Genomic DNA, 72089 nt, shown 5'->3' on the forward strand with positions numbered 1-72089 from the left:
CATCCCAGTTAGAGAAGCATTTACAAAATGTTTGCAAGCAGTTCTTGAAGGGATTATTTTTAAAGAAATATGGAAACAGTAATACGAGATGGACTAGAACTGATTTAAATTACTCATTTATATCGCTACAATCAATACCAAGTGGAATAACATAAATAGATGAACAACTATTCCTAAAGTACTGCGAACACGTCAGTGGAGATTGTGACAAATACGTTGCTTCTTTAATGGAAGTAGCCATTCTTCCTTCATATTCATGGTAACATCCATTCAAGTGTCTTTCATAGTTTCCTGTCCTATTTTGAAATCTACTTAAATACAGAATTCTTTGTGTTCTAAGCCCATTCTATGTGGATTTACATTTGCAGCAACTCACTTGAAGCTCAGTTACACGTTAAGTTTGTCTCAAGTCTTTTATTTTTGTTTATACCCATAAACGCTGATTCCATGGTCACTCTTCTGAAGTTATTTTTTTCTGAAGGACAGCGTCTGGGTTTTATGTCATCAGGACAGGCAGCCAGTGTCGCAGGAGCAGAAATGCTCTGGCCCTGTTGCGGGGTTACAGTTCATAGACTGGGTCCCCGTGGAAGATATATGAGGGCTCCGGCCATTGTTCAGTGTTCACTCCAGGAGTTGAACAGAAGAAATCAATGAGCCGCAACTGTGTAAAATAGGGGTCAAATATGTCCAGGTGTGGTTCCACATCTATCAGAGAGCACTGTTTGATTTTCCTCTAGACAGCATTCATTATCAAAATGGGCTTCAGAAGCCTTTTATTAAAAACAAATTGATGTTAATTAATTCAGATTGCAGTGGCCATTAGTCAGCTATCTCATTGCTGGAAACTGGATCAAATCAAGACTGTTTCTTGCAATCTCTGATGGTTTACTATCTCCAAATCCAATTATACATTGAGATTTGAATTTTTTAAGTTAGAGTAAGCTGTTCTACTCTGGCCTTCTCCTGATTATCAGCTGTCTTATTCTTTTATTACTTAACCTTCTTTGGAGGATCTGTATTATCTTATCTACTGTTTATGTGCCTATAATATTATATGATTTGTATTTTCTAATTGATCAGATGTTTCTGGAATCAAAGAAATTATATTTATTTTTAATTAAATACTAGGGATTTTGAAATCTACATGCATTTTTTTAAAAGGTATAGTTTTTTAGTTTTGGGTTTTTTTTTTTTGGTTGTTGTTTTCATTTTACAAGAAAAATATCCCCCAAATTCTAACAAGTTATTTTCATGATGTCTTAACTATCCACATTCTATAATTCGTTTTCGTGTATATTATTTTTTTTAGGCCTTATCTCTTTCTAACAAACACATACATGCATCAACAAAAAGGACGAAAAACTAGCTTTCAAAAAACCTTTATTTTTTCCTTTTTCCTGTAATTAGTCTGAATAAGAACCAGTTCAATTGCCCTTTTTCTCATTGTCTTGGCCATTTGTCTCTGGGACTGACAAACAAATTAGGTACAGGCAGATATGAAATATGCTTACTTTTTTTCTCACCTTCTTTAGACAGACGGAGAGTGAAAAGCCAGAAGTAGAAAGCCGAATCTCTAGAAATAGTACATTAGACAAAAAGAAAAGTTGTATATGAAGTGTTTGTGTGAGGGAGGGGTATGGGGTTTCAGAGAAGGATTTTCAAATGGTATGTAACAGAAGAGGTAATTATGGAAAGATGAAAGCATGGGGATGAAATTTGCAAAAGGAAGAAATTAGAGATGATACAGAATTTGTAGAGAACTCTTCTCTTAGACTGCAGCAAGCAGAACCTCTATTGTTCAGGTGGCCCCCACTCTTTGGAATGCCTTCTTCAAAATTTTCTACCTCCTATTCCACTGTCTGAGAAACTGTGCTGGGGTCATGCCAAGAATCCTGACTGGGTTGAATACTCCAAGTCCAGACAGGGACATGCAAAGGCCCTGGACTCTATTTTTATCTTATGGGTATCTCTGACCCTTTATATCCACAAAAACTGAAGTCATCAAAATAGCCTGAGGAGCTCTACAATTTGCAACTATGGGATCATTCCAGGGTGTTCTGGCCAGATCACCAAGTCCTGGTTCCAAGAAGGCAGGTTGGTATGTGAATTGTTCCCTTTGGCTAGTGAGGTATTCCTGTAATGGGATCTCTTGAGATTAGGCTGTGATATTGGTACTGACATGCTTTTTTGAGATGACTATCAATCTCCTTGAAGAATGAGTTCAGGACTCTGAACTGCCACCATAAAACCTTGGTCATATGGGTCCATGTATTGGATTTGCCCATGTGCTTCTAGAATAATGTCACCTTGGACTTAGAGTATCCGAGGGTGGTAGAAATGCTCATAGGCACCCTTTATTTGTGCCCTTCCCACCCTCAGACCAACACTGGCATCTGTCCTTCATCAGACTTTGTACCATGGTTTGGTCTGTCTTCCAGGGGTTGTCACTTCTATTTCTTCCAATGACTTTCCAGACCATTGTTCCTTAACGTCAGTGGAGCCTTTTGATCAATATCCACTCTTGCCTTCAGTTTATATGGTGACTTTGTGCTCTCCTGGGTCATTCTTAAGCTGTGCCAGATAAGGGAAGGCCATTCCCTGTGTGGATAGGTCCACTCTTCTCACTCTACCCACCGACTCCTTTCCTATACTCTCCACTGATGGTGGTATATGAAAATAATGATAATATTTTAAGAATGACATGATCACCTCCTCAAGATTTTATGGTTGGAAAACATGTTATTCTACTTTAATGAAATAAAATCCCATATGCTGAATTTAACTTGCTCACTCACAATTTCCTGCATACTCTACGTGAGACTTGCATTTTTGGTCTCTTCAAAACAGCACAGTAACATTCCCTGAGAGATTCATTGGAAGCCACTTCCATGGGCAGCATGATGGATGGTGCAGCGTTATGAGTAATGATGTAACCAGAGCTAAATAAATGGTATTAGGGAACTGCAGTAGCAAGAAGATCTATATTGTTTCAATACAAACAGGTTCTGTAGAGTATGCCATTGTGAGTCATAACAGCGTTGCTACCTTTTCTTCATGATGGGAGATATGAAATTACTCAGCTCTGACACATTTAAAAGGAAGAGATGGCTCCTGGATCAGCACACAGAAAACCTGACCCTGGACCCTCCAAAGAATCTTCATGGGCACCGATAGAACAGTAAGCAGATACCTAACATCTCTTCCCAACCCACTAAATCTTCACCAGTAAATCACTAAGCCTCACATGGGCCCATGAATTTTTTAAAAAAGATTTTATTTATTTATTTGATAGAGAGAGATCACAAGTAGGCGGAGAGGCAGGCAGAGAGAGAGCAGGAAGCAGGCTCCCCGCAGAGCAGAGAGCCCAATGTGGGGCTCGATCCCAGGACCCTGGGATCATGACCTGAGCCGAAGGCAGAGGCTTTAACCCACTGAGCCACCCAGGCACCCTGGGCCCATGAATTTTTAAATACATTTTTAATCAAAATGTCTATAGGGATATAGATATATCTATCTATCTATCTATCTATCTATATCTATATCTATATCCCTATATATATCTCTATCTATCTATAGATAGAGATAGATATAGATAGATATACCTATACATATAGGTATATCTATCTATATCTATATATATAGAGAGAGAGTATGTGCATTCCTGGGGCAATATATATCTATATATAGATAGATAGGCAAGAGAAAATTGCCCCAGGAATGCACATACTCTAGGGGCAGCCCCACTTCACTGGGCTCTCTCTGGTGATCCATTCAGATACCAGAGGTGTGCGCAATACATTTGTACTTTGAAAATGGCAAGAGTACTTGAAATTTATACTATTGATAGAAATCATTGTTTTCCTGAAAGAGGAGAGCACCTCTCTTCTTGATTATGGAGAAGGATGTGTAAGAGAGACAAGAGATCGCCAAAGAGGAAAATCATCACAGTGTATTTGTTTGGCTATTTCTCTCTTATTTTAAACATTCATTCAAATATGGTTAGAAAACTACCCATAATTCTTAACTTTGAATATATTTGCTTCTTATAGACCGAGTTCCCGTGTTTAAATTGATGGAATTTAATGTATTCATTCAAACTACAGATATTATTGACAGATCATGTAATGTACCAGGCATAGAAATTTAAAAAAAAAAAAAAATTGAGCTTGTTCTCTGCTTTGAGCTGCTAGTGGAAGAGAAAGCCATGTAAACAAGTAAGTACACAATGTGTTTTGAGAACAAACAGAAAGGAGAAACTATTCTGTATGGAGAAACAGGAGCAAGCTTTATATGAGGCCTTTTTGAAGAGTCTTAAAGGATTACTAGGTGTTTCCAGGGACATAAGCAGTACAAGTCTCACACAGGCTGATGGATATATATGCAAATATTAACATTGACGCCAACCTCCTGTTTCTCTTACTCTGCCACTTAGATTCCTAAGATAGGAAGTATTTCTCAGTAACATTTAATTAACCTCTGTAGTTTAACATCTCTAAAGGAGTGTAAATTGGGTATTTTGAGGGATATTTTTCAAATTACCCAACTGTTGCACAGGGTACTATACACAGTGTATATAGCAGCTAGCCCTCTATATTTTGAGAAATTATTTCTGAGCCCTAATTCCACATTCTACAGGAGCCAAACTTCCTTTGTAAAGTTGATGTGAATTACCAGACGTTTACCTTTTGGGGTCTCTAACCTTGGATCCTGCTTCCATGAGTGTATCCCTTAGGTTCCATACTCAGGAGGCTGCAAAACAGCCCATTCCAGTGCTTTAAGACAACCCACCCTTCTCCCTGTTCCCATGGAATTACCAAGAAAGAAAGAAAAGGAACTTCTATTGTGAAGTCAGCATAATCGTTTTCTTATTTCCTCACTCAAGACAGAGATGATTTGGATTCTCTAAACAGGGAAAGTTTTTTATTGTTTTTTTTTTAATATTTAAATAGGCTATATATTATTGAAGTATGTGGAAGTGTGCGTGTGTGTGTGTGCGTGTGTGTGTGTAGTGTGTTTTCTCTATAAGACGCCCACAGTGAGATCTCAAATCCCTGTGCAGGAACATTTAAGTAACTTCTTTAATAATACAGAAAAAAATAATTCCTCAATTAGAATATTTTTAGCACATTGTTCCACTATGTACACTATAAATGTAAAGCAGGCACCAGTGCTGTCTCCCCACAGGGAGAATTTATGACATGGTACTATTATAAACCCAAAGATTTTATAGTGTTTCGTTTTATGGTCTGCTCTGTCTAAAATGACTAGGGTATAATTTTCCTCCCACTGATAGATGCCATCTACAAAGTGCCACTGCTATTGAAAGGTTGGGCTAGACCAGTAAGGAAATAATTCTCACCTTCATGTCGTTTGCTTCTAAGCCCAGGTGGTAATGAAAGGGTGGTGCATCAGTAAAAGGTTATTCATTAAGTACCCTTAAGCGTGTTTGTAAGTACAGGGAACTAGAAAGACTCTAAGAACAGTTCTGACTGCAACTTTTGGTCATTTGAAGCAATTACCAGAGGTGATCTCTGTGAATGCTCCCAGAACAAGTGAATTGTCTAAGGTGGGGGGGTGAATTTCTAAGTACCTTTTATAGCCTACGTGGTCTCTGAACCCATTAAACACATTATCATTCATGAGGCCAAGTGCCTGCTTATCTCCCCCAAAGACAGTGCATCTGTACTGGGTGTGTGGGACTCTCTCAATGTCCTGCTCAAGGTAAAACAGTTTCTTACTGCATGTCTTTGGTAATACCTATTAAAGGATTCTGAGGGAGAATTCTGATGAATTAAAAAAAACTGACTCATATCTGCTTGAACAAAATAAACCACTGGTGATACAGTCACTGTATCCCTATTCAGTGTATTTGAATTTCAATTTGATCTCTATGATAATAGATCAAGACTCATAAATTTTTAGTTAGGCCTGACAGTCATTATCAGATGTCTCACCACTACTGATCTGATATACTTAACCACATGCAAATATGATATTAACTGCAAGTTAGTCAATCCCACTGTTAGAAAAGAGAAAACAAGGGCTCCTGGATGGCTGAGCTGGTTAAGTGTTTGCCTTTGGCTCAGGTCATAGTCTTGGGGTCCTGGAATCAAGCCCCAAGCCCCACGACAGACTCCCTGCTCAGCAGGAAGTCTGCTTCTCCCTCTCCCTCTTCCTCTCCCTCTGAGCACCCACTCTCTTTCTCTCATAAATAAATAAAATCTTAAACAAAACAAAACAAAAGAAAGAAAAGAGAAAACAGCCCCCAAATGGATTCACTTGTGCTAAGCCCACATCACCAAACCAAGACTTAACACCTAACAAAATTACTGTTTCAAACTTTCCCAGGAGTGGAATCTTAAACCAGGCAATCAGGAATTATCTGGTCAGCGGTAGTGAGCTATCCAGCTTGCTAGATCACTGCTATCCCCCACAGAAAGGTGACCTTGCCTGAAAAAAATCCACTCTTTGCTAGAAACTTCCTTCTCCTGCCCCCTTCTCCCTATGAAAGCTCTTCAGAGCTCCTTTCTATCTGCTAAGTGAATGCTGCCTGATTCATGAATCATTAAATAAAACCAGTAAGATCTCTAAAATCTACTCAGTTGAATTCTGTTTTTTAACATCACCCATAAATGAAAGCCATTCCTCACTCCTCTCACTTTAAAAAAAAAAAAACATTTTATTTATTTATTTATCTATCAGAGAGTGAGAGAGAGAGAGAGCACACAAGCAGGCAGAGTGGCAGTAAGAGGCAGAGAGAGAAGCAGACTCTGCTGAGCACAGAGCCGGATGTGGGACTCCATCCCAGAACCCTGGGATCATGACCTGAGCTAAAGGCAGATGCTTAACCTACTGAGCCACCTAGGCATCCCCTCTTCTCACTTCTTTAGTCATTTAGTATTTCTCTTCTGTTTTACTTGTTTTAATGCTTCTGCTATTTGTCCCTGATTCCATCTCACTTTTTTTTTTTTTTTAAACAGTGATTATGCTCATACTGAAAGTATCCCCTTAACTTGTTATGACCTCCTGGATAGGGACTGTGCCTTCCTCTTTGGATAACCTCACTGGGCCTTAGGGAAGAGTTCTGTGCTCTCGAGGGGCAAAACTGATACTGAGAAACAGTGGTCTTAAGCCTCATATCAAATAAAAGTAATATTTACAGAACTAAAAAGCTGAAAATTTTGCCCAAATCAAAAACCTGAAAAATTTGCCCAAATCAACCACTAATTCAGTCCCAAAAGAAGTTATGAAAAATAAAAAGGGAAGTTTACTTTAAGTGAACAACCCATTTTTTCCTATAAGCCACAGGCACTGGAAACTATGACTTGATGCATGTAATCCTCTCTCGTTGGAACAGATGTTTACTCCTCAGAGAAGAGGGGGATATAAGCCAACTGGTCACTTTATTTGTATGTTATCGAAAAGTGGAGGGCAGCACGAGAGAGCTCGTAGTTCAAGTGTCAGGGGCCAACCAGCAGATATCTCTGGCTCTGCAGTCAACTGCGAAGTATTTCAGAGAGCTGCCTTTTAAGGAGACAGTGGGGAGAAGGTAAAGTCTCCCTAGATAAAGTACGGGCTGACTGATAACTGACCCAAGAGGAATAAAGCTTTCATTTTTATTTTGATTGTTTTCTGAGATAGGAGTAGACATTAACCCAAAATTGAATTCCATACGATAAGACAAAGAATAAGCACGGTAATTTACTCATCATATGGCTAGGACGGTGAAGCTTAAAAAAGCCTGTTCTCCCAAGTATCCAGTCATGCACGCTCAGCCTTTCTGAATCATTTTAACAAGTGACATTTTAACCAGATTATTCAGCTCAAATGAAGAGAAAACTATTCTGCCAGGCAGTCCTCTCTACCAGTATATTGACTGATGCAATAAAAATGCATAAAATGTCCTCAGTGATGCTCTAGCCCTCAACCTCATAGGTCCTTCTTGCTTCTGAGTACCTCTTCAGTTGGATTACCCAAAAAAGAAGCTGGAAATGAAGAGATTTCTTAGCTCTGATAAATTTGTATTTTTCTGATAAGCACAGAGGAATGCATCAACATTATTCTGCTCTCAACCACTGGTAGTTCTCAGCTATTCTAGAACAGTGGGACACTGTCCCCCGCTGAGCAGTGGGACACTTTAGCAACAGTAAAGTATATAGTATACCACAATGATTAAATTGTCAGACTTTGAAAGAGGCAAAAATGCCCTTCAAGCACACATTCACCTGTTTTCTACAAAAAGAGAAAACTATGTATCTCACAAAATAATACAAATTTTAGCTGAGTACAAGTGTCTGATGTGTAGAGGGTGCTTAGCCAATGTTAATTTTTCCAATTGTATTACCTTAACACAGAAATATATACAAAAATTCCTATTAGGTTCTGTGCTTTTATGCAGGAGAGAGAGTGGCGCATTTGTTGGTTTGTGGCAAGCTACTACTTTTCTTCTCAATAAGCCTTTCTGTCTTTGGTAAGAAGAAACCTGATTTGTTTTGTTTAGGATTGTTTTTTATTTATTTGAGAGAGCGAAGAGAGAGCATGAATAAAGGGGAGAGACAGAGGGGGAGTGAGAAGCAGACTCCCTGCTGAGCAGAGAGCCTGACTCAATGTTCCATTCTAGGAATCACAATCTGGGATCACAATCTGGGCTGAAAGCAGATGCTTAATGGACTGGCCAACCCAGCTGCCCCCAAACCTGATTTTAAACTGGGTGTATTTTATTTTATTTTATTTTTTAAAGATTTTATTTCTTTATTTGACAGAGAGAGATCACAAGTAGGCAGAGAGGCAGGCAGAGAGAAAGGAAAGGAAGCAGGCTCCCCGCTGAGCAGAGAGCCTGATGCCCGGCTTGATCCCAGGGTCCTGGGATCATGCCCTAAGCCCAAGGCAGAAGCTTTAACCCACTGAGCCACCCAGGCACCTCTAAACTGGGTGTATTTTAAACCGAAGTTTCCATCCTTTCTCATTGTTAGGGCTGGCCATTGAATTTTGGGTGGGAGAGTCAGGTGACACCATCAGGAATTATTCTTAGAGGAAAAGAATAATTCTGCATTCTCTTTTCCCATCCTCTTTCTTGAAGCTTTGCCATAATGGCTGGTGCTTTAGCCATGATTTTGGATCATGAGAATGAGTTACTGTAGATCAGTAAACCACAGGTGTCTATGACAATTTTGTTGAGATGCCATACAAACCCTGGACTGCTTCATTATAAATTTATTTTATATAATAGAAAAATAAAATTTAATCTTTACTATTATTTGGTAAAAAAGGAACATCTGTGTTTTCTAAGTTATTCATATCTTGTTCTTTTTGTTATTCATTATATCCAAACTTAATCCTAAATATTGCCTATACATACTCAAATTATCCTGAGAGTCACTGTATACCAGAACCTGGTAGACTGATAAACATTCAATAAAAAATTTCAGAGAGAAAAAATGTCTGTAGGGATGCCTGGGTGGCTCAGTCAGTTAAGTGTCTGTGTTTGGCTCAGCTCATGATCACAGGTCCTGAGATTGAGCCCCACATCTGGCTCCATGCTCAGCAGGGAGCCTGCCTCTGCCTGCCCTTCCCCTTGCTTGTGCTCTTTCTCTGACAAATAAATAAACAAAATCTTAAAAAATAAAATAAGAACACTGAAAATATGTAATTGCTAGTGAGTTTTGATAATTTTTAAACATTAAAATAGGAGCACCTAGGGGTCTCAGTGGGTTAAAGCCTCTGCCTTCACTGGGATCATGATCCCAGGGACCTGAGATCGAGCCCCAAATCGAGCTCTCTGCTCAGCAGGGAGCCTTCTTCCTCCTCTCTCGGCCTGTCTCTCTGCCTATTTGCGATCTCTGTCAAATAAATAAATAAAATCTTAAAAAAAAACCACATTAAAATAAATATATCAAAAGTATAAACGGAAGTTTTAATGAAGATAACATTTTGCTCTTTTGAATTAGTAATACATGTTAACTACAGATTTTAAAACAAAGTGGAAAAAAATAAATAGAAAAAGAAAAAGCAGAATCAACCATAAGCCCATCATCTTTTGATATATTTATTGATTTTTCTCTGTTTGCTCATCTTTAGAGAAGATGTGAGTCTGAACAGGATTAGAAGTTGAGACATGTTTTATCAGAGATCACAAAGGTACTTGTTCAACTTTTTTCAAGCCCAGAAAAAAGGACAAGAAAACATATTAAATTTAGTTTTGTTGAGTTAGATACCCAGGAGTATTTAGAGAATAGAAAAGGACAATAAGCAGAAGCAATCTTTTGGGAAGTTTTACTTCTATTTCTAAAAAATTAATCCTCCTTGCTTGCTATGGCAGCCTGAAGTTAGATAGGATAATTACCTCTTCTTCAACTGACTTTTTAAATAGTTAATTTGTCCAAGCATGCTAAGCATACAGTAATATTATATTATATGCTTAAAATGCTTTCCATAACAACTGGAAGTCAAAAGTTAGCCATGGAAGCCAGGGACCAACTCAATAGACCAAAATTTCCATTGCCATGCATTTGTCCTGAAGTTAGCCTGTACATCAACTTAAAGTGTTTTCCTTGGCTCCTTCCCAATTCTCACCAGAAAAGTTTCATTTTACACACACAAAGTCACAAGCTTATATTCTATTGAGTAGAAATTTCCCAAAATCTCTGATATAATTTTTTTTAAGATTTTATTTATTTATTTGACACAGAGAGATCACAAGCAGGCAGAGAGGCAGGCAGAGAGAGGGGGAAGCTGGCTCCCTGCTGAGCAGAGAGCCCGATGCGGGGCTCGATCCCAGGTCAGATCATGGCCTGAGCCGTAGGCAGAGGCTTGACCCACTGAGCCATCCAGGTGCCCCTGATATAAACGGTTTAAAATTTTTCCAAGTTATCAAGGGATGATCAGGATCTTTTCCTACAATCATACCATTTGATATCAGTCACATAATACCTTTGAAAGACGTTAGAAAATGTCTTCCCTCACTCTTCATCTTGCCAACTCTTACTCGTAGGTCAAGTCTGTTCCAAACGTAAAATCCTCAGGAAAGCTTTTCCCAGCCTCACAAATGGAGTTATTTTCCTTCATGAAACCTTTCCATTATATCTCATAGTTTTCTTTGGTATAACATCACAAATTTAATGAAATTATTGTTTATGAATTCATTTAATGTGTATCTTTCTAATAGAATATACTTTGCACAAGGGCGTGGGCCAAATAAGCTGTTTACTACTGTCTCCTGAGTGCAGTAACTCTAGTGTTTACTGGACAGAGTAGCTGGCATTTTAGAAAGTCCTCTATAAATATTTACTCAGTGGCTAATTGAATTAATAGATGTCAATACATTTGTAATAGTAAATACATTGGAAAATGAATTCAGGCTATCTTCAAAGACCAGAAATTTATGATTTTTTTAAAAAAACGTATTTCCATGAAGTATCTGGGAGTAGAAGGGGAGGGTAGGAAGAATAAACTTTGCAATGTGTAAATAGTTGGCTGTGTATGTGACATATTTTATATTTAATAATTATTCAACCTCAATAATTAAATGAATATTCGTTGGTCACATTTCTCACCAGAACTATGTCCTATTAACAGAAAACAGAGTGCATAGTACAGGTGAATTTTTGATAGGGGGAGGACTGTTCCTGGGAGATCACGAAGACTGAGTAATGTTGTGTGCCCATCTCAGGTTGCCAATAACCAGTGTTGTAGCTGGACCTTCCCTTGTAGTTCTTATTATGATTGCAAGACACCCTCACCAATAACCATCAGGAAACTTTAAAAAGTTTGTTATTTACAGATCCCGGAAAGTATACGGCATACCGGGCTACCCAGTGAGGTCTCAGGTAGAGAAAGAGGGAGGTAGGCCTGGGGTTCTGCTTTTATTGGGGTCCAGAGTAGGGGCCTAGGGTTTCATGGGTTCACTCTTTTTTAGTAAATTTGAAACAGAAGAGCAGGAATGTAGGGTGGGAAAAGAAAAAAACAAGTGGCTCAAAGGGTCAGTTTTCAGAATCTACTAAGATCTATAAAGCTAAGGAGGTTTTAGGGAGGAAGTTAGCGAGGAAGGGAGCACCCATGCTCCTGCCCTGTGTGGAACGTGGCTCTTTAGTCCTGTGGCTGGTGACCTGTTTATTGGGGACAGCCGTGTATGAAGTGGATGGCTCAGCAATCAAATCTTAAGTCAGGCACTTGCATTACAAAGACAAAAGCCAACTGTAAGTGGACTTCTGTAGGATGAATTAGGTAATTAAAGGGCAATATCAGTATTTAGACACATTAATCTTTGCAGATGGGTAAATAGTAATTCTTAATTGCCAATATGCTTAATGCAAATGTGTACTAAACACTTTATATGTTTTTATCACATTTAAATAATGTATCAGCTTTCTGAAAATTGTGGTTCTGTTCACATATTGTAGATCTGGAAAAATAGCAGAGACATTAGCAACTTGCCCGAGTCAGACCACTCCTGAGAGTTGGTGTGAGGACTTGAATTAGGGTCTAAATGAAAGATATTTTGCATTCCATCCAAATCATAACAATAATACATATATGCACTTCCATTCATACTAAATGAGCATTGCACAATCTTGACATTAGATCAAGATTAGAGAAGTCATATTCTTCAGTGATTAAAAGCAAAAGCTCTGGAGCCAAATTATTCATGTTCCAATGCCAGCCACAGCCCTCTATCTCTGCAAATTTATATAACTTAATCTCCCTGTCCCTCAGGTAATTCATCTGTTAGAAGAAGATAATAAGAAATACCTAATTCATAAGGGTTTCTTGGGACTTGCTCCTTTTTGAGATAAAGCTAACTGACCACACTTGCAGTGTAAATTCCTGATTAAGGAGTTGAATTCACCTAGGTAAGACTAACTAAGATGTACAGTTGTATCTCTGAAATACATTGGAGTAAATGAAAGACACCATATGTTGCCCAGTGTTTCTGAACTACTGAAGTTCCTTGTCATATCAACATTTGCCACCGCTAATTGACATGTCTCAAGTTTTGTATGGCTTGAAGATTAAGTTGCCAAGACCTTCATTACACGGGTTCTTTAACCTCTTTGCAACTCAGACTGCAGTGTGCCCAAATATATAGAATAATTAGTATAGGGGAGCCTGAGTACCTCAGTTGCTTAAGGGTCTGCCTTCAGCTCAGGTCCTGGGATCGAGTTCTGCATCAGGCTCTCTGCTCAGTCGAGAGTCTGCTTCTCCCTCTGCCTTTCCTCCTGGCTCATGCTCTCTCTCTCTCTCTGTCTGTCTCTCTCTCAAAGGAACAAATAAATTCTTTAAAAAAAAAAATAGTGTAAAACTGTAAACTAGAATTACTGTAAAAACTGATTAAAATGTTTGGAGTCTAATATAAAATTTAATGAATTTTAATTGCTTTAATTTTTATTATAAAGAAAATTTTTAAAATGTCATTCACAACTCATTTGCTTCAGAAGAAACATCATTTTTAATGGTTGCATCAAAATATTGGAATAATATTAGTTGAGAGGTGGTTTGGTTCTTTTTTTCACACAGTCTCAAAGACTATACTTAAGAATTCTGATACAGAATTTCGGTTCTTTTTTTTTTTTTTTTTTTTTCACAGTTCAAAAAAACTTTAGTTATCAGAGTGCTTTGGAGATAGAATATTCTAGCTTCTAATTTATTTATTTTTTTTTATTAAATTTTTTATTTTTTATAAACATATATTTTTATCCCCAGGGGTACAGGTCTGTGAATCACCAGGTTTACACACTTCACAGCACTCACCAAATCACATACCCTCCCCAATGTCCATAATCCCACCCCCTTCTCCCAAACCCCCTCCCCCTGGCAACCCTCAGTTTGTTTTGTGAGATTAAGAGTCACTTATGGTTTGTCTCCCTCCCAATTCCATCTTGTTTCATTTATTCTTCTTCTACCCACTTAAGCAGAATTTCGGTTCTTCTGGTAACTTTATTTTAACAATACAAAACCACACATAAAATATGTATGGGTTCAGCTGCTCATGCTGTACTAGCTTCAACCAATTCTTAGCCAAATATACTTTCTACTGTCCTAGAAGAACAAATACAGCCTTTTATATGCCAAAGTCACTCCTTGTAAACATCTTTCCCATGTCTTATTATATAAGACTAGCTGAAACATGGCAGATGATATATTATATATATTATATTATATATATTACATATTATATAATATAAAATATAAGCAATACATAATATATATTAGACATATATGAGTTTTTCTCCTATTAATGACAGCCTCATTAACCAAATCAATAGAATCAAATTCTTGTACTGTTTGGTTTAATTGCTCATCTATTTCTCATACTCTGTCATAAGTCTTGCCAAGTATTCTGTGAGGTATCAGTGGTATTTATTCTTTTCTTTGCAGTTTTGCCACTATCAAACTTTCCCAGACCCATATCAACTCATGCCTAGCTATCTGCATTAAACCAGCTAGCTGAGTTTCCAGAATCCAGGTTGAATTGCCATATTTCCCTCTCCCCGACCCCTACCCCAATGACTTTTTCATATCACTGACAAATAAAACTAATGGTCTTTCCCAATATTGAAGTTATTTCTAATTTTTAAAAACTTTTCCAAGTTTACTTTTTTTTAAAATTTTCAAGTGCTTTACTCTTCAAACATCTTCCAACTATGAGTTTAAAACTCATATAACAAGTGCTTCTAGATGTGAGAAGATAACAACAGGTCAAGATGGCATCAGAGTGGATGTCTCTGTTCTACTCTCCCACTCCCTCACCCACATGTGGTTCTGTAGAGTGAATTCTGAGTTCTTAGAATTTTTTTCCTGCAGATATCTGTATACCAGATGGACAAATGATCTCATCAATTCCCCTGCAGTACAGGCCCTCTCTCTCTGGGCAATCTTCAAGCTCTGCTACGGAAACATTTGGCTTGGTTTCCTACTGGCCATCTCCATGAGGTGAGCAAAGTCATGTTTACAGAATTTAACATGTGGGAAATGAATGGATGATACTGATTGACCTTTAGCATTCTTGTTAACCTGAGTAACACTTTGAAGTATTACTAGCTATTTGTTCCCATTTTGCTGCTCATTTTATGCCACAAAAAACACAATCTCAGGATGGAAGTATTAGCAATGCTGTGTGTCAACTTTCAGTACATCAATATGCTTGTTGTGATTTTGAAAGGCAATTTCTTCAAGTTCATTTGAGATCAAGTGTGGGTATTAACTACTGGTTAGAATTTATGAAAATTAGTATTTATGCCTCAAGTATTTCTAGGCAAAATCAAGAGGTTTATTTAGATTATTTTTATATTTCCGGAGTTGATCTTTCTACTGCTTTCAAAACTTACTTACTCAATTTGACAGTATAGATTTAAGGATTTAATAGGCAGTGTAGTGGGCAGACTCTAAGCACCCTGTGTAATCACAGCCTCCTGGTCAAGTATTTTGATATCTTTTCTTGAGTGTGAGTAGGAATATGACTTGCTTCCAGCTAAAAGAATATAGTAAAGGCAATTGTATGTGTTGCTTCACTCTTTTTTTTTTTTCTTCAACATTTTATTTATTTGAGAGAGAGCGAGCCTGGGCGTGTGGGGGTGGGGGTGCATGTCGGGGGGAGAAGCAGACTTGATCCGGGGACTCTGGGATCATGACCTGAGCTGAAGGCAGTCGCTTAACAACTGAATCACCCAGGCACGCCAGAGTTGCTTTACCTTTTAAAAGAGTTGCTCTAGAGGGGTGCCTGGATGGCTCAGTCGGTTAAGCATCGAACTCTTGATTTCAGCCCAAGTCATGCTCTCCAGGTCCTGGGGTTGAGCCCTGAGAGTCAGGCTCTGTGCTCAGCAGGGAGTCTATTTGTCTCCTTTTTCCCCTACCCTTCCCCCTGCTCACTCTCTCTCTCCCAAATAAGTAAGTAAATCTTAAAAAAAAAAAAAATAAAGAGAGAGAGAGAGAGAGTTGCTTGAGATATAGCCATGTTGGGAAATCCTACAAAACTAAGAACCGCAGATGATTCTAGCAAGTATAAGCAGTCACTAGGAGACATCTAGGAGCTAAGCTGGCTCCCAGTGGAAAGCCAGAAGCTGGAGCTTCCACTTCCACAATATAAGGAAATGTCACCAACCTGAGTGAGCTTGGAAGTGGATTCTTCCCCAGACAACTGCCCAGTTGAGAATGCAGTCTAGCTGGTATCTCCCAGAGAACCTGGTTAAACTGTGAGCTGACCCATGGACTCTGTGAGGTGATAAATATGTGTTCTTTCAGCTGCTAAATTAGTGGTAAATATTTACACAGTAATAGAAGAGAAAAAAGATAGCAATTTTAAAAATAGAGATAATAAGAAATAGAAACAAAAGATGTCTTGATTATTTTCATGCCTTTCACATGTTAGTATTTGGCATCTACCAACCTTCAAGCTGCTCAAGGCATCCTTTTCCTTACTCCGAACATCTAAGCACGAGAAAGGATTTTTCAACTCCACTTGCAATGTAATATCCATCCCAGTCTCATTGTCTCAAATCCTCCTGTCATACTTCTAGCCTAAGCCACTAGCATCTCCCACCTGGACTATTAACTGGTCTCCCGTTTTGCACTTTTGCCCTGTTGGAAGCTATTTTCCAAAAGTGAGTCAGAATGATGTGTTTCAAAAAGGGAGTCAGACTGTGTCACTTCCCAACATAAGTCTTCTAAGGGCTTCGTCCCATTGTATTTCTAACGAAATCTTAAATCTAGTATTGTCTACGGATCTTGAACAAGCCCTTAAGTTGTTACTGCATCTCATATCACTCTCTATTCATTGATTAAGCTCCAGCTACTGCCTATCTTTCTGGTCTTCCAAAAAACCAAGTTTGTTGCTGCCTTAGAGCTTTTACACTTGATTATCAATCTCTCTAGACTGTTCTGGTGACTGGCAGTTTCTTCTCATCCTAGTCTCAGTTCTAAATATCACTTTCTCCGTGTGACCTTCCCTTACCGCACAATCTAAGTACCTCAGCAATACCTTTAACAGTGCCCTATTTTATTCTTTCTTTTTTTTTTAAGATTTTATTTCTTTATTTAACAGACAGAGATCACAAGTAGGCAGAGAGGCAGGCAGAGGGGGTGGGGAGCAGGTTCCCCGCTGAGCAGAGAGCCCAATGCGGGGCTCGATCCCAGGACTCTGAGATCACGACTTGAGCAGAAAGCAGAAGCTTAACCCACTGAACCAACCAGGAAGCACACCCCCCCCCCATTTTATTCTTTTGGCACATAGTACTGGCTGAAATTATCTTTTTTTTTTAAATTTTATTTATTTATTTGACAGAGAGAAATCACAAGCAGATGGAGAGGCAGGCAGAGAGAGAGAGAGAGGGAAGCAGGCTCCCTGCTGAGCAGAGAGCCCGATGTGGGACTCGATCCCAGGACCCTGAGATCATGACCTGAGCCGAAGGCAGCGGCTTAACCCACTGAGCCACCCAGGCGCCCTGGCTGAAATTATCTTAATTCTTATTTTGTTTACAAGCTTATTGCCTGCCTCTCCCACCAGAATATAAACTCTCTGTGAGCATGGATTTTCTCTTACTCATCATTGATTACTTACCACCCACTATATTACCTACTTAAACAAGTATTTAAGTGTACAAAAATACCATTAATTTATTAACTTTTTTGGCATAATCTTCAAGATACATCAGTGAAACAGATATAGATAAATTAGCTCAGCTTGAAGCTGGATAGAATCCCAAAGCTCCATCAACCCAAAAATAAGTTGGGCAATTATTGGTTTAGACAAATAAAATAAACCTGTTTTAGACTAAGTTCCCTAGAAAGTCATTCCTGAGGCAAGGCTTTAAAAAACTGAACTTCATTTAAGAAATGCAAGCCCAGAGCAGCCAGAGTGAGGATTAAAGGAAATGAGAGAGGAAAAAATATAAGGTGATACAAAGTGATGCATCCCTATGTTCTTCACTTGTTCAGGAAAAACCATGAAAAAGACAAGGGATTCCTCATCACGTATATCCATGCAACATGTAGGAATTTCTGTCAACAGTCTCTAAGGAGAAATCCTGACTTAGGGCAATTCTGGGGAAGAAAAGAAGAAAGAACTTATCACTCTAATTTCCCTACTTTTTCCTCTTTCTACCAGTCAAAATTCACCTCAGGGGTTTTTAATTCCTTTATCACTCTGAATGGCAGAAGTTTTTTCCTGCCTCTTAGCAATGATAGATACCTTGTCTGGTGGTTGGGCATTTTATTCCAGCCTGGGCGTGACACCGGAAGCCATAGACCCTGCACCTGCAGCTGGTCAGTCTAGCTAAGTGGCAGTAGCCAATGAGGAGGAGCAGACACTCACAGGGTTGATTCTTCTCAATGCATCATCATGAATTGATTCCTTGATCAGAGTTTTGCATTTCAACTTGTTATGAGTACATCTTTGCTCATTACTTCTTTTCAATTTCAAATCATTCTCTCCTGTACTGCCATTCTTAATCATGCCATTGTAATCATACCATTGTGTTCTCAAAAATCTGATGGAAAATGGATCTCATCCCCTCTTCCAGTGTGTTACTAATTTCTAGTAATTATATCATTTAAATATCTCTCAAATTCTTCTCTGCCAATATCCTCAATTACTTCCATAGTTGGCTAAGCTTCTCTTACTTTGATTAAGGCAATAATTTCTTAAGTGTTGTGGCCTGAAGTATGTCCCCAAAATGATATGTGGAAGTCCTAATTCCCAGGACCAGCGAATGTGACATATATGGAAATAGGGTATTTACAGATGTAATCAATTGAAAACGAAATCATATTGGATTAAGTATGATTGGTGTCTTCATAAAAAGAGAAGAGATACACGACTGCATAGGGATTATGTCGTATGGAGACAGAAGTAGAGATTGGAATAATACAGCTGCTAGCCAAGGAATGAATGCGCAGGATTGATGGCCAGATCCTCTAGACTTTTCATAAAGAGCATGGCCCTGGTGACACCTTACTTCCAGACTTCTAGCTTACAGAACTGTAAAAGAATAAATTTCTGTTGTTTTAAGGCACCAAGTTTGTGATACTTTGTTATCCTAGCCCTGGGAAACTAATGCGCTGACCAAACTCTAGACTTTCCGTCTTATAGATCTCTTGGTCATTTACTACTCTCCAAATGGCTACGATGTCTCAATGGCTCTTCTGTGATCTGGCTCCTTGCCTACTTCTGAAATCTAACATCCTGCGATGAGACGATACATTGTGTAGGTGAACCATGTGAAATGGAGAAGAAGAGCTTTGACTGAAATTGTTTGTATTCACCAGACAAAATAGTCAAACTAAACAGTCACTAGCCTTGTTTCTTTCTTTCTTGTTTTCCTGCTTAGACATTTTTAGAAGAGCTGAAATAAATGACCACTAGCACAATCATGAAAATTAGGAACAGACTCTATTACATGAATAATCATGTAAAATGAGAAAACACAAGACAATGCAGAAGACCAGAGCATACTACTGTAATCAAATATAATTTATTTTAAAAATCTGACATGTTAATAATATGCATAATTGCTATTTTGCATATTGTAATCAGCAATAAATGGCAAACACTGTTTTAAAATAAATTGTAATTAGTAACCAGGAAGTTATGAAATTTATATATGTACATGATGATATTGTGTGATTCTGTCAGTAATTTTGATTCCCCTTTGGGGGCATCAATTAGCCACCATCCTTTGAATAATTTACTAAGTGTAAACTCAGATCATTAGAGATATTTAAGAATATTTTCTGTTCTAAGCTGACTTCAAAAGCACTTGACAGAACCATGATAGACAAATCATGGCTATTGGGCTCAGTAAGATCTCATCTCAAAGTGTCTGGAGTTAGACAGTGGTAGACTGGCGTCCTAGCAAAAGACATTACAGAGAGTATAATAAAGATGAGTACGAACTAATGTTGGATTGCCAGAATATGGGGTTCTCCGGTTAAAGATAGTGAAATAATACTTGAACATGGAAATGAGAAAGAAAAATAGGTAAGAAGACCGGGGCTCAAAAATGAAAAGTTGCTTATCTTAGGCACAGGAATCTTTATCTTAGAAATAGTTTCTGGCATCCAGTCTGCATGGCAAAACACATTAGAGCATTTAACATGATTAATACAAAATTCTATTTTAGTGTGATAGTTAACAAGGGAAAAAGAATGACTACATTGGGAAAATTAGTGGATTTCTTAACTAAAGAATTAAAAATAATTTATCTTTATTTTTTAGTTTACTGTTCTCGGGAGTGACACTACCAAACTCCTGTCTGACTGTCCACATTCTCTGGCTATGTACACTTTTTAAAAAATGTTTTATTAAGGGCGCCTGGGTGGCTCAGTGGGTTGGGCCGCTGCCTTCAGCTCGGGTCATGGTCTCGGAGTCCTGGGATCAAGTCCCGCATCAGGCTCCCTGCTCAGCGGAGAGCCTGCTTCCCTCTCCCTCTCTCTGCCTGCCTCTCCATCTACTTGTGATTTCTCTCTGTCAAATAAATAAATAAAATCTTAAAAAAAAATGTTTTATTAAAATGTCAAATATATAACTTTTAAGAAGACTTTTGCAAAGCATAAATCTGTGCCCTTGTCTTCCCTGCTATAAGTCCCACTAGAAGCAGTCCCTTTTAATAATTTCTATTGTTAGGACATTCTAATGGTTTATCCCCATATCTCCAATATACTTTTAAAAGCCAATTTTACTAATTGTAAAAATATTATACATTTATAGACTCTTTATAAAACACAAGAATTTTAGGGCGCCTGGGTGGCTCAGTGGGTTAAGCCACTGCTTTCGGCTCAGGTCATGATCTCAGGGTCCTGGGATCGAGTCCCACATCGGGCTCTCTGCTCAGCAGGGGGCCTGCTTCCCTTCCTCTCTCTCTGCCTGCTTCTCTGCCTACTTGTGATCTCTGTCTGTCAAATAAATAAATAAAATCTTTAAAAAAAAAAAAATAAAACACAAGAATTTTAAATGAGAGACTAAAATCAGTCTCTATCACATGAAAATAATTATTATAATAATTATAATAATGTATAATGTTTATAATGTATAAACATGGTGGTTTGTTATTTTTTTTCATTTGAACTGTATATGTGTGAACATATATTTCATGCCCAAGTACTACATATACACAGTTTATGATGTTCATGTTTTAAAATTATTTTAATATTTGCATAATATTCAACCAACTGAAGACATTAAATGAATTTAATTGTCTATAGTTTCTCTACTCCACATATATTATGTGGTCACACATTCTTTTCCTTTCATTATCCTTTCCTAGTATCCTTAAATTATTGTTATCTTTCCTGCCAATCATTCAGTTTTCCATGATGCCAGATCTTTTCTGTCTCTGTTGTAAGTTGTAAAACTTTGAGTGCATTTTATTTACTTTATAGTTTCATATTAATTTGCCCAACCCTTTCTTCTTCTAGAAATAATTTCTTTGAACTTCATTTTTTATCCTTTAATTTTGTTTTATTTTCATTTGTATCTGGTTTATTTTCTAGAAGGTAATTCTTTTTTTTTATTTTTTTTTTATTTTTTTTATTTTTTTTTTTTTAATTTTTTATTTTTTATAAACATATATTTTTTATATACATATATTTTTATCCCCAGGTCTGTGAATCACCAAGTTTACACACTTCACAGCACTCACCAAAGCACATACCCTCCCCAATGTCCATAATCCCACCCCCTTCTCCCCAACCCCCTCCCCCCGGCAACCCTCAGTTTGTTTTGTGAGATTAAGAGTCACTTATGGTTTGTCTCCCTCCCAATCCCATCTTGTTTCATTTATTCTTCTACCCACTTAAGCCTCCATGTTGCATCACCACTTCCTCATATCAGGGAGATCATATGATAGTTGTCTTTCTCTGCTTGACTTATTTCGCTAAGCATGATACGCTCTAGTTCCATCCACGTTGTTGCAAATGGCAAGATTTCATTTCTTTTGATGGCTGCATAGTATTCCATTGTGTATATATACCACATCTTCTTGATCCATTCATCTGTTGATGGACATCTAGGTTCTTTCCATAGTTTGGCTATTGTGGACATTGCTGCTATAAACATTCGGGTGCATGTGTCCCTTTGGATCACTACATTTGTATCTTTAGGGTAAATACCCAATAGTGCAATTGCTGGGTCATAGGGCAGTTCTATTTTCAACATTTTGAGGAACCTCCATGCTGTTTTCCAGAGTGGCTGCACCAGCTTGCATTCCCACCAACAGTGTAGGAGGGCTCCCCTTTCTCCGCATCCTCGCCAGCATCTGTCATTTCCTGACTTGTTGATTTTAGCCATTCTGACTGGTGTGAGGTGATATCTCATTGTGGTTTTGATTTGTATTTCCCTGATGCCGAGTGATATGGAGCACTTTTTCATGTGTCTGTTGGCCATCTGGATGTCTTCTTCGCAGAAATGTCTGTTCATGTCTTCTGCCCATTTCTTGATTGGATTATTTGTTCTTTGGGTGTTGAGTTTGCTAAGTTCTTTATAGATTCTGGACACTAGTCCTTTATCTGATATGTCGTTTGCAAATATCTTCTCCCATTCTGTCAGTTGTCTTTTGATTTTGTTAACTGTTTCCTTTGCTGTGCAAAAGCTTTTGATCTTGATGAAATCCCAGTAGTTCATTTTTTCCCTTGCTTCCCTTGCCTTTTGCGTTGTTCCTAGGAAGATGTTTCTGCGGCAGAGGTCGAAGAGGTTGCTGCCCGTGTTCTCCTCAAGGATTTTGATGGATTCCTTTCGTACATTGAGGTCCTTCATCCATTTTGAGTCTATTTTTGTGTGTGGTGTAAGGAAATGGTCCAATTTCATTTTTCTGCATGTGGCTGTCCAATTTTCCCAGCACCATTTATTGAAAAGGCTGTCTTTTTTCCATTGGACATTCTTTCCTGCTTTGTCGAAGATTAGTTGACCATAGAGTTGAGGGTCTATTTCTGGGCTCTCTATTCTGTTCCATTGATCTATGTGTCTGTTTTTGTGCCAGTACCATGCTGTCTTGATGATGACAGCTTTGTAATAGAGCTTGAAGTCCGGAATTGTGATGCCACCAACGTTGGCTTTCTTTTTCAATATCCCTTTGACTATTCGAGGTCTTTTCTGGTTCCATATAAATTTTAGAATTATTTGTTCCATTTCTTTGAAAAAGATGGATGGTACTTTGATAGGAATTGCATTAAATGTGTAGATTGCTTTAGGTAGCATAGACATTTTCACAATATTTATTCTTCCAATCCAGGAGCATGGAACATTTTTCCATTTCTTTGTGTCTTCCTCAATTTCTTTCATGAGTACTTTATAGTTTTCTGAGTATAGATTCTGTGTCTCTTTGGTTAGGTTTATTCCTAGGTATCTTATGGTTTTGGATGCAATTGTAAATGGGATTGACTCCTTAATATCTCTTTCTTCTGTCTTGCTGTTGGTGTAGAGAAATGCAACTGATTTCTGTGCATTGATTTTATATCCTGACACTTTACTGAATTCCTGTATAAGTTCTAGCAGTTTTGGAGTGGAGTCTTTTGGGTTTTCCACATATAGTATCATATCATCTGCGAAGAGTGATAATTTGACTTCTTCTTTGCCGATTTGGATGCCTTTAATTTCCTTTTGTTGTCTGATTGCTGAGGCTAGGACCTCTAGTACGATGTTGAATAGCAGTGGTGATAATGGACATCCCTGCCGTGTTCCTGACCTTAGCGGAAAAGCTTTCAGTTTTTCTCCATTGAGAATGATATTTGCGGTGGGTTTTTCATAGATGGCTTTGATGATATTGAGGTATGTGCCCTCTATCCCTACACTTTGAAGAGTTTTGATCAGGAAGGGATGTTGTACTTTGTCAAATGCTTTTTCAGCATCTATTGAGAGTATCATATGGTTCTTGTTCTTACTTTTATTGATGTGTTGTATCACATTGACTGATTTGCGGATGTTGAACCAACCTTGCAGCCCTGGAATAAATCCCACTTGGTCGTGGTGAATAATCTTTTTAATGTACTGTTGAATCCGATTGGCTAGTATTTTGTTGAGTATTTTCGCATCTGTGTTCATCAAGGATATCGGTCTATAGCTCTCTTTTTTGGTGGGATCCTTGTCTGGTTTTGGGATCAAGGTGATGCTGGCCTCATAAAATGAGTTTGGAAGTTTTCCTTCCATTTCTATTTTTTGGAACAGTTTCAGGAGAATAGGAATTAGTTCTTCTTTAAATGTTTGGTAGAATTCCCCCGGGAAGCCGTCTGGCCCTGGGCTTTTGTTTGTTTGGAGATTTTTAATGACTGTTTCAATCTCCTTACTGGTTATGGGTCTGTTCAGGCTTTCTATTTCTTCATGGTTCAGTTGTGGTAGTTTATATGTTTCTAGGAATGCATCCATTTCTTCCAGGTTGTCAAATTTATTGCCGTAGAGTTGCTCATAGTATGTTCTTATAATAGTTTGTATTTCCTTGGTGTTAGTTGTGATCTCTCCTCTTTCATTCATGATTTTATTTATTTGGGTCCTTTCTCTTTTCTTTTTGATAAGTCGGGCCAGGGGTTTATCAATTTTATTAATTCTTTCAAAGAACCAGCTCCTAGTTTCGTTGATTTGTTCTATTGTTTTTTTGGTTTCTATTTCATTGATTTCTGCTCTGATCTTTATGATTTCTCTTCTCCTGCTGGGCTTAGGGTTTCTTTCTTGTTCTTTCTCCAGCTCCTTTAGGTGTAGGGTTAGGTTGTGTACCTGAGACCTTTCTTGTTTCTTGAGAAAGGCTTGTACCGCTATATATTTTCCTCTCAGGACTGCCTTTGTTGTGTCCCACAGATTTTGAACCGTTGTATTTTCATTATCATTTGTTTCCATGATTTTTTTCAATTCTTCTTTAATTTCCCGGTTGACCCATTCATTCTTCAGAAGGATACTGTTTAGTCTCCATGTATTTGGGTTCTTTCCAAACTTCCTTTTGTGGTTGAGTTCTAGCTTTAGAGCATTGTGGTCTGAAAATATGCAGGGAATGATCCCAATCTTTTGATACCGGTTGAGTCCTGATTTAGGACCGAGGATGTGATCTATTCTGGAGAATGTTCCATGTGCACTAGAGAAGAATGTGTATTCTGTTGCTTTGGGATGAAATATTCTGAATATATCTGTGATGTCCATCTGGTCCAGTGTGTCATTTAAGGCCTTTATTTCCTTGCTGATCTTTTGCTTGGATGACCTGTCCATTTCAGTGAGGGGAGTGTTAAAGTCCCCTACTATTATTGTATTGTTGTTGATGTGTTTCTTTGATTTTGTTATTAATTGGTTTATATAGTTGGCTGCTCCCACGTTGGGGGCATAGATATTTAAAATTGTTAAATCTTCTTGTTGGACAGACCCTTTGAGTATGATATAGTGTCCTTCCTCATCTCTTATTACAGTCTTTGGCTTAAAATCTAATTGATCTGATATAAGGATTGCCACTCCTGCTTTCTTCTGATGTCCATTAGCATGGTAAATTCTTTTCCACCCCCTCACTTTAAATCTGGAGGTGTCTTCGGGCTTAAAATGTGTTTCTTGGAGGCAACATATAGATGGGTTTTGTTTTTTTATCCATTCTGATACCCTGTGTCTTTTGACAGGGGCATTTAGCCCATTCACATTCAGGGTAACTATTGAGAGATATGAATTTAGTGCCATTGTATTGCCTGTAAGGTGACTGTTACTGTATATGGTCTCTGTTCCTTTCTGATCTACCACTTGTAGGCTCTCTCTTTGCTTAGAGGACCCCTTTCAATATTTCCTGTAGAGCTGGTTTGGTATTTGCAAATTCTTTCAGTTGTTGTTTGTCCTGGAAGCTTTTAATCTCTCCTTCTATTTTCAATGATAGCCTAGCTGGATATAGTATTCTTGGCTGCATGTTTTTCTCATTTAGTGCTCTGAAAATATCATGCCAGCTCTTTCTGGCCTGCCAGGTCTCTGTGGATAAGTCAGCTGCCAATCTAATATTTTTACCATTGTATGTTACAGACTTCTTTTCCCGGGCTGCTTTCAGGATTTTCTCTTTGTCATTGAGACTTGTAAATTTTACTATTAGGTGACGGGGTGTGGGCCTATTCTTATTGATTTTGAGGGGCATTCTCTGAACCTCCTGAATTTTGATGCTCGTTCCCTTTGCCATATTGGGGAAATTCTCCCCAATAATTCTCTCCAGTATACCTTCTGCTCCCCTCTCACTTTCTTCTTCTTCTGGAATCCCAATTATTCTAATGTTGTTTCGTCTTATGGTGTCACTTATTTCTCGAATTCTCCCCTCGTGGTCCAGTAGCTGTTTGTCCCTCTTTTGATCAGCTTCTTTATTCTCTGTCATTTGGTCTTCTATATCACTAATTCTTTCTTCTGCCTCATTTATCCTAGCAGTGAGAGCCTCCATTTTTGATTGCACCTCATTAATAGCTTTTTTGATTTCAACTTGGTTAGATTTTAGTTCTTTTATTTCTCCAGAAAGGGCTTTTATATCTCTCGAGAGGGTTTCTCTAATATCTTCCATGCCTTTTTCGAGCCCGGCTAGAACCTTGAGAATTGTCATTCTGAACTCTAGATCTGACATATTACCGATGTCTGTATTGATTAGGTCCCTAGCCTTCGGTACTGCCTCTTGTTCTTTTTTTTGTGGTGAATTTTTACGTCTTGTCATTTTGTCCAGATAAGAGTAAATGAAGGGGCAAGTAAAATACTAAAAGGGTGGCAACAACCCCAGGAAAATATGCTTTAGCCAAATTAGAAGAGATCCAAAATCGTGAGTGGGGAGAAAGGGGATAAAAAGAGGTTCAAAAAGGAAGAAAGAAAAAAGAAAAAAAAAAAGAAACGAAAAGAAAAGAATTTTTTTTAAAAAAGAAAAACCTAAGAAAAATGTAAAAAAAATATATATATATATATTAGATAAACTAATAAAAAATCGTTAAAAAAGAAAAAGGTAACAGTTAAAAAAAAAAAATTTTACCCGAAGGCGAGAAAAAAAAAAAAATGAAAAAGAAAAAATTAAATTAACTGCAAGACTAAAAAAAATCACAGGAAAAAAGCCATGAGTTCCGTGCTTGGCTTTCTCCTCCTCTGGAATTCTGCTGCTCTCCTTGGTATTGAAACCGCACTCCTTGGTAGGTGAACTTGGTCTCGGCTGGATTTCTTGTTGATCTTCTGGGGGAGGGGCCTGTTGTAGTGATTCTCAAGTGTCTTTGCCCCAGGCGGAATTACACCGCCCTTACCCGGGGCCGGGGTGAGTAATCCGCTCGGGTTTGCTTTCAGGAGCTTTTGTTCCCTGAGCGCTTTCCGTAGAGTTCCAGAGGACGGGAATACAAATGGCGGCCTCCTGGTCTCCGGCCCGGAGGAGCCGAGAGCCCAGGGTCCCACTCCTCAGTGCGCCCTCAGAGAACAGCGCCCAGTTACTCCCGTCTGCCTGACCTCCGGCCGCGCTCCGAGCTCACCGAGCCTGCGACCAGTTCAAGGTAACACGGAGCTGCGAGCTTACTGTCGGCTCTGTCTCTGCAGCCGGCTTTCCCGTTCCAATACCCGCAAGCTCTGCGACACTCAGACACCCCCGATCCTTCTGTGACCCTGCGGGACCTGAGGCCACGCTGCCCCCCGCGTGGGCTTCGCCCCGGTTTAGCCTCTGGAGCGATGTCCCTCCGCGGAACAGACTTTTAAAAGTCCTGATTTTGTGCGCGGTTGCTCCGCCGCTTGCCGGGAGCCGGCCCCTCCCCCCGGGGTCTATCTTCCCGTCGCTTTGGATTCACTTCTCCGCCGGTCCTACCTTTCAGAAAGTGGTTGTTTTTCTGTTTCCAGAATTGCTGTTCTTCTTCTCTTCGATCTGCCGATGGATTTTCAGGTGTTTGCAATCTTTAGATAAGCTGTCTAGCTGATCTCCAGCTAGCTGAAGCAGTCTCAGCTTGCTACTTCTCCGCCATCTTGACTCCTCCCCCTCTAGAAGGTAATTCTTAAGGCCTATTAGGGACATGAAGTAATTTTATAAATTTTACTATGCTTCTCATAACAAATACTTTCCAAGCAGAACTCTTCCCTTTGCTATTTTTCTTTTCTAAAAATATTTCCACAGAAGGATACTATTGATCTTATTTTTACCTTTGCTGAAGGTGAAATGAAGATATTTATCCAAACTTCATGTTGTCTTTGGACAATGGACAGTCTCATTCCTTTCCTACTTGTCTACATTCCCTCCCTCTTAGATGGCTGTCAAAGGACCTTATCACATCGTAGTTCACAAATTGGTTACTTCTCAACCCTTTGTTCAGGGTCACTGGGGATTGATCTAGCATGATTCTGCTGGACTGAAGTGAGATTATTTCCTCCTTCCATTCCTTGGTTTTATGACACTCTGAGATAATTGAATGCCCAAAACATATGTCCCTATTATGTAGCATCTCTAAAGCTCTTCTTGTCTTTGCTGTCCACAAAAATTATTCTTACATAGTGTTTAGTGCTCACAGTGTAAAATTTCCACTGACAATCCAATGCCACTTAATAGTTACTGTAATTTCCCAGGAACTACAAAATAAGCATTACTCAAACCATTATATAATAAAGTGTGTCCATAGCAGTCATTTGGATGTACTGAATTAATTAGAATAAGTAATTATTTTTATGTAATTTTAGTCTAGAGTATTGTCATTTGTGTTGATTTTTTTAATTTTTTTTTTTTTTTTTTTTTTTGAGCAGCCACTATATATAGGGCACTGTCCCATACAAGTTGGACTCGGTTTTAAAGTCAAAATCAGTCATGTAATAATATTTGTTAGATCACATATTTATTTTATGTATGCCTGTGGTTGAATGTATTTTGGAACCACAGCTCAATTGTTCCACTTCCTCACCACCTAAAGCAAATCTAGTGGTCTGCTTTCCATTAACTGAGCTGCTGTTTGCCTGTCCACTGAGGAAGGATGTGGCATTTATGTAAAGTGACACAACTACATGCTATTACCATTACACTGCCCAGTGAGCTGTGGCACTAGCTAGTGCCCACCAGACAACTAATTACTATATGCATGTGGGGAAGTGTAGAACACTCATTCCAGAGATTGCTTGGAAAGAAAAATAAATTATAGCACATGGTTTATATTGAAAATCATTTGATGTAGTTAGAAAATAAATTTAACTGCATTTCAGAGTCCCTGGACTTTGAATAAAATATAAGACTGGCCCATTATGCCATGTATTTATTTTAAGTTGTTTAATTAAACATCTGTCAGTTGTTTAGATGACAAAACTTAGATTACAAAAAGAGTATTTCTTTTCCCTTAAATATAACCAAATGTCAACAAATTTGTGATATTGGGAATTATTTTTATCTTTAATAGAATTCATTCATTTGTGTTCTTAATTCCCTTAAACAATCCAAATACTTCTATTTTAAGAAATAAGTAAATACAAATAAATAAATAATAAATATAATTATATATCTATATAATTCTATATTATATATTATATAATATATTTAATAATAAATAAAAAATAAAATAGTTTGGAATTCTTGGTAAATCTCTTTTATTGCTTCAAACTTTTATCTATTATTCATTGAAATAAAATCATGAAAATGTTATGAGGTGATGTTGTTTAAATTTATCAAGTCTTAAATTAACTAAATGTTTGAAATAATAGCCAAATTGTTTCATATTGGTAAAACACTGTGTAGAACTTGTTCTTTGAAAAAGGAAAAATAAACAAACATACTTAGATATTCCATTATGACTATATTGAACATTAGCAGAAATTTAACCAGTACTTTTTATTATTGTCATTGGCTGATGATATCAAATTCAGAAATTTCAAATCCAGATCACAAATTCCCCAAATATCTGGGGTATTTCCCTCAAGTGGTAATTGGCTTATATCCAATTTCTCTGAGCTCTTCTGGAAACAGAAGTGTTACTCTATGTCAGCAACATCAATACAATCTATTAATACCATAAATATTCCTATTTTTTAAAACATTAGCAGCTTTTATGAACTCAACAAGACCTTCTCAGGCCTCTGTTATGTGCCACACTCTGTTGCATAGAAAATAACTTCATGTCCATGCTACTTCTGATCATCAACAAGTTTAAAATTTTCCAATATCAAAAAGTAAGAAATGTGCTTTTTAGAAAATATAGTTTTGAATATGAACTAATATGAGGCTTTATCTCCTTTTGCTTCACTTATATATGACTCCCATTAGTAAGATGATGCTGGAAAATGTTGCAAGGTACATGTTACAGGTTTTTGTTGGTAAGCAGCAGATATTGCCTCTGGCAAAACTAAGAAAGAGGTAATTAATGGAAAGGGTACAGAATACAGTGCTCACAGGCTTGAGAAGAAGCCTAAAGGACAGGGTTTAGAAAACAGAAAATCCACACTTTCACCTCAGTAACAAGAACTGAGTGAGAATCTGGGATAACCCAGTGAGAAGGAACTAATTTCATCTATTTCTTTCATCTTTACAGCACCCAGTTCAAGATTTAAAGTTCTAGGTGACAGAATCCCGTTGGCTAAGCTTAGGTTGCTTAGTCTTGGTAACTGAGCTATTGAATGGAAAGACATAGTAGAAGGAAACCTCAGATATTCTGGTAAAATGGCAGGTGTCAGGGTTTACAATCCCATTTTAGTAGCACACAGTGGAGGAGGGTTAATTCATCAGAAGGAAACAAGGATTCTGTTTAGCAGGTGGAAGAATGGGAGCTGACCTGCTAAAAGTAATTAAAAATAGGGGCGCCTGGGTGGCTCAGACGGGGTTAAGCCTCTGCCTTTGGCTCAGGTCATTATCCTGGGGTCCTGGAATCAAGCATCAGGCTCTCTGCTCAGCAGGGAGTCTGCTTCCCCGTCTCTCTCTGTCGGCCTTTCTGCCTGTTTGTGATCTCTTTCTATGTCAGATAAATAAATAAAATATTTTTAAAAATAAATAAATAAAAGTAAGCAAAAACATTTATTATGGATCCTGAATCTTTCTGTTGTACCCACCACCATTTAAAACCCACACCAACCACATAACATGTATGGCATACCCAGGTCTCTAATGAATTGCTTAACTATCTTCCGAGAGAAGTGAACCTCTGATTTAGAAAGTTCCTGAGTATACAAGTGGCAGTGCCTGTACATGTGACTATCAGGTAAAAAATAAGTAGGGGTGTAAATGCCAATCCAATATTAACTTCACAGCAGTTGATAATGAAATTAACTATCGACACCCTAAAACATTAAAATGACACACGTTTGCTATGGTGAAGTTAATATACTGAAGTAGCCAATAGGTGATTGTGGTGTAGAATTGTGTAAGTACCTGTACCTGCCTTTTTAAGAGGACATTATGCAGGGAGCAAGAGCATGCCACCAAATAAAGGAACAGTTTTCTTTGGCTTTTTAAGTATGCAAGCTACTTGATGGAGATTCTGTGACACAGCACATCTATCACTGCACATGTAAATGATGACCCGTTGATGCAGAAGTAAGGTTGGGAAGAAACTGGGCTAAAGAGGGAAACACAGTTGAGACTCTAGGAACAAACACTAGTTTTTTCTTTGATTTTCTTACTAAAGAAATTCTGGGAACTTTAAGAAACTCATCAAAGAATAAACGAATGTTTAGGAAAGCAGAACTAAAGGGGTAATAAAATGTTCTGAAGACATGTAATCATACCAGAAGTACTCTTTGTCTCTGAATTCAGTAAGTCCTAGCATCAATCCTAGAGCTGAGCTCTCTTGGGTGTCAAAGCATCTAATGAATGCTAAAGTAGGCACTTGATTGGGACTAAGTGCCTTTGTCCAAAGCTCCAGTAATCACTGAAGGACAGGTCAGAAAATTAGTGCATGTTTGCAAGTTTACTTATCTGAGTTTGGTTTTTTCCAAAGCCCTGCAGAGATTTAAACTTACTGTTTTTTGTTTTGTTTTAAGATTTATTTATTTCAGAGACATCATGTGCTAGAGTGAGCATGAGTGTGGGGAGGGACAGAAGGAGAGGGAGAGAATCCCGAGCAGACTTCCTACTGAGCGCAGAGCTAACTCAGGCAAGATCTCACCACCCTGAGATCAGTATCAGAGCTGAAACCAAGAGTGTGATCCTTAACTGACCAAACCACCCAGGCACCCCTAAACTTACTGTTTTAAAGTAGTAAAGACAGGGCACCTGGGTAGCTCAGTTGGTTAAACAACTGCCTTCAGCTCAGGTCATGATCCTAGAGTTCCAGGATGGAGTCCCACATCAGGCTCCCTGCTCAGCAGGGAAATCTGCTTGTCCCACTGACCTCTCTCCTCTCCTGCTCTCTCTCTCTCATTCTCTCTCAAATAAATAAATAAAATCTTAAAAAATAATAATAAAGTAGTAAAGACAGATGCACTAACTTTTAAAAATGAATTGGCGATGACATGCTACAATGGAACACAAGTTTTAGAAAATAGTTGCTAATATTATTTTCATGGTTCTGTGTTTTCTCAAATTATCTAATGATGATTGATTATGAGACATTGAACATAATGCAGAATCTAACATGATTAAAGGTTCTTATTTATGAAAGAGATGACATGTCATTGGCATTTTTACACAAGCTTTAATGAATAGTCATAAATATTTTTCTTCAAATAAAATAACCATGACTATTTCAGGTAAATCATCTCTCGTAGACCAGTAAAAGCAGAAATTACTATTCTGGAAAGGCTCAGTTTGAATTTTAAAGACAGTATCCATAAGTGGCTATAGTTCTGACTAGATTTTTATAATGAAAAATGTTGGGATAGACTTTATCTCACTAGAGAGAGAAAATTAATCAGGAAAACCAGTTTCAAAATGGCTTAGGCATTTTTGACATTCAAGTATATTTTCTTTCTGTAAACACCTCTTTTTCATGCCGCAATTACATGATTTGGAGGTCCCAGGTGGTTCAATGGCAGGTAGGACAAGACTTATTAAAATCGAAAAAGGATGGTTCCTATGCATTTCCTCTCAGAGATTAAAAAAAGAAGAAGACAATGAATACTAAAAGCTGAAAACTGGGAAAGGAAAATTCTAGATATTTTAAGTGTTTAACTCAGTTTGTTAGAGTACTTTCAGTGACTTCTTTTTTTTTTTTTTTTTACTATTTCACCAATAAAATAAAGTGACTGCAATGAATAAAAATGATATTTTAATGAAAGCCTACTGATAATGTTTTCCTAGGAAGTACAAAATAATTAGGAAATAATGAATCCATGCTCAAAGGATATCAGCATCCTTCTGTTACAAAATGGTATATGAGAGGCTTTAATTTCTAACCCAGAGACACGTAGAGACCCCAAAGTAATGGATGCTTAGGATACTAGACAAATTGTTATTCAAACAACAGGTTCTCAAATTCCTTATATAATAATGTATTGTAAATATAGGATAAATTCATCAGAAATATACAGACAGGGGCACCTGGGTGGTTCAGTGGGTTAAGCCTCTGCCTTCAGCACAGGTCATGATATCAGGGTCCTGGGATTGAGCCCCGCATCGGGCCCTCTGTTCAGCAGGGAACCTGCTTCCTCCTCTCTCTTTACCTGTCTCTGCCTACTTGTGATCTCTCTCTCTCTGTCAAATAAAATCTTAATTAAAAAAAACGAAGAAAAAATACACAGACAAAAAAATCTATAAAAAATAAGTTTGTGTTAGGTATACTGAGCTGAAAGGATCTTGACAATTTTTCCTTGAAACTTGAGTTTTAATTGCCTTAGCCCCAGGGCAGCCATAAACTTGAGAAGTGACAGTTTATATGGATTTTATGAGCCGGTTTACTCTGTTATTCATGAAAAAGTTACTTTAGCAACTGCTATGCCTCATGTTACTTACACTACCCATGAATTAACTAGTATATTCTTAAAGAAGCAAAAAGAGCTTGCATTAGGAAAGCAGTATAATAGCAATGTATGTTTGAAATCAGTATCATTGCACAATTAAGAGTTAACTTAAAGACTTTCTACTAAAGGAGATTTGTGAGAAGGCTGTGGTCCTTGGGAAGCTCATCTGCTCTAATTTGATTTGCTCACCTAGTCAACATTTATAGAACATTCAACACATAATAGAATAGGTACTGGCTTACAAAAGATTAAAAGCCCCTCTTCTTACCTGAGATGCTCACATTCTAAAGGAAACATTTCAAATCATTCTTCAGCTGAGAATAATAGTGACTTTCTTTTTAACTCCCAGAAATCTAAACTTCCTATTGAATAATTAAAGTTGCAATTCAAATTTATATCCCAGGTTAAAGATGAAATTGAATTTCAATCACAAAACAGAATAAAAATTTCTCTAAATATTAATCACGTGCAATATACATTTTTTTTGATGATTAACCATGTCACCAGCTAGTGATAATTTTTTTTAACTGCCAACCTTTTTGATTCTAGTAACGTTTTGGGGCATTGCAAAAACTGCAAAAGGTTTGTTGTTGTTGTTGTTTGTTTGTTTGTTTTTGGCTTTTGACATGAAAAAGTTTGAGTAATTACACAATGAGGCAGAGAGTAATGCAATATGATTCTTGCAGGGAAGGGAAAAAACTAGGTTTAAACTCTAGATCCACTGCATCCAGCTAGTTGAACTAGGGGTTGGGGTGGAAGGTGGACACTTTATTTACTTAAGAGTTTCTTCATGTTTAGAGTGATAATGATAGTAAGTGAATCCTTGACTTAGAGTCCTGTAGTTATTGTAAGGAATAAATAAAGGTGACGTATGTAATATACTGAAATAACAATTAAAATCTTATTAGTATTGATACTTAAAAGTTCACCAGAATGTAAGAGCTTGGAGAACAGGGATGATAGCCCAATGCTCTGGAGAGAAGCAATATCTACTCTCTGTAGCAGCACTTACTCTCCAGAGACAAACACCACCAGTATTACTTGGCCCAGACTCTAGACACTTAGGAGCAGAATCTCTGTGTGAGACTCAGGAATCTGCTTTAACAAGGTTGACATGTAATTTTATGCATGCTAAATTATGAAAAGCACTGCTCCAGTCTGCTTTCAGGTATATTTCTAGTGTCCAGAATTAACAGCAGGCAATAAATGATAGCTCAATTAATATTTGTTTAACCATTCTATTTTTTTCTTTAAGTCGTCTTTTGTGACTCCTTCCCAAAATTTGGGAAGCACCTTCTGATGAAAGCTGGACATTTTCTTTGTCTTTTTGCAGAAAAAAAAAATAAGGAACCAAAATTATATTTACAGATATTTTGCATCACTGGAAATTCCTTTTGGGATGACAATAATTGTGATGTCCACATCATAGGGCAGTTGTGAAAAAATGCATGCAAAACATTTAGCAAAATTCTTGCTATTATATTGTATGTGTACAAAAATAACATCATGTTCTGTAGGTCTTTTCTCCCTTACTGAGCTTAAAAAAATAAATTTTATTAGAAACATGAATATCTAGAAACTTAACAAAAGGAATTCATTTTGCAAGAATGAAATAGAATATTGCCTTTCTTTACTATTCCTTTGTTTGCGTCAATTCTCCTTTTCAAGTTAACAAACAGAATTGTGATTTTAAAAACCTCTTTCCTATTGTAAAAGATAGGACAGTTTGAGTTGTGTTTAACTTTTTTATTATACTATAAGATACGGTTACAAATAAGGAATAATAACTTAAGCAAACTACTACTGCAGATCTCAACTCAGAGATTTTGCATGCAGTGTGCAAAGAAATGGCTATCTTTGGAAAGGAAAGTCTTGTGGAAATTTAAATGCAGTGATGATCATGAAAATGAAGAGTAAGTTACCCATTCTATAAACATTTGATTCTCTCAACTAATTATGTCTGTAATGAAATACATGCTCATTAGCGAAGCACTGGGACTTGGGAGTCTGTTTTCTTTTGGTCACTGGTAAGGTGAAGACACAAAGCATTTGATGACTTCCTGCTGAAAGAAGAAATAGAATAATGTGCAGTTATGCCTGCACTTAAAAAAACAGTGAGAAGCTTCTTGTAGCTTAAAAAGGTTTTCCCCTGGGAAATATACTTTTAAAAGCTTCAAAGAATGTTAAAAATTTTCAAATAAGCTATAAATGGACATCTGCAGTCTATGCTGTACTTCAATAAGATGAGAATGGTTGTCATGTCAAATCTCTACAGGCTGTCTTTGCTCGTGTTTTCCTGGTTGAGAAATTCCACTCAAGCAGAATGAAACCTAACCTTTAATATTACATTCTGTAGAACAGGCCCCAGTGACACGTAAGAGGATCTTATCACTGGATCTCAATGGATTTGGTTTAAAACAGCTTCTTTTCTGCAAGACAGATATTTCTTCAAGAGAAAGAGCACATTTCCTCTTTAAAGTACAATCTGAAAAATGAAAAGTTGTTCAAAATAATCACAAGAAAGAAGACAAGAATATTAGCATCACAAAACGCTTCATGCAATATGCAAGACCCAAAACCTGTATTGATCTGTGAACAAAATATGTATTTGAAAGATGCCCTACTCTATTTCAGGTTGTAACTACTAAGCTATAAAACTCACAAGTCACCAAAAGTGAAAAAATCTAGTGTCAATGCAATGTAAAAATACATATATGTGTAAAATTCAATGAGCTAAATAATTTAAAATTAAATATTATAATATAAAACTAAGGCTGACCTCAAACACAATAGTGTATTCAAATTGAAATTGATGATGAGTTTGATTAATTTATTAATATGATTTCTATTATATTTATATTATATAATATATAATATATATATTTGATTTCTACTTTATTTCCCCTGGAAATCAAGATGGAAGATTTTAAGTCCTGAGGGAAAATATTTCTTCTTTGATCAGAAGAAAATAGATGTGAACTTGATTTTAAATCTAAGCATTAGAACTTTAACAAAGTATTTTTGGCTATATGCATCACTAATGTCTCACCAAAAAAAAAACCTAAATTTGAGCAGAAATTATTTTGGGTATTACTAACATTAATTACAAATATTATTTTTTTAAATGTGGATTTTGGTATCTAGAGGTATCATGTGATAACAATTAAAATAGATCTTTGGATATAAGATTTCTTTTGAGGAGCACCATATCTCCATAGAAAAATGAAACGGAGATAAAATTCAGCTGTTATTTTGATGCCTGTAGACTTGAAAAAAAAACAAGGAAATTCAATTCTCTAACTTTGATTCTCAAATCCATTGGCTGTATTGATTGCATGAATAGGATATTTCAAAACTTTTAAGAAGTTTAACAAATATGTACATAACAGTTACTATGCATTCAGGTACACAGAACTTTAAGCACTTTGAAAATATTAGCTCATTTAATCCGGTAAACAACTCTACGAAATAGATGTTACTGTAATCACCACTTTTGACTAAGGAAACGGGGGTGGGGGTGGGCATCGATCCACCAAGTAACCTACCCTAAGGTCACAAAGTCATGGAGGCGGTGTGAATCCAGCCAATGTGCTGCCAGAATGGTCCCATCATGTTAGCTGCTGCTTCAGTGTGGCCTTAGGCAGCAATTTGCTGGTTAAAACTAATTTTCTTAAATGATACATTTTAATTGAAGGGGTTAGAATTTAGGGATTTTTCAGAAACTTTTGTCCAGTTGACACTTTTTTTTTTTTTTTTTTTTAAACCGAAGCAGCATATCATCTGTCTAAAACTCAGGGGGGAATGAACATGTTGGTAACAATTCAAAATCAAGTTTATAGAAAGAGGAAGTAGGAGTTCAATCAATATAAAGACAGAGGAATATTTTCCACATACAGAATATAGGCCCGAGTTCTCATGGGTTCCAATTTGAGGTTTGTGACTGAAATACCAATTTTGACATAAAATCTATGTGGAGTTTGAACTAGACTGTAATATAAAACCTTAGGGAACATGGATGTACTTTTAAAATGTTCTTTTTAAAGACTGGTAAATGATCATAATGGATACTGGTAGAGGCCCTAATTGTTATTTGTGTGAGGTGAAAGAATGAGGCTTCTCATGCTGACAAGGAAACCTGAGAAAAGTTTTAATTAAACACTGCTAAAAAAATTAAAAAATGAAAAATAAATAAACAAACACCACGATATCGGGCCAGGAGCATTTTGTATTTCTTATTTAATTTTTGTGAATCCTCTAAAAAGAAAGAAAGAGCCAAGGTCCTACACCAAGGAGAACGTAGAAAAGGGTTGTTCAACTCAGTCATTCACTGGGCAAAACAAAGGGTGAAATGGCTGAGCTGAGGCCTGCAATGAGGTGTGCGGATGGCCTGGCCAACTGTCCAGCTCTGGGTGACCGCCGCAGGGCATCAGTGGGATCCCATAGTTGGCAGCTCTTCCAAATTTCAAGAGAAGTTGAAAAGCCAACTCATTTCAAAAATAACGCAAATTTTAAACAGTAGTTACAGACCAGGTTGTGACCCCATGTAAAATAAGACCTTTAAAATTCCTTTGTTGAGGGGTGCCCAGGTGGCTCAGTGTGTTAAAGCCTCTGCCTTCAGCTTGGGTCATGATCCCAGGGTCCTGGGATCGAGCCCCGCATCGGGCTCTCTGCTCAGCGGGGAGCCTGCTTCCCTTCCTCTCTCTCTGCCTGCCTCTCTGCCTACTTGTGATCTCTGTCTGTCAAATAAATAAAATCTTAAAAAAAAAAATCAAATTCCTTTGTTGAATATTTGCTGTGTACATATAATTAAAGACAGGTAGAGGAGGAAAAGCTGGGAAAATAAACATCACTGATGGGAGAAATAAAAGGATAGCAAAGAGAGTAGTGTCTTGAGAGCAAGGAAAAGGAGTATTTCTAAGCAGGACCAGGTCGCAGTGCAAATGCAGGGAAGAGATCTTATAGATCCCTCTGAGAAATGGTCAATCACTGGACTTGAAAATTGGAAAGTTGCCAGTAACCATTCAGTAGAGAAACTAAAATAACAGCCAGATTGTGAAACCAAAATTCTTAAACCTACAGTCTATAAACAACCGGAAACAAAGTAGATACTTCATTGAGTGATAAGAGTGAAAGAATATTCCTAAGAACAAGGTTGGTGCTTGCTTGAGGAGAAATTTCCTATGCTTCTAAGTAACTTGGAAGGAGCCATAGAAAGAAAGGGACTGGCAATAAAGGAGAGGATTAATTTAGGGAGAAACAGTCTCAGAAGGCACTGAGAAATGAGATCTTTTTTTTTTTTTTTAAATTTTATTTATTTATTTATTTGTTTGTTTATTTAGAGAAATGAGATCTTGATCACAGAAAGCAGGTGAGCTTTGGAAAAGCACCAGAGGAATGGATAAGCTTGACACATGACATTCTCTTCTGCCCTATTTCTAACTCCCTGAGGGCACAGTCCATATCTATCTTATTTGCTCCACACCGTATTCTTAAGTGGGAGGCACAGAGATAGATCCAGGATGAAATGTTGATGGGAATGATTACTTGGATTTGTTTAAGGTCACTTACAAGTTTGCAACCGGAACAGCAAATAAGCTGTGCGTGGGTAAGCCTGTAACAGGGTAGATGCTTCCTTCCAATGTCTCCATTACACAAATTCATGCAATCAGTTTGTTCCCAAAGTTTGGTCATCAATTTGCCTTTTTAGTACAAGAAACTTTCCAGATCATGATAGCTCCAGACTATAAGATCACTACCTTTATTTTTGTCTTTGTTTTCATCACCGTAGGCTGGGGAAGGGTAAAGAGTAGGTATAAAGTGGCGTGATGCGTCAGCAACAACAAACAGCTCTTATCATGTAAGGAAGTGTTCATAGAACCACCGTTCTATATTTTTGAGGGTGTTCCTCGTGTGTTCTTGGGTTTATTCTACACTTAGGACTAATGTGCTTTTGGAAAAAAGGAGCATATTAAAGGGTTTTGAAGGTTCAGCCACAATTAGAAGTCATCTCTATTTAGAAGTGCCAATCAGGATGGTGTTTATGTTCTCTGCCAATGCTAAGAAGCCTGCCATTAGGCTTAGGGTTTAACAAAGCAGATTAGAGAATTTAAAATATTGGTGAGAATACAGTTGTAATAGCTGGGCAGCTATTGGGAAGAAAGTGAAATTCAGAGCAGGCTGATGGATTTGAAAAATAAGAAGCAGTCGAACAACTGCATGTTGAGAAAAACAGAACAAGTTCAGTAGGTGACATTGTCAGAAAGGATATTCCCACTAGACACTGAACACAGGGTAACAGTGTTAATATATCATATCCAGATAGTGTACTAAAGACCATAAGTGCTTTGAATTTTCACTGCATTCCATCAATAGTCTAATAAGATAGTTACTGTTCTCATCTTATGGTGGAAGTAATGGGGGATTAGAGAATTTAAATAACTTGTAACATAGGACATGAGAAGGAACACAAGCAGGGGGAGTGGGAAAGGGAGATGCAGGCTTCCTGCCGAGCAGGGAGCTAAATCTGGGGCTCCATCCCAGGACCCTGGGATCATGACCTGAGCCGAAGGCTGACACTTAACAACTGAGCTACCCAGGTGCCCCCTCTGAATCACTTTAATAGTATCATCTGAATTAGAACACTTTTGTTTGACAAGAGGTGGCCACGTAGAGGACCACTAGAGTGGAGTGTAGAAATGGCCTTTGTAGATGAATAGACCGAGGTTACAATAAACACCTTGAACATAAATGGTGGCCAGAATGATGGCAAATGAAATGACAAAGAGGACAGTAGTGAGTTACATGCCTAGATCCAGAGAATATGAACAGGGCTGATACAGAAATTTATAAAAACAGATAAAAGAGAATTAGAATTGGAAAGCAAAACCGCCACAGAAGACAGTTGGTTTTAAAATAATGGTTTGGGGGAGTTGAATTGTAAAATAGACTCAGTGGTCTCATTTCATGCTACTTACCAGGTTTGTATTATGAAGATTTCCAATTGATTAGTTCTCTGTTGCTGTATAACTACCACAAGCCTGTCAGCCTAAAAAAAGCACACACTTAATAACTCACAATTTTAGTGAGTCAGTTATCTGGCTTCAGTTTTGGTGGGTTTTCTGTTTTAGGATGCCCCAAAAGGCTGTACTCACTGTGTGGGCCAGGGCTCAAAACTCATCAGAAATGTCAACCAAAGAAAGCTCCATTTCAGGGGTCACATGGCTGTTGGCAAAATTCAATTAATCACTGGTTGTCACACTAAGGACTTCATGTCTTTGCTGGCCATCAACTGGAAGCTGCTCTTAGTTCCCTGCCGCGTGTGCCACTCCATAGAGCTCCCAACATGGCAGCTGGCTTCAAAAAAGCAGAGAGATAAAGAATTTGCTAGCAAGACAGAAGTCAGAATCCCACATAATCCATTTATGGAAATAATACCCCATCACCTTTGCTATATTCCATCAGTTAGAATCAGGTCACTGGTCCAGCCAGCATTCAAGGAGAGGGGAGTATACTGGAGTAGGAATACCGGATACAGGGTTTGTGAGGACCATCCACCACATCTTTCTAATAATAATTCTCTATTCTGACTGACCTATTTTCAGCCCACAGTGGGACGAAAGAAGACAGTAGAGAAAGACTATAGGCAAATAAGCCCTATCCTGCAAAAAGAAGGTCACAAAATACAATTTCATGACTCCCAAATAATGATTGTTGTCTCCCCTGAACGCCCACACATTTGTAGAAATGAAGGCTATTCTCTCAGGGAAATCTTATTTCTTGCTAACTCGACTCTTGGTTTGCCTTGTAATTTATTTCCTCCTTTATTATTGATAAACTGTTTCATTCTTCCCTTTACCATGAGAAATTTTAATCCCTGATCAAAAACCCACCAGTTCCTTGGGAAATCACTTTTGATTCACAGTTCACATTGCTGATTTCATCGATAATTATAACTCCAGCTATAAGGACAATTCTCAAAAAGAAATTATCTAGCTAGTGTTCATTATGTCAAAATGCCTTAGATAAAGAACATATTTCGTGTTGTATTGGAATAGCCACCAAACAGCAAAAAATATGAGTCCCAGTAGGTATAAGACTTAATAAGCTACAGGTTTCAAAAAAAATAAATAAAAAAGAATACAGCTTTTAATACTTGACAGCATTTATGGCCTCATACAGTTACCAGTAATTGTACTAGAGGAGAATTTTCTGTGAAGATAATGAAGTTTAAATTCCAAGAACCTCCCTTGGACAGGCCTCTTTCAAGGTTAGTGTACTTTACTCCAGAGACATGGGGATCGCAGGGAGCAAAAACCCCAGCTCAGTGCTGAGCATATAGAATGCTGCCCTACCTGAGGTGTCATCAAGGGACACAGATGGGATCAAGCACTTTGGATCCAAGGAGAGGGTTAGGAGCAAGAGAGACCAGGGCCCTAACGTTCCATGTGAGGTGGCCTGGAAGGACCACACAGCAGCGGCAGGAAAGGGGTTGTGGTGAGGAATGGGGCAGTAGGGAATGGCCAAGATAAACGCTCCTCTGTAAGTACCCCTGGAAACCACATTCACAAAATCCAACATCCGGAGGTCTCTGACAGCTTTCCTTGGGGCAAGAATCATTGCCTACAGAAGTAACTGCAGAGCAAGTTACAGATGTGGCATCTCCAGTAAAGAGTTGTGAAGCTACAAGAAAATTTTCTAAGCTATCAGTTTTTTTTTTCCCCCAATAAACCACAGTTGCCTGAGTTAACTTTCTATTCTCTCTACAGAAAATATTTAAAAGTTGATGCATATGAAGAGACAAAGGGCGTGTGGCCAAGAAGTGCAGATGTGTTAGACAGCTAATTAATATTAATAACAATACATTATTTTTGAATGTTGCAATGTTTGTGATATCACCAGTTTATATTTTAATTTGTTGGGATTTATCATCTCAAACAAAATAATGTGTACATTTGTATCTTGTTCTCTATTTGTAAATATGTCATTTTTTTTCCTCAAAGAGTCTCCTAAACAGTATAAGCTTCTGCCCACACAAAACTTGGACCTACCCCGAAAACAGGGAAGTCTTTTATCACTGTGTTTGCGTGTCTCTGTGTGTGCTATGTATATATAAATTTGTGCAGAAACTGAGCCGTTCATTCCTGGTCAAAGAAATCATTTTAAGGTTTTGCTTCTTTCTTTCCTCTAATGGAATTGTCCTTCTGCCCATAGTTTCTGAATGAATATGTCCCCCTGAAGAATCTCCTTCTTACTGGAGTAGATCTTAGATGCCTAGATTAGATTTATTAATTCCCAAAGATTTTCAAGATAATACCTAGTCAGGAGACTCATTCTTAAAACCTGTAAATGAGAAAGGAATAATTGGCTTATCACCCAGGTGCAGGAAAAAATTAAGAGGTTCTGTTTTTCCTTAGTAGGGATTTAGAGAAATTCTCCATAATCCCACAGGCATGGATTGCAAATATAATCACCAATAAGAAAAAGGTTAAAGGCTCTGAAATGCTGGGCTATGCACTCTACTCGCATCGTTCAAAGAGCAGAATGTGGCTTTTGGGCTTCTATAAAATGGTGGTGAGCAGAGAAGCATTCTTAAACCTGGGTCAGACGAGCGTCAGTACTGTTAAAGCCAATAAAATACAAACTATAATAGATCTAGCCTTCAGAGAAGAGAAGAGACTAAAATCTTCCTTCACATCCCTACTGCATATCTTGGCTTACTTAATTCTGACAGCCACTTCCAGCCAGGCTCGCAGAGGTTTAATTGATATCTAGGTGTGGATAGAACATAAGGTCTCCCTTAGTAAAATATGTTGTTTATAGTGCTCAAGAGAAACACCTTCATAATTCATTAGGCACTTCTGGGAATGGAAGCCATTAAGTTAGTCACAAAAGAGGACTCATGCAATCAAATGAGTTTGTTTTCACTATGATTTTTTTCTCCTTCCAAGATTGGGGGCCGAAATTTCTAGACTATCTGAAACATAAATATGTAACAGGCCAAGAGGTGAATCTGACATTAGATTATGAAAATAAGCAAAATAAAATAAATACTACCACTACTGCCATAAATTCTGATTTCACTCTGATTTGGAAATGGTGGGCGGTACTTCAAAAGCAAAACCCAATTTCTCCAGTCTGGAGGAATCATGCATTGAGCATTAGATATAATGAGTCTTAGAGTCAATGCTGCGCTTCTGTGTTCTTAATAATCTACTTATAAGGCCCACTTGAGTTTCTCGAAAGCATGATCGAGATTTCAAATTTTCACTCTTACCAGAAATCCCAGAAGAGTGTTGAGCATATCTTCCTCAGACATAACATTTTACTTTCACTGTTCACGTTTATTTAGATTACTTACTTCCTCACCTTCTTACTCACTTACATAAGAGACATAATGTGAAAACTGTTGGAAAATAGAAATTCAGATGGCAAACAGTAAAAGGTCAGTTTATTATGCCTCTTACCTGATATCCTAAAGGTTCAAAAGATGATTAACCACCTCTCAGGGATGATGCCCCTCGACTAAGACAGGGGCTCACTGAGCTGAACAACACACTGGGGACTTGCATTCAGGGAGCTGCAGTCTGGGGACAGGCAAGTCACTTACTTGCTTGATGACTGCTCCCCCATCTGTAAAATGAGGTCAGTATTGCTGCAAACGGAGAGGTCAATCTATTACGCCTGATTGTAAAGCTCCGTGGAAACAGAAAGGTTAATATGGAAATGCAGGAAGGCACAGGTGGCAGGCACAGTGATGAGCACAGATCATTTCCGAGAAGGAAGGGAAGGTCTTTCAAGCCGACGGATCACTGAACGGATCGAGCTCACTGCAGTAGGCTCTCAGCCATTAAACTGAACTTGAAAGACAAGAAAAGCAGGAGTGAAGAGCACAGGCTGAGAAGGAGGAAAGCAGTCAGGTGGAGGGTGGAAGTACTCTGTGATGACAAAACATGTTGAAAACACTAGTGAGTCAAATTGCTTTATCCCCTTTTCTACTTTCTTATGGTGCTTATTTTTATGGCCCACAATTGAAACCCGTATATTTCCTCACCTCCAAAATACTGTCCTCTAGAAAAACTTCTATTATTAATTCACCCCTCTGGGATCACTCCGCACTTAAAACATCTCCTAAATGATACTGATTGATTTTAGTGATATGTTTGCTTGACATTATGCTTGAGGTAAAACCTGCATATTATATTTTGCATAAGAAGTAAAGGAAACTAAGAATATGGGTGTGTGTTTGCTTGTGGTTGCTTAGTTTATTTATAAAAGAAAAGATAAACTAGAAACTAATTAAATGCTGATTTACAAGGGATTAGTGGGAACTAGATGAAGAGCATAGGAATATAAACAAGGCTTTTCTGCGTATGCCATTTATTATAATTTGGTCTTTTGAACCATATCATGAATTAAAACATTAAAAAATGGAAATACGTCCAATACAAACAAATGGATTGCTCATCAAACTGAAAAAGTAAACCTCCAATGACAAGAATTCATTCAAGAAACTTTTGAATTCAGTATCCTTACTCTATACCCTTAATAGGCATAAACACATACATCATACATACGCACAGAGGAATCTTAATCTTAATTATTATAGCTCCTTCCTCTGCTTAGTAGTGTCAGGGTCGCGCCCCTAAGATGGCGCCGGCTACATAGCCCGAGCAGCACGGACAGCCTGAAAAACATCTGCCCTGGCCACACGTGACCTCGTGCTCGTCACATGAACACCGCATGCCACCACTGCCTATGAGCCCCAGATACCTCCTGTTCACGTGAACACCTCTGTGATTGGCTGTATACCTCCTGTTCATGTGAACACCTCTGTGATTGGCTGTTATGCCCTGTATAAGGCAAGGAAACTTCCCCCGCAGGGAGAAAGAAAGATTGGCCAGGGAATAAACAAGAGCTTGTGCATCGACCTGTGTGTGTGTTGGTGTTGACCTGTGTGTGTGTTGGTGTTGCGTCATCTCTGCAGGCAGGGAGGGCGCAACATAGTAGTAAAATGGGTATGAAATTGTTTGTGTGTATTAATGGCTATATATAAATGTATTGATGCTAAAGAGTACCCAAGTTTTCACTTTAAGACAGGAGAGCTACAGATATGGAATGAAGAAGATGAACAACCCTGCGTTATTCATTTTAAATTGGAAGTACCGATGTAGAATCATTTCATGTGAGCTGTCCAGTGAAAGGCATCAGAAGCAATGACACCTCAGTAATAATGAGCACATCGAGCATGCAAAAAAATTTTTTTTTTCCTTAGTGGCAATCTCCAGTGGAAGGAACCAGGACATCTTAACAAATGGCTGGTTCAGATTCTGAGACCTGGAAACTTAGGGTAAACCTGGAACATCTTGTTTCAAGAAAAAAAGAAGTTCTCAAACAATAAATGGAGCTATGTCAAAATGATACCAAAACTATTTTAAAGGACTTACATTGGCCAAATTGGTACTATATATATATATATATATATATATATATATATATATATATAAATGTATAATGATGCTAAGGGTTTCAAACATTAAATTTTAAATAAGTAAGTATGTGCATAACAAAATTTTAGGAGAATGACAGTTTCTAAGGATAATTATGTACAAGGCCTCCAGTCTTCTGTCCTCTCAGAATTATTTAAAACATGACCTGCAGTGGGTACCTAAACTGAAAGAAATATTTTTTGATGGTGAACTATGTAAAATTATGTTTTTTTGTCCTTATTTTCCCTGTATGTGTGACTATAGATTTGGTCTGACTTTTTCATTGTTTTTAAATATATTTTCCCAAAGACTACAGTTTTTTAGAACCAAACTTACCTTTCTACCTTTCTAATAACGTTGATTTTTAAAATATCTGCTATACCATGGCTAATATCCTGACATTCTCAGGAATATTCTTTCTCCTGTTTGGAAGTGAGAAGAACTTTGTCTCAGGGCACTCAGAAAGGGCAGTTTTCAACCCTACATGCGTATGAATCAATCTGGATTGAAAAATCATCAGCAGCAATAGTTTAAAACATCAGTGCTGTAAGGATGTATTTTTACAACAGTGTTCCACAATAACCACCCATGGAAAGAAGGCAAAGTTATCTGGCTTAAGTGGACAGTAGTGAATAACAAAGAGTGGTTGACTCATGGTCTATACTGCTTATAATACAAAATACATAGACATGAGGTAATAGCATATAGTGCTCGTATAGTTGTATCATGTACAGACAATAATTTTTAGTGATTGTCAAGCTAAAATGGCATTCATCCAATAAATGGCCCTGTTGGAGGGTTCCATGAAGCAAAAAGACTATTTTTGTTTTTAAGCTTGGCAATCTTAAATGAAGTACTAATGGGTGAATTCCTTTACTCATCTTGACCATGTTAACAGAAGTATGGCAATACATTTGAAATGCTTAATATAGTTCTTCACACATAGTCAATATTTAATAATATTGTGACTTATGTATATGTACATACCACATATACTTATTTGTGTACTATTGTGCTATTATATAATGTCTTTCTTTCCTGTAATTTTCATCAGGATGGATTTCTTCTCTTAATTTTATCCTAAACACTGCATGGCACCTAGAATACCACAAATATTGAAGAAAATATTTGTTGGTTGATCAACACCAAAACACTCAGAATGTATTTATTAATGCCTATTTTATAGAAATTCTGTATTCAAACAAATTTTAAAGCAGTTCCTGATTTTTTGAGACTTATAATCGAAAACATAATTTTGACCACATTACCCATGTTATTAGGAATAATAGCCATGACAACTCCCATTTATTAAGCCCCACCTTTGTACCAGGCACTGTGCTAAGTGGTTTAGTTACATGATCTCATTCAATAGTAAGCATAACTACATAATGCAGACATTCATATTCCCACTCTGCAAATGAGAAAACTGAGGTTTTAAGAAGTCAGATGAGTGGAAGTGTCCTGCCTTTGTCATGACTTCTGAACCTCAATTTTTCATTGTTTTTAAATATATTTTCCAATATATATATATATATATATTCCAAAATATATATATATAATATATATATCCTATATATATCCTACATCTCTATTATCAGGATATCTGTGAGGCACCTTCACAATTATATTTAAAATAAAAAAGCAAATTAGAGTTCCCAAACACGGATTTGCTCATAGTTTTAAGAAGCTTCTCATAGCATACAACTGCATTATGAAAATAGAGCTTTACTGTGTGTGAACAGCCTGGAAAGGGGTGTGGAGATACTATTTGAAATGACAAACATCTTCAGAAATAGGGCTGCTGTGTTTGACAAGTTGCTTTCAATGTTAAATAACAAACAGAGTAGGTAATAGATAAATGCCACCTAGGCAAAACACTTTAGAGATACTGTAACCACTGATTTGTGCTGCAGCCTTGGAATATGTGGTCACCAAATTATGAGCCAAAATGGATGTGGAAAACTAATTATGTCTAGATGAAATGGAAAAGCAAAATGAATACCTGAAGAATTTTCAGGATTAAGCAAAATTGAGCATGACAACAGAGAAACAGACACAAAGATTCAGATATTACTTTGGAACTTTAAATGTCATTTCTGCTCACTTCAGTGGAGGCAATACATCAGCAAATCAAACATGTCAACATATGACTCTTTACTCTCTACAGTGGAGTTGAGTATTAGTGTATACTATCTGCATCTGCTTTCCAGATATTCTATAAATCCGATGTTTTCTGTCAGTGATGGAAATACTTTAAAGTGCACAAATCACTGTGTCCTCCAATTAAGAAAAGAAATAGATTCTTTCTGCATTGCACTCACGCCAAGACATTAGAATTTCATTCTAGTTCTGTTGTTAATACTGCATATGTTTTTTATAAAACATTTTTTCAGATGATCTGTTTCATTAATAAAATCTATTTTGGATACTGAGTTTCAACAAAAATTGCAAAAATAACTGGTAGACCAGTATATAAGGTCTATAAAATACTTTATTTTATTTGAAGCTTTTATTAATTTTATTTACTAGTGTTCATTTTAACTATATATTTTACCCTCATAAAATAATTTTTGCTCAGGATTTGCATAAACATCCCATGTCTATAGACTTGCTCTTCCTCAGAAAGTAGATAGGAAAAAAAAAAATTATATGGCTAAGAAGAATTCACCACCACAGTAAGCTAATTTTGTACAACCTATGTCTGTACTATATGTAAATGATTTCAGATATCATGAGAAAACGTGGGATGTAATGTGGGAGAGTATTTATTATAAACACTGTCTTTAAACACTTTCAGATATTTGTACTGTGACTTTGGCTGACTTTTTTGAAAAAGTTCAAGCAGAATGATATAATAATACCACCTTACCATTAATCTGCTACTAATAATAACTGGATAGATTGGACCTGAAAAGAAATTAACATATTATACTTGACTTCCTTCAGTTATTGGAGGTTTAATATACATAATGAACTGTGATAAATGTATAAAATATTCTGCATGGTTGCTAAAATAAAAATAACTAACCTGTAAGTCAGATACAAACACATTGATAAAATGACCACAAGGGTCTATAAATGTAGTGTTTGCAGTGTTTAGGAGAGAGAATGATACAACTGAACCAGTCAGGACATACTATATAAAGAAGAATGATTAGGTAAGAATTTAAAGACATGTAGAACTGATGATGAGGGAGCATTCCAGGCAGTTGAAATTTTATGTGCGAGGTAAGGGGGTGGGACTTTGCGAAATGTATTCAGGAACATAATGTTAAATAAACAATCTGAATTAATGGAGTCAAGTTGGACATAACTGGAAAGGAAGGGCTTTACATTCTATATCCTAAGATCCATAAACCAGGCTCTTCCCCAATGGAACATTCCTTCTTTGGAGATTTGGTAGATACTTTAAAATGAAGTCTCCTTCAGCCAGATCAAATGGGATAACTGTGTATTTTGTCCCTTTAAAGGTTTTGAGAATTCATGGAGGAAAAATTCCCAGTATTCTAGTTATTTGACCATTGAAACCCACTCTTTTTTTTTTCTTTTTCATCCAGTGCCTACACAAATAGAGCTGTAGGCAGTGAGAAGCCATAACCCATTGGTTTCAGAGCAGTCAAGTGACTTGATAAAATCGGTGAATTCAGAGGAATCATTTAATGAGTGTGCTATGTGGAGAGAATGGTAGAAAAGCTAGAGATGGAGAGCAGAGTCAGAGAGACCAGAGGGAAAATTAGCAAGCTTATCAATGCATTAGACCTAGTGTGATAGCAGGGAAAACAGATAGGAACATTAAGAGCACAGAATAAAACGTCTCTGATAGTAAATTAAATATAAAAGTACAAGCGCAAGGCAAAGTTAAGATAATTCAGTGAAATAAAACGTCAAAAATCAGCTCTCACATATTGATGCGTACTGAAAAGCCTCCAGAACAAAGAGTTCCACATCTACCCTGGAACTCTCATGTTTTAACAATTCTGCCAGAGAATTGTCCCTGAGTGTTAATCTTAATCACTCCAGCTACATTTCATCCCTTTTGTAGTATCTCAGATTGTTTCAAGTAGATTTGAGCCCTTCTGAATTTCTGGTTAATCTAACTTCTCCTAACTTGTAAAACACAAGTAATTTAGTCCTTATTTTAAATGACTGAAACAAAGACCTTAATTAATAGTAGGGGAGCAGCTTGCCCGTATTTTGTACATACGGTTTTCGAGTCATTCTGTACCTAACTAAATTAGGACCAAGGAGAATATGTTGAGAGTCGGATGTATTAGATTTACTTTAAAATACTTCCAACGTCTTTGAAAACCTTTTCTTTGTTGTAAGTTACTACAACCCAAAGACGTGAGACCATTTTTTCTGCTGATACCAAAATGGGATATAAAGGGAGCGGATTGAAGAGTTGTTTGACCACCTGATTTAGATCCTGCCTGTAGTACTTCTTAGCCATGTGGCTTTGGGCAAAACATTTCAAGGTTCCCTCCCTTCCTCCTTCCTTCCCCTCCTCCCCTCCTCCCTCCCTCCCTCTTCCTTCCTCCTTCCCTTCCCCTTCCTTCTTTCCTCCCCCCTCCCTTTTTTTTTCTCTCTCTCTTTCTTTCTCTAGATCACTATGTTGTACCGGTAATTATGTTCACCGCAATGACTATGAAATGTTTTTGTGTGTGTGTGTGTGTTTTTTTTTTAAGATTTTATTCATTTATTTGACAGACAGAGATCACAAGTAGGCAGAGAGGCAGGCAGAGAGAGAGAGGAGGAAGCAGGCTCCCTGCTGAGCAGAGAACCCAATATGGGGCTCTATCCCAGGACGCTGAGATCATGACCTGAGCCCAAGGCAGAGGCTTTAACCCACTGAGCCACCCAGGTGCCCCTGAAATGTGTTTTTTATGCATGTGAATTGGCTAGCATGGTGTCAGGAATAGAGAATACTTGAATCTTCTCACTTCTCAAACTTTGAGCCATGTGTTAACTAATTTTTTTTTTAAAGATTTTATTTTATTTATCAGAGAGAGGGGGAGAGAGCAAGCACAGGCAGACAGAATGGCAGGCAGAGGCAGAGGGAGAAGCAGGCTCCCCGCCGAGCAAGGAGCCCGATGTGGGACTCGATCTCAGGACGCTGGGATCACGACCTGAGCCGAAGGCAGCTGCTTAACCAACTGAGCCACCCAGGCGTCCCGTGTTAACTAATTTTTAAACAGCATTTCAAGTCTTTGCATTAATTCTTACTTAAATTATTTTTCTGATTTTTATCTTTGCCCATTTTATGATAGTGATTCTTTCTCTGTAGCATTTTTTTCCCCCATGCACACAAAGACCTGGGTTTTACGGATTTATCATTGTCCTCCTCTTTTTCACTGCCATCATCGCCAAGGTAAAGAAGCATGGTTGTTTCCAAAACAGCTGACTGTATTTATACAAAAACTGAGGCCCAGACTTTTGTGGAAAAGGCTAGTTGAGCTGGAATGTGTGTTTGGGGATGTAAATTTAGTTTCGTAGCCCTATGGACAAAATAAACCTGTTCATTTTGTAACAGATGTTTTCCTGAGAACATCAGTCTAAGTGTTCAGCTACAGTACGTGAGAGGTAACAAAAGCTCTTCACAACCCAACTTCCTTACTAGAACTTATAGCCTCCTTACAAAACTTTTTTCTTTTAACACAAAAGAGAGTGGAGATGGACAGCTGAAAAGGCTGATATTCCATAGTCCACAAGCTTCCATTATGTCTTATATCATTTTGTAATGGCCTTATGGCTTCCTGGTCCAGTGGAATAGCAGCTGCCAACTACTCTCAAAGTACTGGAAGACCCAGCATTATTGGACACACAACTGCAGGCTAGATGGACCCTCCGGTGGTTTTTGCTGTGCTTCTCTCACGCAAAGAGGATAGATGATAAAACCCAACATTGATTCATTAGAAAAGTTCCCCGTCTCTCCCCTTTCCTACTCCAGCAGGGCACTGACCTGCATCCCTTTTCACTTTCTACTCATACTGTATAAGGAATGCCTTTCCAAAAGTGAACTTCTTACCCTTGACCTGCCACATCCCAGAACCTACCTCGTCTTACAGGAGGTTTGGGCTCCTTGGATTCATTTGCTCGTTCAACAGAAGCTACTGAGCACTTACTGTGCAATAGTCAGGTAACCCAACGTGGTTATATATAGCAGATTGAGAAAGAACCGAGGTCTCTGCTTCCACAGGCTATTATTTTTAGAGAGAATGAACAAGTAGCAACTAGACTGGAGGCTTCATGAAGGCAGACACTTTGTTTTGCTGTCCTGTTTTATCGAAAGGCCCAGAACAGAGCCAAGCATTAATGAAGCTTCAGTGAATATTTGTTCTATAAAATAAAGATATGCTATAATGTGAAGAGTAGTAAGTATAATGGAGTAAAATAAAGCAGAGCGAGAGGATGGGATGCAAAAGGCGACTCTTTTTTGCTTCTTACGAATGTTCTGCTCCAGCAAGTCAGTGGTCATCTGACCCATACAACAGTCTCCGCGGCTCCCTGTGACATATCCCTGTGACATTAACTCTCTTTATGTTGCTTGCTCCCCCCAAGAAACCAGGCTTGGTCTGTATTTAGGCCAACTCTTTCCTTCCAGAGTTAACAGTACAGATTTGTCTTAAGGTTTTGTTTCCCTTTGAGGTATTTTCTGCATTTTTAATTTCACTCTAAACATACTTTAATAGATGAAAGATCAGATTATTTCATTCTCTGTAAGCTGACAAAGAGGAGTGGCTTACAAAAGCTTGCCTGGACAGGGATTTCACCGTCCCCAGTGAAATGAAACATATGAGAACAGTAATAAGCTGCTTTAAAAACTGAATTTATTGCTTCTAAAGGACCCCATTTAGAACTATAACATTTCCTTCATTTTCAGTTTCAAAATGCCCTTTTTAATACCTTGATATTCATTTCAGAAAGTAATACTGTTCTTCTGATTGTATAATTAGCAGAAATGCAAGTTAGCAATAGAAATGCAAGTTAGCAATACTTTATAAATACCTAAATTTGGAAAGGATGAGAATTTTTCTTGTCTATAAGGTCAACACCATAAAATTATTTCACTGACAGTCCAGTGATAAAGAAAATGAATTATTACACACAACACACACACGCACCCACCCACCAACACACACACATGCATGCCCATTTGTGACCTCTTGGGGATCGAGATGGAATCTGTATTTTACATTTGAATTCGAAGTACTTGATGCTTGACTATAATACATGCTCATTAAATGCTTATTTACTGAATAAAAAACTTTAGGCTACCATTCACAATAAATATAAAGAAGGAATATGGAATAAAGTACTATGTATGGGGTCTTAAAAATTACTGGAATCCCATCAAAGTGCTGACCAGACCAGCTGGGACAGAAAATAAGGTATAAAAGAAATTGAAATAATGGATCTTTGTGGGTAACAAATAATGGTTAAGGGAGAAGAAAGATGAATTTTCTGCTTAGTTAATCCCTATCCACTCCACTCATGACCAGACTGGTAACAAGATAACTGCCAATATTTGCAAAAACCCATTCATACCTTACACATACTTTACTATACAGGAATGACAAGTTAAGCAGCTATATAAACTAGAGCCTTTTATAGGTTCAAATTGCAACATGGAAAATCACACAATTAATCCAGCTTTGATTTGATCACACTAATAATTATGAGCTTATGCTGGATATGCTTTTTGGCTCTGCATAGTGCCAGTCTTCCTCTTAAAAGCCTAGGTTCTTATGGTCTCACACTATCCACTTCATTGTTTCCATGATTAGGTCCCTGTTGTTGAATGTGAAGAGATGTAGGGATGTGAGGGAATGTACCCTGCTGGAATTTCACACTTGAGAAAGAGAGAGAGAGAAAGAGAGAGAAAGGAATTGGGATATCAACTTCTTGTCTGCCACTCAAGATAGTAAATTTTTAAAATTACTGTCTTTGAGGCTTCTCCTACCTAGCAGTCAGCTATACTGTTCATCAAACACTTTAACACAATAAAGTTGAAAAATAGGGTAAAGAACCTGAAGACAGAAATAAAGCCAAACAGGCACATCGGCACTACAGTGTGCAAAATTAAGACAGGGAAAAAAATCACCCTAACTTAAAAGCATCCCAAATGGTTCCGAATGCAACTGAGATAATGATATGCTATTTCATATAAATATCTAATGGCTCCAACACGAGTAGCTTAACTATAATGAACGGTCTTATTAAAATATAAAAATCACCGAGGGAGCATGTAGGAGCAATCCAATCTCGGCAGCACACTTTATGGGCAGTTCTTGGTTTGAAGATCAGTGAAGATGCCAGTGCTTCTTAATTTATGTTAAGCCCCATAATTTGCAGTTCTCTGCAACTTTTTCTCCTAACAAAGCAGAACTCACATGTTGAAATGAAATCAAAGTAGCACAATATTATTTTAAGGTGTTTGTGCTGAAATTTAATTAAAACATCAAATCTCATCAAACACTAAAGACTAGTTATAAATAAAGCTCCTAGGCACACATAAATTAGATTTAAATAGGAAACAGGAGCTGAGACTTTATACTTTGGCTCGAAGCAGTGTTTGTTTGTTTAAAGGTAATTGGGGAAAAACATGATATTTACACTTTCCATAATTCATATTGATATCACTGAACATACCTTACAATAATAATAAAACTAAAAACTAGAGTATTCTGGCCAGCATTGAGAGATTTAGCAATGAGAAATAAGGGGTGCCCAGGAAAATCTGAATTTCAGAGAGGCAATGATTTTTTTCTTTTCTTTTTCTTTCTTTATTTATTTCTTTTTCTTTTTTTTCTGGTTTGGCCCATACAGTGTTGGGAACCATTTTACTAAAAATTATTTATTGTTTATCTGAATTTCAAATTTAAGTGGTCAGTCTAGATTTTATCTGATAAACCTAAGATCAGCCAATGCTGATGAAGATATACTGTATGGTTGCTTCAATTAAAATTTTTAAAAAAGGTTTATTTATATATTATTTTATCATTAATTTTATCTTTAATCATGTCAAAATAATGATTTGAAATAGATGATAATTGAGAGAGGCAATGTTACAGCTCAGCAATATTTATATTTTATTTCTTCTTCCAGGGAACATCAATGGACCTCACTGTACAAGCCCCTTGAAGTTACGTAAAGTCATGCCACTGAGATCTAGCTTGTGGGCAAAAGTGATGTTCACGATTTCCAGTCCTCTCTTTCTTTTCCCTTGTCTGCCAGTTGGAGACAAAGCCTCTAATGGAAAATGCTGAGCCTCTGATGAGAGCAGAGCCACAATATGAAAGAGGCCTAGGTGCCTGATAGACCACAGGGAGCAGAAGACTGACCCCTCATTCCTCTCACCACCGATGCCCAATAGATGGTGATGTGAGTGACAAAGAAACAAACTGTTTCAACAGTTAGTGTGGCCTGACCGCTCTGATACAGATATTAGGACCTTGGGGCAGATTGCTTTTGCAATTGAAACTTCTAATATGCAGTAATTGACATGGCAACTGGATGTGGCTGGTGAGGGAAATAAAGCAGGCTGGAAAGCTGTACAATAGTATCGGTCAGTGTCAAACATCTGATAAAATAGTAAATGGGAAGTCATGTGTCTGCTGGGCTCCACCTCGAGGAAAAGAGGGCAGTAAAAGGAATGTTATTGGTATCTGTTGCTTGTGGTTATTGACTATGCTGGGCAATGTACTACCCAAAAAAGGTAAGTTTAGGAAAGAATAGGTCAATTGGCAGCACTAAATAAAAGGGGATAGAAAAAAAAAATCCAGAAATTTGGATCTTTTAAAGTCGGAAAGTTTACTTGTCTAAGCTGCAAACATTATTGAGAAAAAAAAAAAAAAAAGAAAAGAAAGCATTGGGGGGATTTAAAAGGTCTTTCAACTACAAACACCAAGTGAGATTTCTTAGTTAAACAAAGTAACTTAATTCTGGGACAGGTTTAGATTAAGGATGTGACTATCATGTCTATTGCTTACTAGGTTATTACCCTTAAAGTTGAAAAAGGGGAATTTGGGAGTCAGAAAGTAAATAAATATGTCTAAATAGGATATTGAATATAGTTACTGTTGAGTCCCATAGGGACTATATAGATTAGGAATCTACTAGAACTTTAATGGATCTTCTTTCCCCAGTTGCTAAATTCGTATCACAAACTGGAACTCCAAGCTTGTTTTTCTAAAAAACAGGCTGCAAAATTTACGTGGGATCAGTTTCTGCACTAAAGACATGGACAAAGACAGAGAATTAAAGATGCAAGGAAGAACCTCCAAGGGCCCATTCAAGAACCAAAGAGAACAACAGACAATATGCTATATTGCCTGGAGATCTCCGACTAGTTGTGACTTGGTATTGACTTCCTTGGAGGGAGATTTTGGGTATTTCATGGAAAGGAGCCAATGGAATAAAAGTATATTTGGTGACAAGAAGGATAGAAATCCACATCTTTCCTCTTCTTCTTCTCCTTCTTCTTTTTTTTAAAGATTTTATTTATTTATTTGTTTGACAGAGGGAGAGAGACAAAGTGAGAGGGAACACAAGCAGGGGTAGTGGGAGAGGGAGAAGCAGCTTCCTGCTGAAACACTGGGATGCAGAGCCAAAGGCAGAGGCGGCGTAACAATGGAGCCACCCAAGCACGCCTCCTCTTTTAAACAACTAATTTCCCAGTGCCTTTGCAGTGAAGGAGGTCATGTGATGGAGTTCTCACCAACAGAAAATAGGAAGAGGAATCCGTTACAGTTCTGTAAATAGCAGCATGTAACACACACAGTCTGTCCCTTTATCTCACAGCTGGAAGCCTGAGGAGCAAGTCACTGATAGATGGAGAAGCCCTGGGGGTGGAAACATTTGGGTGTGAATGACAGCACAGAGCCACAGAGCACACCTCTCCCGGGCCTTCCTCTAGGTCCCCATAGATAAAGGCATATTTTGGTAAACCAGTGAGATTTTATGATTAGCAACGGACTTAGACTGACGAACACAGTCGTGCAACAAACACAATCCTACAATACTATGTGGTGATGTTCACAGTGGATTTAAAGGTTTAAAAATCAATTTCAATGCATTTGAGAAATAAATCTTAGGTCTGGTGATTTAGGACATACCAGCCAAAATGGTCTATCATTTCTCAGAGCAAGCACAGAAACAGTAAGTTTTACTCTCGATTTTGGACTATATCTTTTATTAAATCTTTCCTTATATTCCAATCAGATCATTTTTATTCACTTCTATGGGTAATAATTTTGAAATGCAGGGTTCTTGAAAGCTAGGTCATTATTTTATTCTCTTCTCTCTTGAAATATGATGAATTAATCCAGTTATTTTTAAACTCTTTTCAAGGTTTTATGACTTGTCAAACCTCGTATCACGTTTATGATAGTCTTAAAGAGAAGCTTATATAACAAGACAAAATCACAACAGAATGAGTCAGTTGGACACACTATTGCTGACTGGATTTATGTATGAAAGGAAAAGGGATTAGAAGAAAATCTGCATGGAATATGGCCTAGCCGAGATGCGTCAGCCTGGAGGTGCTGTTTGTAAACCTAAAAAATTGAAAAATAAATGGGTTACTCAAGAATTTGAAGTTAAAGAAATTTTATCTCATTTAGATCATCAAAACTCTTAGTAGGTTCCTCATCTGTTAGTCACTTAGTTTATAATTTCATACCCCCCAAAACGTGGACATTGCTACATCCAAATACAGGTGATTTTATTAGTCAATGTTTAAAAGTTTGGTAATTTTTCTCGAGGCCTGGTTAAATGCCTTTCAACTCAGTGGTCTCCGAACTTTATTCCATATTTAATCTACTTGTGAACCTTTAAAAAATATCAAAGCCCCAGATGTTCTGATTTAATTGGCATTGAATGCAAATAGGATATTGGGAATTAGGTGACTCTAATACTCAAGGATTAACAGAGTTAATCATCAGCAGAGAAATCACTGTTTTAACTATATTTCTGGTTTCTAGATTCACCAGATTTAACTTGGAGGAGATTATTTTATGAACTTTTTGTTAATGTCTTCCATAAAGATGCTAGAGGCAGGGTTTATGACTCCAGTCTACCTTCGACATTTTAGGTAAGGTAAAATTTCTGAATTATGCTCATAGTCAATTTAAAGAAGAGCTAAAACTCCTTTAGTTACAAAATACAACGAGAAAAGATGAGGCCCAATGTGATCAGTAAATGTTAAATAATTTCAGTCTGGTGTTGGTCCTCTCTTGTGTATTTTTATGCGGACAGGCTTTCCTTTATTTTTATTTTTTTTTTTTAATTTTTTATTTTTTATAAACATATATTTTTTATGCAGCCATCAGGCTTTCCTTTAAATGGGACCATTCAAAGCATTGATTTTGTTTTTCTTTGTGATGGAGGACAGTAATTAATCATAGCAGAATCAATAAACATGGCTGTTACTAAAAGTAATTAAAATGCAAGTTTGAAATTTTTAGTGAAGGCAAGTTCCTTACAATAAAACTTCTATATTATGATGGTCAAGATAATTCCATTCCCTTGTGTGCAATAATGTATAATAAATGGCTTTCTTATTGATTTTCAATTTTCAAAATATTGAAAAATTCATATAAATCTGAACATCTTACCTCCACAATAATTCTAACAAATAAATCTGGCAACAGAATTAAACTTAAGCATTGTTATAAATTTGCTAAGTATCAGTTTGTTCTGACAAGTTCTTAATTTTGGATGAAAGTTCTACTGAAATGTTGCTAACATTTTTGTTCTTTTGCTGTAGCTTTCTCCTTTTCTAACAACCTCGTACTTATTTCTCCAACTGACCTTCCCTCACAAGAGGCAGTTACAGTAAATCAATCATATTTTCTTGCTGTGCTTGAGTGAAGATCATGTTTTTTCATTTCAGAAATAATTTCCTGATGCTGTATTTAAGTAGCACATTTTATGTCAATGGGAAAGCAGTGTGAAAGAATGAGAATGGGTCTGAGTTAAGAGAGAACAAAAATGATCTGGCTTGTGACTTTCATATATATTATCTTTGTGACTCTTTTTGTGGGAAAGGTTCACAGTGCTTTCTCTATGCTTATGTTTATTTTAAATATTTTCTTCATGACAATATCCCAAAATACTGAAGATATTAAATCAATGAGAGATTTCTATTTATACATATTAGTAATATGATAGCCAAGGTTACTCATATCTTCATCACAAAGACAATACCAAGAAAACTATTGAGTTGAGAAATTACAGGAGCACTGAATATATTAGAACTCAAAATCTAAACTTGATACTTCATGTCAGTATTCCTGCACAGATTTTCCACTGAAATTGTTCTCATTTTAAAATTAGATAATTTTCAGGGCACCTGGGTGGCTCAGATGGTAAGTGTCTGACTTCGGCTTGGGTCATGATCTCAGGGTCTAAGGATGGAGCCCCACATCAGGCGCCCTGTACAGTGGGGAATCTGTTTCTCCCTCCCCTTTTCCTGCTCCCCCTGTTTGTACTCTCCCTCTCTATCAAATAAATAAAATTTTAGGAAAAAATTCAGCAGTTTTCTGTGCATTACCTCTGTTGATAGGAAAACAGTTATGGAAGTTCAGGTCTGTTCACTATTTTATTTCATTTCAAAAACTGCTATTTTATTTTTAACATGTACTACTCTTAAGGAAAAAAATGGGAAATAGATAGGAAAAACCTTCTCTAGCAGGGTTCACATATTTTCTGGTTAATTTTGACCAAATGATTCATTTTGAAATAACAATTTATTAGATTAATGATTTTCTTTTCCAAAACCATGCCACACATGGACATGACTGTCGAAAGCTTACAGTTTATGGTTACAACGTGTAAATTACCTGGAACATTGCTAATTCACACTCAGGTAAGAAATTTGTCGTCTCTCATTGTTAGAAAGAAACTCAAGTATTATTTTAAGTTGGAGAAATTATAAATATTCAGAGCTGACCTAGATGCCCTCAGTGTTCCTTCAGCTTGACTGAACATTAGACAGGTTTCTTCCTGGCTCTAGGTCCCTGACTTCCCTTTTCTCAAATCATTTACTTTAGAAAACTTGCAATTAAAACTTGTTTTTCTCTTCCTTTAAGGTGTAAACCATCTCCCTACCTCTTGCCACTTTTACAACTTAGGAATGAGTGTCTTTCCCAATAACCTGGGCTCTACCTCTTTGAAGTGTAACCGTTAAAAAAGATAAGGCTCCTATCTCCCCCCAGAATTCTCCAGTACTTTTCTACAAGCTCACCCTAGTGTTTAAAATTCCCACGTTTTGTTTCAAAGAGTTGACTTTAATCTTCCTCCTCTATTTCAAGAGCCTTGAATAAATTCTTAACTTTCCTTTTACTCAATTTCATGCAGTTTTCCTGGACCGAGTCAATGTTGTCTCTCTGACAGTCTTAAAGGGTGTGTATGTTCTGATTCCTAAATAATCCTGAATCCTAAATAATCCCTCTGATTTCTTTTTTAATTACAAATTCTTTTTTTTAAAGATTTTATTTATTTATTTGACAGAGAGAGACAGTGAGAGAGAGAACACAAGCAGGGGGAATGGGAGAAGGAGAAGCAGGCTTCCCACTGAGCAGGGAGCCCCATTTGGGGGTCAATCCCAGGACCCTGGGACCATGAGCTGAGCCCAGACACTTAACGACTGAGCCCCCTAGGTGCCCCCTTAATTATAAATTCTTAAAGGACTTCACCCACATGACACAAAAGTTGGGTAGCTCTGAGAACTGACTGACAGAAAATACAGATAGGTAAAAGGTAAATGAAAGCATGGGCTTCATGATTAAGCAAACAGTATATTAATATAAATGACTCAAAATAACCAATAAAATTTTTCATTTAGATATTGACAATGAAATCTAAAACATGTAAATGTGCAATAGTTTTACTTAGCAAAAGTATCTTAAGTATCTGAATATTTCAAAAAGTTCAAGAACAAGGCATTGGGTTATTCAGACACTTGCTTCATTTCTCCAGTCTGCTTTTCATTAAATAGAACCACAGTCCCTTTCCACAAGATGATTTTTAATCCTTGTAGACCGGTAATGGGAAGTATAGTGTACTAATTTATGTAAAATGCTCCAATTGCTGAGGTAACTGACTCCTTTTAACATTTTGTCATTAATTATAATAGATTTTTAATTACCATTGGACGGTTTTGTAATTAGTAACATCTAGCTTATATAATCAGTGACTCTAAGCTCTCTAATTGACATAACACCTAAAAATTATTCAAAGCATGTTGTAATGTTGCTCCATGACAAGAAATGGGATCTGAATTACACTTGTTTTGTAGAGGATGGACTTGTGAAATCCATCAAGGATGTGCTGTGGCTCAGTGCTCTTTGGACCACCTCCAGTTGTCCTTGAAGAGGCTAGAAAAGGAAATTCACAAAAAAGAGTTTGGAAAAAATAGATTTATAGATACAATGGACCCATTATTACCAGGATGGACTTAATATTTTTGTTTATCAAGCTGTCTTCACAGAGAATTACAAACCATGGAATTATAACAATATTCTTTTCAAAGGTACAAATAGCAAACTTGAATTTAAATTTTAAGAGCAATTTGTTAACAAGATAGATTTTTCCCCCAAATTCTTGTAGCATTCAAAGCAATGATACCAGGTTCTAAGAAACAGGAATTAGTGAAAAATCTAGAAAAATTTTGGTGAATGCAGTTGCCATATGCAATGATGGTTTATATCCCATCTGCATTTAAGTTGTGTTTGAACTCAAATATATGCAATGTATTTTAAGTACATTAAAAGAATGGGGCTACTTTAATATACTTAGTTCTTCAGGTAATCATTTCTCACAATGTGTCACACTGAATTCATTTAATGAAATGAGCTTATACATTAGGCAGCATTTACATTTTCTAAGGCAATTTCTAAGATAATGTTTAAGTATCACTAATGAGTGTTTTTAACAGAATGTAATACTCTACAAAACGGTATGTTTTTATAAGTATCTCTGTAATAAAATTTTACCAAAAGTGTAGCAATATCTCAGAATATGTTTTCAATTGTATGCAGTTTATTTGGTAATTAAAACATAGGTTTTTTCTAAGTACATAAAATTCAATCAAGTAGATGCTGCCTTTAAATGGAAAGATAAATGACATTGTTCCAAAATTTTCTTATTATCAAAATAATGCTTTAAAATGCTTGCAAAATTCGGGGCGCCTGTGTGGCTCAGTGGGTTAAGCCACTGCCTTTGGCTCAGGTCGTGATCTAGGGGTCCTGGGATTGAGTCCCGCATCAGGTCCTCTGCTCAGCAGGGAGCCTGCTTCCCTCTCTTTCTCTCTCTACCTGCCTCTCTGCCTACTTGTGATCTCTGCCTGTCAAATAAATAAAATAAAATAAAAAATAAAATAAAATAAAATGCTTGCAAAATTTATTTATATGTTGATTTTGTGTATGGTTTCATAGACAATAAGCTGCAAACCCCCAGTGCTTGCAAGTATTTTCTTTAATAAGTATTCTAATTTATTTTTTAAATATCCTTTTATAATTTTTTCTATCATCTTGCTACCACCTTCCCAGCCCTTGCTTCAGGTTGCTTTATAAGAACATGGTTTTTAAACATTGAACATTGAACATCACGTTCTATGAAAATTTCAGTGTAGTATAAATATTGTTGGATATAACTGAAACATAATCATTGAGATCTTCTCATATGGTGTGTTATGTGCTCTTTCTACAATAATATCTAAAGAATACACAGATGATGTGGGAAAACCAGTATATTTATGGGCTGTGTAAAAATAGTGATTATTCAGTAAAAGCGTCTATATGATCATTTCATTGAGAAACAGAAAGTCATAGGATGTTTCTTTCACAGAACTGAATTTTTCTTAATGCTAAAATACTTTTAACAACTGTCCCCATTATACTTGTAGGATAATTAAAAATATAAGTAGTATTATTCTTAAGTATACACTGCTTTTTGTGGATATAAACAAAGACAGCACGCAAATATTTCCTCAAAGTTCATAAATGGTTACTAGCTGATATTCTGTTTGAATTTTGTCTGTGGGGATTCCTCCTTATTGAAACTGCATCATCAGAGTTCAGAAAACCTAAGTATGTTTCAAATATAGAAGAAATAGCTAATAAGACTCACTGATTTTTTTTTTTTTTTAATAGTTCAAACATATTAAATTGAAGTTACTTAATTTGTTCTTTAGGGCACCTGGGTGGCTCAGACAGCTAAGCATCTGACTCTTGGTTTCAACTAAGGTTGTGATCTAAGGGTCCTGAGATGGAGCCCTGGGTCAGGCTCTGTCTCCACTTGGGTTTCTCTCTCCTTCTCCCTCTGCCCCTCCCCCTACTCTCTCTCTCTCTCTCAAATAAATAAACAAATATATTTTTTAAAAATGTGTTCTTTATATCTAATATTTGATAAGAAAATTTAAATTCTCTAAAAACTTCTTCCCAAGACCATACAGAAAGTGGTTTTATATTAGTAAAACATTTAAAAAATGTCTGAGTAATGGTAACCATTAGATGTCATTTATCTAGGAGAATTTTAGCACCACAATAGATTATTTATGTATTTATTTATCTTTGTAAACATATAAATATAAATACAGACCTGTGAAGATACTAAATTTATTACCAAAATTAGTGAATAAACACTTATGAATACAATGTTTTGGATCATGAATTTAGCACTAAACATTTAAATATCATTAAAACCCCAAATATTGAGACATTTCTTCAGAAGAACCTCTCTAACTTTTGTAACCTACCTCCTTAATCTAATTCCAGGTCACATAGCAGAAAGTAGAAGAGTCCAAATTCAAACCCCTGCTGAGTTATCCTACTCTCAGCTTGACTTGCCCCATTAGTGTTAGCACTATAAAGAGAATAAATGGACCTGTCCCAGCAGTACATGCTAGGCATTTCTTGAAAGACTCAGGAGTGAAACTGCCCATCTCCCAGAGGACCCTACCTACGTAAGCATAAGTTTCCAGCAGAGACCCATCTCCCCTTTCCAGTCCCTCCTTGATTTCTCTGCTTCAGTAAAGACTACACTTCCTCATCTGTCTTTCTTTTCAATCTTTACTTTCATTTTGAGAAATTTTGGAAAGACAGAAAAGATCAAAAACTAATAAATACCAGTGTAGCCACCTCATAAATTTTTTAAAAATGTAAACATTACTATATTTCAAGTATTATTTTATAAAAACAAGTACAGAATTATAAAACAGATTGAAGCACACTTTGCACCTGAATTCCAGTTTTCTTACTTACTGCCAACCATATATAGCATATCACGCATACAGTGCTCCTTCCTTGTTAGCTTTATTTCAACAATCCCCCTTGTCCTTTTTTTTCTTTCTTTTTACATGTCCAGGGGCACATACCTCAATTTCATCAAAGCCATCTATGAAAAACCCACCGCAAATATCATTCTCAATGGAGAAAAACTGAAAGCTTTTCCACTAAGGTCAGGAACACGGCAGGGATGTCCATTATCACCACTGCTATTCAACATCGTGCTAGAGGTCCTAGCCTCAGCAATCAGACAACAAAAGGAAATTAAAGGCATCCAAATCGGCAAAGAAGAAGTCAAATTATCACTCTTCGCAGATGATATGATACTATATGTGGAAAACCCAAAAGACTCCATTCCAAAACTGCTAGAACTTGTACAGGAATTCAGTAAAGTGTCAGGATATAAAAATCAATGCACAGAAATCAGTTGCATTTCTCTACACCAACAGCAAGACAGAAGAAAGAGAAATTAAGGAGTCCATCCCATTTACAGTTGCACCCCAAACCATAAGATACCTAGGAATAAACCTAACTGAAGAGGCACAGAATCTATACTCAGAAAACTATAAAGTACTCATGAAAGAAATTGAGGAAGACACAAAGAAATGGAAAAATGTTCCATGCTCCTGGATTGGAAGAATAAATACTGTGAAAATGTCTATGCTACCTAAAGCAATCTACACATTTAATGCAATTCCTATCAAAGTACCCTCCATCTTTTTCAAAGAAATGGGGCTCACACAGATTTTTTAATTTGGGGCATAGGGTGGGAGGTGGGAGGAGGAGGGCAGCTTTAGAATAAGCTTCCTTTGGTATGATATGGCAGTTTTGTTTAGGATAAAGGCAGCATTTCACTTTCATGGGGGCAAAGATGGGTTTGTAATAAATGAGAATAAAATGATGGAAATACAGGAAATGAAAAGTTGGATTCATACTTCTAATAAAGATCAAGAAAATACCAAATGACTCTCAAGTTTCAGATGTAAAAAGGATATGTGAGTATTCTTAGAAGGAAATATGAACAATTTCCTCCAAATCCTTAGTGTGAGGAAGTCTTATTTATCATTCAAAATCTAGATACCATCGGCTAGAAGTAAATCTCACTACTCTACAGATGACTTCTAGAAATCAGAAAATTGAACTACATTCTAATAGAAAATTAGTAATATATAAGCAGAAAAAAAAATCCAAATGTCATTTAAAATTTTTAAATGATTTTCAGACTCATTCATGAGAATACTACAAAATAAAACCCACTGAAGTATCAGTTCACATATGTATGATATGTATAAAATTCAGTTTATCAACATTGACTTCTGTTGGGGCCATTACAATAACTGCTGGCTTTGCTTTGTTTTGTTTTTTGTTTTTTGAGAGAGAAAGAGAGCATAAGCAGGGGGAGGGACAGAGGGAGAGAGAGAAAAAAAAACCCTCAAGCAGACTCCTGGCTTAGTGCAGGGCCCAACATGGGGCTCAGTCTCACAGCCCTGAGATCATGACCTGAGCCAAAATCAAGAGTTGGTCACTTAACCCACTGAGTCACCACTTTGTTTTGTTTTTAATAAACTTCATCTAGATAAAGTTCTTTCCATTCCTAATTTCCAAAGAGTTTGTATAAAAGCGCAGAGTGAAAATTTGAAAAGATATTTTCCTGTACCTATTGAGAGGATCATATATTTTTTAATGTGTTAATGTAGGCATTTGTGTTTTAATGGATTTTCTCTTAAATTCCTCTGACACTTTGTAAATAGGTATCATGTATTTTTTATGTCTAAGTAACTTTGTTGCTATTTTCTTTTCTTGCATTACCTCGTTTTAGAATCAAGGTTATGCAGGGCTATTAAAATGAATTTGGGTAGCTCTCCTTATCTCTATATCTTTGTAAAGAATAATTATTGTCTTTTCCTTGCACATACCTAGAAAACACAAGAGCCACATATTTTTTTAATTGTTTAAGGGAGAATAACTTTGTTTACCAAATCAAATTTGTAATGACTTTAGTTAGAACCGCTTATTTTCTACATCTCCTGCAGATGCATTTTCTACTTTTCTCTCTTCTGTATCTTTTTGCTTGATATATTCCCAGCCATATACCATCCCATAGCTCCAGTTCTCACTGGATTCTGGCCAAACAGTTCCTTTCCTCTGCAGCTGGAGGTGCTAACAGCTTCCCTCTGTGGCTACCTGCTGTGGATTTTCCAGTAAGTTTGGGTGCCTTACCTCTGCCCCATGTCTGTGCAGAGACTCTAGCAAATTACTTTTCCTCAAACCTTTGTATATGTTATGTTTCTGTAGAATCCTGACTAATGGAGGCCATTTCAAGTGTTCTGTTCCTTTCCTTTGAGTCAGTTTTAATGATTCATAATTTTATGCAGCATGGTGTGATCTCTTCATCTAAGGTTTCAAAGGGCATGGAGTACAGTTGTTGGTATTATTATTTTACAATTCCTATTTTTTCATCTCTAGGTATTTTGTTTCTAAAAATCTTAATTCTGCATTTCTTCTTTTCTTTTCTTTTTCTTTAAGCCTCTACCTCTGGGTTTCTAGTGAAACAACATAATTGTGAAGAGAATTATCTCTGGAGCTAGGACGTCTGTTTGAATTGTAGCTTTCATAATACATTGGATGAATGACTTCTTACCTTTAATTCTTCCTTTTTTATACAAAATAAAGATATGACCAGCACAGGGTCTTTTCTGTTTATTTTGTCTGTTTGTTTGTTTAAGAAATAATTGAGTTAATTAGGCTGGTAGAGACCACATGTTTTATAATCTTAACTGTTACCATTATTATTTGCAGAAGTGCATCATTCAATAAATGCAAATTCCTGTTAGTGTTGGGCTGACGGCAGAAAGTCCTTTTACATTTTGTAAGTTAGGACATTTATTTTGCCCTCATCCTTGACTAAAGTTTGGTTGAGTACAAAATTCTGTTTTCAGATAATTCCCTTCAGCATCTTGACACTATTGCTACTTGGTTTTCTGGTATTAGTTGTTACTGTTAAATCTGCTGACATCTCAAGAACTGCCTCTTATAGTTCACGGTCATCTAGTCTGAGAGCTTTTAAGATTCTTCTTCTTTTTTTTTTTTATTAATTTTTTATTTTTTATAAACATATATTTTTTATCCCCAGGGTACAGGTCTGTGAATCACCAGGTTTACACACTTCACAGCACTCACCAAAGCACATACCCTCCCCAATGTGAGGGTTGCTGGGGGAAGATTCTTCTTCTTAATCATAATATTTATTAGTTTCTCTGGGTTTATATTCATTTTTACTTACGACTTTTGGAAATTCATGTTTATTTTCAATCTGAAGACGACAAAAGTTCAGAATCACTTGCTCAAATATTGCTTCTCCACCAATCTTTCCATTCTGACTTATGGATATTTGAAGCTCTCATTTGATCATCTATTATCTCTATAGCAGTGTTGTGCAAAAAAACCTCTTTGTGATGATGGAAATGTTCCAACATGTGGTATTCAATATGGTCATGTGTGTCCAATGACTACTACATTGGATAGTATAGTTGTAGAGCATTAGTTTTTCTAATATTAATTTTCATTTATGTTTGTCTATATGTACTGAGTTCTGAATAAATTCGTGAGTACACTCTAGATAAATTCATAAGTATATTTTCCCAGTCACTAATTCTTTCTTTGTACCCAGTACAAATGTCATGTTTTTGATTGTTAATTTTCCCTCAAGAATTGTAATTAATGCTCCTATGCATCTTGCTCTTCTTGTTTCATTTATGGTTATCTTTATTTTGTTGCACTTTACTAAATGAAAATTTCAAAAAAAAATTGATCTCATTGAGCAATTTAAATGTATACAGGCTTTGAAGTCTTTATTAGATATTTCCATAAAACTGTCTTTTTCCCTAAGTTTATTCATGTTTTAATTGTTGATTTTATTGAATTTATAAACAACTTGTACATGCGTGTGTTTTTTAATGCATCCAAAAATTTCGGTAAAAAGACATGTTTTAAGGGTTGTTTTTCCTTTTCACTTTTTCTTGCTTTTATCCTCAACTGTCCGAGTTTTTCTAGTTCCCTCTGTCTCCTCCCTGGACTGTCCAATAAAAAAAAAATGTTTTAAGTTTTAATTTTAGGGTTCTTGTGCCAAGATTAAATCAATGTCTCAGATCCAGGTACTATAGACCTGGATGGCTGGTATAGTTTCAGATTGAATAGTTTAATTTGTGTCTTCCTGTTTTTCTGGGTCAGTCCACCTTAATGGTGGTAGTTGGAAAATAGTATTTGTTTATTTGTTTATGTCTTTTTTAATTTATTCCTTACACAAAAAAAGGAGTTCCACTTGAGTTTCTGATTTCAAGCAGGGGATCTTTTAAAATCTTTTTACCTTGGAAGAAACAAAACACCAGTTTCTGTTGACTTTTTCTGACCAAGAACTAGGTGATTCCGTGGTTCAATCCCATTCACAATTTTGTAGTTTCATTTTATTTCTCTTTTATTCTGACCCTATTTTTTTTTTCTTTCTGGTTTCTACTTATGTTTATATACTGGTTTATCTGTCATTGAATCTGAGGGATGTATGAAATGTATTCTTATGGAGTCACCTAATGGAAGTCTAAAATGCATGTTTATAAAATAAGTCCTCTTATCTGTTGTCTATTATTAGAGGACACACTGAAAATCACTGGTTTTAAATCACATTATATCTCATTATATCAAGGATGCCACTTTGAAAGTTAGAAAGTGGTTTCCTCATTATTGTAAACACAGCAAAAAGGTTATTTAGTTTCCTGTAGAATTTTAAAAAATATTTTTGAAAGGTTGCTGTTGGCCTGAATTTACTATTTTGCTTGTCATTGTGATGACTAATGTAAGAGACAATATGGCAGGAAAGATGCCAATCTTAGGTGAGTGTGTGACTTACATTAAACCCTTACAGAAATGACATATGTATTTACCAAGACTTTAACTGAGCAAATAAGAACATTTTTAAATTAGCAATTCTTCCAGAAGACTTCTAGGTGGTATAGGGGATGTCGTGTTTATGAGAACTTGATTTATATAGCTTAACATCTTTTCAATACCTTGGGACTTTCTATTTATAACAATCTTTTTTTAAATGACCAATACATTCTGCTTTAAGAAATAACATTAAATGTGCATGTGCATACCTGAAAAGCCTTATGATTGTTAATAGCAATGCATGTATAAGAATTGCTTAGCCAGTGGATTCAACGCAAAAGGTTATAGATACTCTAAGTTTGAGAAATCCATTTTTAAGGCACAAGAGGGAAGCTGTAAAAAATTGGTTTCCAGGTGGAAGAACTGCAATTTAAATGTTTACCAGCCTCAGCTTTCAAACCTCTGAAATTTAAGGGACTGTTGCTATATTTAATACATTTCTATTTTCCTCAGTGGGAAAGTACATTTCCTAGGAACAATCCCAAGATTTTCTGCAAAATTCTTCGTTGTGACTACCACAAACTAATAGACACACACACACACACACACACACACACACACACACATGCAAGAGACCAACTTTTACATATAATGAGTTGCTCCTTGTACAGAGAAAAATTGTTTGAAAAGTATACAGGACCTACTGTGGTATACTAAATTGTTTTCTTATCATAGAATTTTGCCCTACTATTCTTAAATAAAGAAGATAGACATTAATAATTATCAAGCACCAATGATAGGTCAGGAACTGTTCTAGGTGTTTTATACATGTCCTTTCATTTAATGTTCAGAAGAGCATTTAAATATCCATTTTTTTTATCTCTATGTTTGAATAAAGAGGGAGGCATAGCCAAACTTGAATATGAATTTCTTAGGATCTAAATTGAACTTTCTACCATAGCAATGATTTTATGTATATGGCTATTGACATGGATATTTGATTAGCAAACTTTGTATCTGAATCTGTTTCTCATATTTAATAATAATTAAAGAGGATAACATTGTTTCTTATATTTATTTCAGAAAGAAATTTTACGTCAAAAATTGCAGAGGGCTTTGGAGTGAGGGTTCCCACAAGAATGACAATAACAAAAAGAGAGAGGTTTGATTGTCTTTATTTTTGTTGACATTTTATTCATTTATTTTAGAGAGAGAGCATGAAAGCATAAGCAGGGGGAAGGGCAGGTGGAGAGGGAGAAACAGACTTACCCCTCAGTCCCAGGACCCTGAGATCATGACCTGAGTGGAAGGCAGGTTGCTTAACCTGAGCCACCCAGTCACCCAAGAGGTTAGATTGGTTTATTAGTTCAAAAACACTTACATTCTGAAATGAAATTGTTCAGCCCTGGAAGAGGGAAGACACTATGAAAGACACTTCATAAATGAAACAAACTCCAGAAAAGAATAAGGCTACAACAGAAGGCTGCACTGCTGGAGGGTTTTTCTGGGAGGACTGGATGGAAATGCACTCATTAGAACTTTAGTGTGATCCCTTATTGTGTGCACAGGTCCATTGTAGTTGCTGTTTTTCTCTTCTTATAGGCTAATTACAAATATTTTCTCCAAGTTTGTTGTAGGGTGGAGTGTAAGAGTGGGTCCAAAATTGGTTTTTGTTTAGCTAAGGCTCAGATAAGAAGGGAAGCTTGTTCGAGTTTGCACCATCAATAAGTGCTGGCACTCAGAGTCTATGTTGTTATTACCCTGTTCTCTGGCTTCTCTCTCCTAGGTTTGGTCTTTCTTCAAACCTTCCTGCCCAACCTTCTCTCCTTTATCAACTTTCTATTTTTTAATATCTTTGAGGGTAAGGAGAATAATAAACATTTTGGAGACCTCGTTACTTTTCCAAACTGTTCTTTAACTCCTTTGACAGTTTCTCCCACAAATACATTTTCTCCCTTTAAAAGTTCTTTTTAATGAACATCAACTCCATTTCTCTAATTTTCTCTGTTTCCTACTTTTTAAATGTTTTATAAAGTTGAAGGGTTGGAGATGACTATCAAATTCGTATAATAAAGGAGGGCATTTTAAAAAAATAAATTAAGCAGTTTAACTGCTTCTAGTACCATAAACCTTAGATCTAAAAGAAATTGCCTGCAATTATTATTTTTGAAGGAAAAAAAACCCAGAAGATAGAGTGACATAGATAAAATGCATGACTAATATTAGCCTAACTTATTTGGTCAAAAATGAAAATAAATTTCATTGAGAAATTAATTGAATTTTACTCTATTAAACAAAACTAGAGTGTAATGAAGGTGTGGTAACAGATGTTTTCACATTTTTGGTGAACTTTAAGTTCGAGTGACTGCAGGAACTGAAACCTTGATTAAGACATCAAAAATTACTTTGATGAGACAAATTAAATTTTTCCTTGGTGCCATCTAGTTAATTTTGGGTATAAATTTAGACATAAATCAATTAATATAGTATAGTTAAATGTAAGAAATAAGCAAATGTACTAAGCATTTACCTTTCTCTTTCAGCTTCTTTCATCCAAGAAGAGTTGTGGTTTTTTTTTAGTTTATTTATTTGTTTGACAGAGAGAGAGAGAGAGAGAAATTGTAAGTAGGCAGAGAGGCAGGCAGAGAG

The sequence above is a fragment of the Mustela lutreola genome, chromosome 4 (genome assembly GCF_030435805.1).
Source record: "Mustela lutreola isolate mMusLut2 chromosome 4, mMusLut2.pri, whole genome shotgun sequence".
NCBI lineage: Eukaryota > Metazoa > Chordata > Mammalia > Carnivora > Mustelidae > Mustela > Mustela lutreola.